Source organism: Uloborus diversus, chromosome 2 (assembly GCF_026930045.1).
Source record: "Uloborus diversus isolate 005 chromosome 2, Udiv.v.3.1, whole genome shotgun sequence".
In the NCBI taxonomy this organism is placed as follows: Eukaryota; Metazoa; Arthropoda; class Arachnida; order Araneae; family Uloboridae; genus Uloborus; species Uloborus diversus.
This window is the reverse complement of record NC_072732.1, coordinates 117,500,041-117,572,129: the sequence shown is the minus strand read 5'-3', so window position 1 is coordinate 117,572,129 and position 72,089 is coordinate 117,500,041. Positions and strand designations below refer to the sequence as shown.

Genomic DNA, 72,089 nt, shown 5'->3' with positions numbered 1-72,089 from the left:
ATATAGCTCACAAATATAATATCAGGAAAAAATTATCAAAAAAAAAAATTAGAGGCATGTGAAAAAAGCAAATTTCCTGAAGAAAATGTGTATAAGAGGTTGACGGTACAAACCTCGGAAATTAACCTTATTTGATACATGTAACGTTCTTACTTCGCTCCTAAACTCAGGGAATTGTTTATAACTATGTTGACTTTTATGTCAACTTTTAGATCCTAATGGCAAACATTTTGAAAAGATCTCTGTGACGACATTTTGCAAGAGGAATGTCAGCAGAAATACTAAGTCGTTCAAAAGTTAAATGACACACTGTAAAAAAAAATTTCGAAGCGTTACTGATTATTTCCGTGGAATGTTTCGGGATTTCACAGGATCTCATTCTCTTCCTAGGAAAAATCAAGTATCTTTGTCAAAAAGCTTCCTGAATTTCTACAAGTTGGTCGAATGCTTACTTCTCACTGTTGTGAAAAATATTTTTAGCCACCAGTAGAAAGGTTAACTAAAAACGTTTCTAATAAGTGTATCGGCATCAGCTCGATTACGACCAGTCCAAAATGGCTCAGTTCGAGAAGAGCAAATAAGACTCTTGATTCCGTAGATCCGCAAGCGAATTAGATTCTGGTACTCACTTCCAATTTAGTCATTGCTGTGGCTATGATTGTAAAATACCTTTTGGAGCTCTTCTGGCGAAGCAGGAGTGTAGGAAGTTATTATATTACACCTATTTAAGATTCTAGATGACACGACTGGCTTTGACCGGGAAGGTTACGGAATTCTTCAGAAGTAATCCAGGATAATTTCAGGAAGGCTACTGAATTTTTGAGCAGAAAACATTTTTATTTTTTGTAAGATACAATCCTTGAGCAGTTTTTTTTTTTTTTTTTTTTTTTTTTTTTTTTTTTTTTTACGGAACTGCCGGGATTTAACTTAGTAGAAAAACTAACTGACCGTTCCATATTTGAACTACTTTGAAAAAATCTCCGCATGTTGCGGAGTTTTTACTTCCAAAAGATCTCCGCATGTTCCATCAACAAACGGGCAATTGGGAGAACTTCTTCACTAGGATGTCTCATAATATAGGACAAATGTTCGATGAGATACCGTTCGGCTATAGAAGGCGCAGATAGAACCCTAAAAAGCCAAAAAGATTCAGACAAAACTATGAGAGATGTCACCTTTTTATTTGACGGTGTCTTTCATCAAACTCTTCATGTGGTACCCTAGAGAAACGCGTACCGATATACTTCAAGCCTGATTAAAGTCGTCTCCTCTTGTATAGGCGCCCTTTACAATCTCTGTATCTTAAGAAAAGCTATAAGAGCCCGTTTAGGAGATGGTGGTAATACTAGAGACTTTTACTACAAAAAAGTAACCGAAAAAACACATGGTACAGGATATCTTACCAAAATAGATGAGTTGGGAAATTTTCTCTAAATGATTTGATCCTGAATGTTTATCCTGAAACCAAAACTCTTTATCAAAATATTACATGTGGATGTACGAGAGCGCAATAGTTTTTGCCAACAACGCTGCGCATCATGCACATGAATATCTTAAGGCCCTTAAATCTCCTCCGGAGTTCTCTTCATAGTGTTAAAAATAAAGGCGATAGTCAAATTAACTTTATAGTGCAACTTTAATTTGCATAATCTATGCAATGGAATCGAACCCCAAATAAAATCACTACGGAATAATATGATTGAGATTACTGTTCTTCTTACAGAACCAGCAGCATATCAGTTGGTTCATTTTCCTTGCATTCCCATGGTCCCTGCATAACTAATTTTCCAATTTTAGTGATCGCAATTTCCAATGAAAATTCCTTGTGTCATCACCATCATCAAATCTGAAGTTCAAACGTACAACAATACGATATGTACAACTTTACATACGGGAAGATTCTATTATTCACTGGGAATCATATATTGGTCTCTCTTGGGGGGAGGGGGGATCAGGAAATGAAGTAAATGAATTTGTTTTGAATCTCATGAAAACAAAGTAAAAAATGTTACTTATAATTAAGTTTTGAACTAAAAAGTACCTGCATCAGAATTATTTAAGGTAGGGTAAGGTGGGGCAATTGTGATTTGGGACAAATGTGACCAGGGTTTATTACTCCTGTGATATCATTATTTACTGTATGAAATTACCTCAGTCTTATACCTTAAAATGTCTTATATAACACTCAAAAGTATTTGCGATGCATTTACATTAAACTTTTTAATGGATGGAGTTTTCCTATTACATTAGTTTTGAACATGAATTTCAGGTTTGTTGATAATTTACAAAGGTTTTCACTAAATTTTTAATTTTTGTTCTAAAAATATAATTTTTGTACTGCGCTATTTTAAATAAAGTTTTACGTTATAAATTTATAATAATATAAATTTTATAACACTTATAACAGCTATTTTAAGTGAAATCACTTATGCCTCTTTAAAAATGGGACGGGGGCAATTGTGATGACAAGTGTGGGGCAAAAGTGATTCCAATATGGCTACCAGTTGGTGTTGATTTGAAGCATATTTTTAAACATCACTTAGATCTTTGGTTTGTAAGTTTCAAATGTATTGCTGTTATTATAAAGTATTATCTTTTATTTATTAAATTCATAAGACTTAGCCAAAGTGAAACAAGATGCTCATTTGAAGATATATTACTTCAAACTGTTACCCAACAGCCTTTATTAACAGCTACTAAACGTCTTCGAATAGATTTGTCAACAACATAACAAGTAAATCTTATTTAGAACAACGAATAGCGAAGAGGAAAGAAAGAAAGCATTACAGAAAGAAAAACTGGAGAAAAAGAAAGCAAAAGAATCGGAGAGGCTAGAGAAAAATAAAGCAAAAGAAAATGAAAGATTACAAAAGAAAAGAGAGAGAGAGGTTGTAAGAAAAATTAAAAAGGAAGAACGTGAACTTAAAGCTCTAAATCTATGTAAATAGAAAAAAAAAAGCTTAAAGTGTATCAAGTAGATTCTGATAGTGACGAAGTAGAGGAGATTTGGAAGAAGAACTTAACAGAGAGTTGAACAAGGACAGTGATGGTGATATATTTGTGAGTGACTTTATTATTGATGAACTAGAAGAATATGAAGAAAGAGGGAAACTTGAAACTTACCCTGAGATAAAAAGAGTCAAAATGAAAATAGTTCTGTTGATAAAGATGATGGCAAAATTCATGGAACCCAACTAAATTTACTAGGTGATTCAAAAGAATGGATTTTACATGGACTCAAACAACAATTGAATAAAGTTCAGTATCATGTCGAGTTAGAGAAATATTATGCTGTATATTTTGAAAAGTGTTATTATATTGGGAGAGTTTTGTCAGAGAATAAAACTGGAACTGGATATATGTTTAAGTTTCTTCACAAGGCTGAAAACCAAACTTTCCAATGGCCAAGAAGAGTTGATATCTCAGAAATTAATAAGCCATTTATATTTGCTGGTCCACTAAATATTATAGGAATTGGACCATTCACGTTGGACTCAAAAACATATGCAATGATTTCTTTAATGGACAAAAAACTTAACAAATTAAAAAATGACATTTTTGCACTGTTTCCTTTATAAATTGTAAGTTATAACATCTTTTTTCATGTATCATTTTTAATTTTGAAAAATGTTCTAATTTGTGAGTCATAATAAAATTTAATTTCTCTAGAACCTATTGTCGTATTAAAACTAAGAATGTAGCTACTTGCAGTTCAGAATGTAAATTTTTCATCACAATTACCCTGTATGATAAAGCACTAAAATAAGTACCTATAATTGGCAGTCATCACAAATGCCCCTCAAAAAATCATTAATGCCCCAGCCCCGGGGCAAATGTGACTTTTTAAATCCTTCTTAAAAAGTAACACATTTTTAACCATAATTCAAACGTGCATCCACACATAGCATATTATGTACATAAATATAAAGTACATCACCTGACAGTTTTTATTTTAATACTTTGCTGTAAATAGTTTTCCAGTCAAAAATAATCAAAGATCAACAATGGATTTTTCAGTCACAAATGCCCCACCTTACCCTAGATAGTTTTTTTTATAACCCGAACAAGGTCGGGAGGGGTTGCTAGTATTTTAAAAAAAGGTTCAATTTTACACAAATCATAGATGAATGATTTAAAAAAAAAATGATTTAATGTACACAGTTCTTGAACAGAAAATGTTACAAGCCATAGTTCTTTCATTTGATAAATTTTAAGTGCAGCTCTTAAAACACTTGCGGTTTGCATTATAGTTTTGAACAAACGTCGATCGGATTTTCTTTTTCTTCCAATATCTTTTGAAGTTTTTCAATAGATGAAAATCATTCGGAAATAGTGATATACGTTAACTAACAGAGAGAATACCACATAGTGGAAATATGATGCCATGGAAACTTCTATAAGACTGGAGCCTCCGTGTCTCTGTGGTAGAAGCTTCGCTTCATACGTCGGAGGTCGTGGGTGCAGCAGAGAGATGATACAATTTCAATTTCCACAAAAGCTTTAGTTTTAACTTCCCTCCTTTTTTTTGAGCAATCACGATTGCTTGTTATTCTCACTTGACCGTCTTTGATGTCCGGTTCTTTTTTAAGCTTGGACCAGGGGCCTCTGCAGCATCACCGCCCACCGTCCTCTGCAGGCGCGGCTCCTCTGGTCGTGAGCACTGTCCCCCGGAACCCGCTTCTCCTGGTCGGTGGCGTACATTTCCTACACACACGCACACGCCTTCACACACATACACACATGCGCACACATACACACACGCCTACGAGCGTACACACAGGTCTACGCACACACACAACTATACACAGGAGGAGGAGCAGGCTTGGGGGAACGGAGCCGTTTCTAGAAACAATAACTCCAATGAGTAGGGTCCTGTCGCAACTCGTGATTGCGAAAAACATAATTTAAATTCAAAGTTTCAGAATTCAAATTATTTCTTTCTTTCTTTCTTTTTTTTTTTTTTTTTTTTGTACTTTCTTTCTGACAACGGGTATATGTCTTGTTCTGTCTATAAATCTATCGACGAGTCGTTAAATGTTAGGGGCGATGATGGTCATACCTAGTAGTGCCCCTTTACAAGGTGGCCACCTCTCTTTCAACAAATCGTTGAATGTTAGGGGCGATGATGGTCATACCTAGTAGTGCCCTTTAACAAGGAGATCATCTCTCTCTCTCGATAATTTTTTGAATGTTAGGAGCGGTTGTGGTCATACCTAATAGAGCCCCTTTACAAGATGGTCATCGCTCTCAACGAATCGTTGAACGTTAGGGGCGATGATGGTCATACCTAGTACTACCCCGTTACAAGATGGTCATCGCTCTCAACAAATCGTTGAATGTTTGTGGCGATGGAATAGTAGGTGCCTCTTTACAAGATGTTTTCACTTCTGTGGCATCGATACAGGCGAATGCCGATACGACAAGTTGCCTCCACGTTGGAGGGGGGAAGGGGAAATTTGAGACAAAAGTTTCATAAGCTAGAGTCAAATTTCTAGTTCAAGTTGTTGAAATAAATGTCTATTGTTTATTTTGACTGGTCTTCTATTCTATTCCACAGAAGGCCATGAATTTAAGTCTTATTTTTTGTTTCAGGCTTGAAGTGGAAAGTGTTTAATATTTGTTCCCAATTGGTCAAGCGGTTTCTGAGAAATATGACCGTTGCACGAAAACGTGACATAACGAGGCACCCATTCGCGTTAATTTTCCTTCTAAATGCGAATGAATGCGTACATTTACATATATATGTACATGAAAACAAACAGCAGGTTCTATATGAAAGGTTTTAAAATCACTTAAAAGGTTGATGCTGTCTAATCTATGAATAGTATCATTAACTGAAATGAAGGTGCTAAACTTAGCACCAAGATGGAGTTAATTAGACGACAATTTTGGATAGGAAAGCAATTTATCACTTTCATATTTTTAAATGCAGACATTGGCTACGCTTAACAATGGGCATTGTTCTAAAGCGATTTTAAGTCTTCCTGAAAACAGGCCTGTTCTTGTTAAAAGCGTTTCTTAAGGAGCAACCCGAGTTCCAAATAGAAAAGGAAATTATTTAAAAATTAACTAGCTCTATGCATCATGTCATGAAACTATGGTCTTTCTGCTTGAAACAGAACTTAATTCGTTCGATAATTCTCTCTTTAAAAAAAATAAATAAATAAACTAATCTTTCACTAAGCTTAAAGTACATTGTTTTTTTTATAAATATAACACTAGTGTGCGATGAAATTGCTGCCTACGAAGTTTAAATGTTTTAGGGATATTTTTAGCGTGTTGAAACCATATTCAAATCCAGGATGCTTATATCACGCGCGCGTACTGTTTATTATTGTTATTTTATTTTCCTTATAAACTCATTTTCGCACGCCCAAAGAGTAATTGTATAACTGTAATACTTTACCATGTGCAGTTTTATGTTGCCTGGATTTGAAAACCAAATGTCTGTAGAATTCTTTTAATGTGTTTATAATTAGAGACACCAAGGGCACCACATGTTTCTTATCTGATATGGGGGGCGAGCGCCTCAGGAAGTTAGCGTTGTGTAATGGTTTCGAAAATCATACACACCAATTTCAGAAAATTGTGCAATGTGCTTTTTTTTTCTTTAAAATAAAAATGCGTTATGGAAACGCTTGCGATATGAGTGGTTTCGCCAGAAAACTTTACGCGATAGAAATAAACGAAATGAAAGTTTATATTCAGCACATCGACATTACATAAAATCACATTTTTCCCTTTAAGTAACAAATTCGTAGGTAAGTGTAATTTGTCAACATAAGTTTTAATTTATACTCTGCATAAGTTGTGATGCTTTTCATTATCTTTTTTTTAGTTGCTCAAAAATTATTATTGCATTCAAGAATTGTACAAACTCAGTGCTTTCTTTATCTGCAGTATTCATTTTTATTGCAGTTATTGGCAAACATAATTTCTTACGAAACAATACAGTATTTTCTTTGAGATTTTGAATTCCTGACGCTAACAAAACAATCATAATTCTTTAAATTAGAAAATGTCAAACCCTATGCTTAACCTATTTTGTAAGTGTCACAAAAATATGAATTTAAGAAGTGTTACTTTGAGTGCGCGTATATATGAGTACACGCACCCATTCTTTTGAGTTGTTAAAAAGACATCCAATATTTAACAGGGTTGAAGTTATGTAGTGCACATATCGGATTTTTTTTCCTTTTAATAATAGAGGAAACTAGAGAGACTTGACCCAATTTTTTTTTCCATTTATTTTGTAGAATAGCTGAAACGAAATAAAAAATATACATAAATAGTTCGCCATTTTGCGCATTTTTATGGCTAAAAATAATGGCGTAATTCTGAGTAGAAATGGTACAAAATATATAAATATATATATATATCTATATATATATATATATATATATATATATATATATATATATATATATATATATATATATATATATATATATATATATATATATATATATATATATATATATATATATATATATATATATATTCATTACGTTTCCAAGTGGGTCAAGTGTCCCTAGAGCTAGGGAGATTTGATCCAACAGCCAACACCTAGGGAGACATGACCCCTTTCATGAATGTAAGAAGACTCATACATACTGAAATCAAAATCGCAGATTTGATGCTTTTTTTTTTTTTGCTTTATTAAGTGATACATGAAGTGAGTGAACAAATGTTCACTCTTTAGGTGAAGTGTTACAGATTTTTTTAAAATTAATCTTATTGCACATCAGCAGAAAAGCAGAAGTTTAATTCAAAACTTTATCAGTTAAGATCTTAACAATATTTCAGTTATTTTATCATGAAGAAACCCCTCTAGTTTTCTCTCTAGTTTCCCCTAAGAATTGAGCTCAGAGATCTTTAGTATTTTAGTTATTTGTCAAATAAAAACAATTAATTAGACCAAAATATTTTAGTCATTCTTTAAGTTTAAAAAAATCCCCCTTTATATTCACAATATTAAAGTTATTGCTTAAATAAAAGCAAATAATTATGGTCTAAATCACAATATTTTAGTTATTCATAAACAAAAATTCATTGAAAAAGTATCAAATAATTCTTTGGGTCAAGTCTCCCTATAGCTTGGGTCGAAGCTCCCTAAGTAGTTTTATCTTGTTTACCTTAAATTTTTAGATACTCAGATCAATAAAATAAAATCATTAGGCCTAAATCACAATATGTTATCTATTCGAAAATAAAAATTCCTTGAAAAAAAAAACATCTAATTAAACAAAAACATAAAATTAGTCTTTGGGTCAAGACTCCCTAGTTAACTTGGGGTCAAAGCTTCCTAGTTATCTTTCTTTTGTTTACCTTAAATTTTTAGCAACTTAGATTAAAGTTACATAAAACTACTGTACATAAATAGATAGCTATAGAAATGTAACAAAAACATGTATACTTTTAAAATTCATTTCCCTCAAAACCGGAGGATAAAGTCTAAAAAATTCCAAAATCTTCAAAATTTACTTTTTAAGGTGCAGTATCATTTAACACTGAATATCTTGAAAACCACTGATAATTCTGAAATTGCTTATCCCTGCAAAATACTGTTGTGTGACTGGTCAACCAATAATATGATTAAAATTTTCCCTAAATATCTTTTTCAGGGAAAAAACCCTCATGGGTCAAGTCTCTCTATGGGTCAAACCTCCGTAGTTTTCCTTACGTCATCTTTTACATTTGCTAATGTGTTGCTTTTAAAAAAAGCAGCACCCCCTCATTAAAATAACCTACTAGAATACAACTCTATAGAATATACGATTGTAATCATTTTGATTGATCATATAGGTTTCGAAAACCCCCCCTGAAACAAAGGTCTGGTTAGGGGCCATTCATTAATTACGTAAGAGTCTCGAGGGGGAGGGGGGTTGGAAAAATCTTTACATATCCTTACCTTGGGGAGGGGGGTCGGCAAACCCATTCCTACGCAATATTTTTCAAGTCGGTATTTTATATTAGAAATTGCGCCGTCAAGTCGTTTGGCAGGGATCATATTTCATTTGCGTCTGAAAGGTAAAAAACATATTAGGATGCGATCTAAATTTATTTCGTAAACTGTTTTAATTTATTTCCTTTGAAATTAATTAAAACTAGTCGATTGTTATTTTAAAAGTGTAATTAATTTGTTGATTGTTTAACTGATTCATGTTTAACGTTATTTAAAAACTTACTTTTAACTGTTGGTAAATGGTGTTTCAAATACGAAACATCTATCTTATAATTTAAAAGTTATATGTAGGTGTTATAAAAAAAAACAGCTTTACGTAATTAATGAATGGCCCCTTACGGCCCTGCTCCTAACTCATAAGATCAAATAGCTTATGTAGTTAGGCTAAAAATAAATAAAAAGCTGATGATGTGTTTTTAAGGTCAATATCATCGATGTTTAAAATAAAATTCCTCCCAAGTTAAATGGACCGTTAACTATATAAGCCAGTTAGCAGTGACACATACGTTTATATTTTCCCGTACAATTTACAAGTTAAAAGGTTTTTGTTCTATGATTCACACTCTCCTGTAACAGAAATTTTAATTACGCAGAAGAAAAACAGGATAAGTTGGAATTTTTGTCGTGCATTATATCCGCAGGAAGTAAGACATTGGTTAGTGAGGCGAAGAATCTATTTTGCAGTTATTTCCTTATTGTGTCCACATTTCAGTAAAATGTTTATTTTAAACGTCCGTTTTTTTTTTTTTTTTTCATTGGTGAAGAAATGAAAAGAATGTGATGTATATTCCAAGGCCAATAACCTTCAATAACCTCTATTTTTAATCAATTCCGCATTAAAAAAAATAGGAGAATATATCTGTGTCTGTGAAAAAATAATTTAACTTCTGTGATGTTCGTTTCAAAGCCATTTCACAGTATTTTGTCCAAATGTAGAGTCCGCAACATTAGGCTTGCCAGATTTCTGAAATGTTTAACCGGGACGTCTGGCAAGCCTACGCAACATGACACAAATTTGTTTTGCCATAAGTGTTTAATTTGCTGTTTCATTAACACAAAATTTTATTCTGAGTTAATTCTAGTAATGTGCTAATTAAACAGTAAATTAAATAATTATGGCAAAAAAAAAGTGTCATGTTGAGGACTCTACAATTGGACAAAACTTTCCCGATTATCCGCCGAATCGGGTGACACAAGTGTCGCGGATCATAAAAATCGCGGATAAACAAAAGGTTAAAATGAAGGACAAACAACGTAAAAATTATAATGGGGTAGTTTTCAAAAATTTAAAAGTATTTTTTTCTGAAAGAGCATGTTTAAAAACGTAGGATCTGACCATTTTTTAAATAATTTGCTTAAGGTTAATATTTTTTAAAAAATACTTAAATCGGTGTGCTTTTATTGTTTATATTTCTGCCGATGACATCACAAATAATGAAATGCCATTCTGTGTTGCCATTCACAGAGCAAAATATTTAATTCGCATCTTTACTCACGAGTATTGGCAACGATATGGTTGATAGCAAGCGTAGAGCGCAATGTTTAATTCGCTTCTTGATTATCATAACGTGGAAACACTGTAGAATGATGCGCCAAAATGCATCATTTGTGACGTCTTCAAGACCACGCTTTTTTTGAAAAATCGGACATTTAAAAAAATTAATTAAATTAACTGCAGGGAAAATGAAAGTATTTTCTGGGCCCATGTTTTTATTTAGCTTATTCTATCAATTTCAGTGACTAAAAGTACAGTCGAGTCCCGACTAACGCGATTGATGCGTTCCAAGACTCCTCGCGTAAGTTGAAATTTCGCGTTGTGGAAAAGTATATGCATACAAATTTTTTAAAGCATACCAAATACTTTTAGGCACTTATAAACACCTCTTAAACTGCTCTAAAGCATTCCTTAACCATTACAGTTTCTTCCATAAAGAACTGAACTTTTACTGTATTTAAAAAATAAAAAACTGTTATTCAGCATGAAATACTAAAGATGCACAAAATGAATGACCAATGGGAATAAAAGATATAAAATAAAACAACACGGTACGCACTGCATGCAGTAAAATTAAAATGATGCACAAAATAGTACTGTAGAGTAGATACAGTAGCAATATTTACGAGTTAAAAAATGAGGATACTAGTGATGATTTTATGCTCCAAGATCAGATCCTTATTCATATCTAATACATTTTTAAATACACTTCACTTTTTATTTAAAACGTTTCAATTTGTAGCTACATCTCCTCTACCTGATTTTTTTATTAACACACAACGCAAGAGCGCGCGTAGCTTCCATTTTCATACTTTTTACTTTGCTAGACTGCTCTGCAAGCTTCAATATTGAAACTAAGTTCTAAACTTTTACGGACATCTTTTTGTTTTGACTTTTAATTGTACATATGGAAGATTCACTCATACTTACTGTCGCGCCATCTTCGACGTTTTGTAATTGTTCAAGCATATCGAGAATCTTAGCCTTTTTAATTTTTTTTTTATCAGAAACTTTCTTTTTCTTCACATTTTCAAACTTTAGATGAAGGTGACACTAAGGTGCCATTATGGTTATTTGATGCACTAGACTAGTTTGGCGTGGAAACTTTGGCTGTCAGTGATGTTCAAAGGGACGTAATAACATTTACGAAATTAATATTTAGTAGCCAATAACGAAACTGATACTTCCTTTTAAAAAAATTCATATTGTGTGCAAAAAATTCGTTCATTTAGCTCTTGAATTCGTTCTTCGTGAAAAATTCGCGTTATAGCCATTTCGCGTAAGTCGGATCGCGTTGTAGCGGGAGTCGACTGTAGTACTTTTGACTGAAGGAAACAACCTCATTCCTCAAAAACTTCGATGCATTGATGCATAAAACTTTTTACAAGCAATAAAAATGTTATATATTTTTGTTTAGTAAAAAATCTTATCAAAAAAAAGTATGGACGATAAAAGAAGCACACAAAATATGAATAAATAAAACAAAAACAACTAATTTTAAATTTACAATTTTTCTACAAAAAAATAATAAATGAACAACTATTGTTTTTTGCTGCAAAAATACATGTTCCTGATAGTCAATTGACGTGCGGATAATCCGCTCGCTGATAATCGGAAGCTTACTGTACTGTTAAATGGCCCTTCATTCAAAGTAAATAAAAATTATGTTATTCTTTTACAAAAATCAAAAAAATTTTAACCTTTCGCATTTATGTTCATCAACGCAAGACTTGGAGAATTTATTTCCTTAATGAATTGCACAAGTTTGTTCTACATGTTTCTCTTTAGTACTTAAGTCATTTCAACACTTTAGAGAGACTGATAATGGTAATTCGTTTCCTGCCCAAACCTCGAGCAATTTAATCACATCCTACAAAGTATTACAGCATACTAAAGACAGATCTAATTTACGATGAGAATTTTTTTTTTTCGAAAAAAATATCCCTGGGGCATCTGCATCGTTGGAAAGTGAGCCCCGAATGATGAATAAAATAAAAAAGTTCCACTTTCGTTACTCCAGATTTACACACACGGAAGCGAATGTCTAATGAGGATTCCGATTAACAGGTGGGTATGAAGAAAAGGAAAAAAAAAAGATGCATTTCTGTCGAGAGGGATATCATCAAATATGACGTATTGTGCAATGAAGTGAAGTAATTACTATTGAGTCAAAATTTGAGACTGTATAATCTACTTTTATTGCTCAGTTTTGGCAAGAGGGTGTGTTGCAAGGATTCTAATTTTAAGCTATTCCGAAACACTTAAGAAAAAGGTGTGATTATTAAGGTTTTAGACACTAATCAATGAAAATGACACTAAAAGCAAAGCATTCTTACACAACTTAAGCACATGAAAGATCAATTTTTTATTCCAGCTATGCCTAACCTACTGCCCGTGGGCCATATGTGGCCCGCGAAGTTAATCAATATGACCCCTTTGTTATGTTCAATTTAATGAATCGGAAAAATATATTCTGGGACCAGCGATGTTCCCATCAATTTTTCTGACAGTATACTCCCAGTAATCAATTATGCACAGTATTTGTATGCGATCATATACATAATGTATGTCTCCCCTATGGACCCTATACCCTATGGGAACACCCCTGTCTGGAATGTTATAAGACAATCGATCATCAATAAATCAACAAAAGCCAAATGGTCAGAAACTGGTTTCTAAAAACAGATGAAAACTTCTGTATCAATAAAATAAGCGTGTAAATAATTGATGGTAGCAATTCTTGGTTTGTAATTTTCTTCCTTTTTTTCCCATGTCATCTAAAACTTTTTGAATAGGTTTAAATGTTATAAATATGTGTTCTGGCCCGTGAGTTTCATCTTAGTATGAGGTGAAGCCCTGGGTTAAAAAAAATTTGGGCACCACTACACTTCAAGGAATGAAACCAGTTTAAGAGGCCGAAATTTTAGTATTTTCGAGAAATTTTTTTACAGGAAGAAATAATCAGTTTTGTTCAAATTTTGAGGATATTTTATTCATTTTTTGAAGTAAATTTTGTAGTTTTTCCATGTCAATTCCACCAGAAATAGTGGAATTAGAAGCTGCTGTCCATGGATAGTCGCCATCAGAGCTTATTGTTGATAGGTATTACCGAAGCCACAATTTCTATCTGTAATCAATGAAAAATTTTCTTTTTCGTTAAAAACACATTTCCTAAGAATATAAACCTAATTGTGATCAAAAAAGTGGAAAATTACATGTTTTGGAAATGTGGTTGCAATGTAATGTTTTCTACCATTTTTTTCCCCACATTTCTCGCATTAAAAAATATTTTTATTAGTAGTATCATCTCAGAGTTAGGTTCATATAGACTGTAATTGAATAAAGAATATACACATAAATTTTCAGAACGACTGGTGAATAACTCTTCGAGCTAGAATGCCCACCAGCTGTAAAAAAGGTATTTCGAGAAAAACACGGTTGAAAAAAACTGCTGGGAAAATTTTCGAATCTCCACAGTCACGTAAGTGCTCATAGCATTGGAATCAATCCAAATTTTTCACTGAAATTTTTGCAACATATTCTTGAATAGTTTTACTAACATTTTATGACATAAAAAAAGTGGATTTTTCGACCCGTCTAAACTGGTTTCTCCCCGAAAGGAGATGGAATGAACCTGATGCATTCATAGCAACTTTTTAATATTTGGCTTCAAAAGTCAATCTTTTAGCCAATGCTTTCTCACTGGTAAAGTTTTTTTGTTTACAAAAAGATTGGTAATTAAGCTGAAATCTGTTCCACGTGGCATGAAGATGTAAAAGCTATCAAAAATATTTTTGCTGTGATGTATAATGATGGATAAGCAACAGGACAAGTGTATCTGCATTAAAGCTAGAACTGCTGATATCCTATTTTAAACTGCAACTTAAGTGCTTTTTTCATGCTAAGTCAAATCAGTTTTTTGTAGTACGACATCAGATTCTTCAATGTCACAGCATGGGTAGATAATCCGTTTAAGTAGTTGGGTCATACCATCCAAAATGATATAAACCAAGTTTTACGGGAGCTAGAGCTGCACAAAGTTTCACTTTAAAGAGAATTGCATGGAATTTAATTTGATACGTATCTTGAATAAATTTTTTCACAAAATTTAAAATTTTTAAAAATTGTAACACTTTTGTGTTTTTGAAAATTAGTCCTACATTATTTGTTGTAACTGATGATCCCTTCATGATCACACTCAGAAAAATTTTGAATGTATTCATTAAAATACATTAAAAATCTTTTTTTTTTTTTTTTTTTTCAAGCTTTTCAAAGGACACTATTTTAAATTTTTTTAATTTAAAAATTTTTGAACAAAAATTTTTCTAAAAATTATTTAAGTTACATATCATAATAAAGAGCTTTCAATTATTCCTAACATGAGATATTATACGACTCTGTAGTTCCCATAAAACTGGAGTTTGAACATTTTAAAACAAAATTTTAGCACAAACTGCAAAAGTGCTCCCACCTTACTTTCTGCTCCCACTGATTCATTTATGTTCCCACATTGAAAATTTCTGTATGTATTCAATTAAGTATATAAAAATCATTCATTTTTTCCAAAACAATTTTGAAGAACCAAAATTTAAAAATTTAAATTTTAGAGGTTTGTGATTATTTGGTTTTTGCAAATTATTCAAATTGCATGTTAAATTAAAGCGCATGAAATTGTCCTTGAAATGAGCTATTACAAAACTCTCCAGCTCCAAAAGAATTAGAGTTATAACATTTTTAAATCATTGCCGGCAAGTTTAAAAAAATGCTTTTTAACAATTTCAAAAACTAATTATCCTTGAGTTATGAATCATAAATATTTTTAAAGAAAGTTATGCGAGTTAAATTTGTCAAGGTTTCTCAAAGTTTCATGAAAACCTGAGGTGGTCTGGTTGAATGAGGGATAAACTTTAATTATCCTTTTATATTTCATTCAGTTTCACGCACTTTCTAAACTATATGTCTTGTCTCCGTACATTTTCATACGGCATGTTATAGTAAATGTCAGCAGAAAATTACATTTATTTATTGTTAACAAATGCATTCATCATAGTTTCTTGTTAAAGGTATGGTTAAAAAAAATTATTTTGAAATACTTTGTCCGCCGATCAATCGCCAAAATTTGGTCTATCATGGCCGATTAAACGGTATTTCCGATTAATCAGCGCATCGCTATTTGAAATAAAAACATTTTGTGTAACAATATCTTTATATAATATATGATGGTATAAGTGAAATGTGGTATTTTGTGACAAAGGGCGTGGAGGTAGGGGTCAAATATGTTGAAAAAAGTGACATCATTCACACATGGATAGCACATTATTTTATGTTTTTTTTTTTTTTTTTTTTTGGAGGGGGGGGGGGGGGACAAAATAAAGAACTATTTTTCCAATATACTATTTATTTTTAAAAAATGAAAGAAAGAAAGATCCCTCACCGGTCCGCAGATTTTTTTTTTTTTTTTTTTTTTCAATTTTTTTACCAGTTTCCGTTTTAAAAAACGTTTAGAAACGTTGTTCCAAATCGCTCTGTATGTGTGTTTAAACAGTTGAATAGCCATATACGAGAAAAGAAATTGGGCCTGCCAGTTGTAACTGTAATTGACACAATATCATGATCATGGAGAAAAACGAGACCGAAAATAAAACCAGCGGATACACGATCTTCGACAAGAATTCCCACATTTAAAACACACAATCCCTGTTTTTCGACTTTTTTTTTCCTTCTCTGCCTCACTTGCATCTACCTGCTAACGGCCTGTTTTCTCTTCTCGTTGTATTCTTCTTCTCTTGTCGTAAACGCACTTTGTTAGATTACACGACATTATCGAATCTAATGATTCGTAAAAGCGGTTGGATCATTTTATGCTTTGTTGCAGACGATTTTTCAAGTCACTCAGAATTGAACGTCGCATGTCAGAACGATGAAATGTCTGCTTTATAACAGGAGAGAAGTGAGAATGACATTTGCACAGTGGCGCACACAAGGGAGGGGTCCAGGGGGTCCGGACCCCTCCCATAGGTCTTGCTTTTTTCCCCCGATTGATTATGATTCTATTTATTTTGTACATAGAATAATTTCAAACAAAGGTAACAGTACTTTCAGTTGTAATATGTGAAAAAATATGTTGCTCTCTATTTATTTATTTAAGTATTTTCATTTAAAAATGCTAATTTAATTTCAATAATTTATTTTTATGTTTTTCGTTCCCGATAATCGATAAAATCAAGCTAATGTGTTTGACGACATATTGGGGTATGATATGAGAATGAGGCTCTTGGCCTTGGACCCACCCCTTATAAAATTCCTGTGTGCGCCACTGCATTTGCATGTCAGATCGCTGCCAGTTTCGGGCTCGGCAGGAATCCAGGGGGGGGGGGGGGGGGGTCGAAACTTTTGGCAAGGTGTATACTCAATGCAAATTGTATCGGAAAACAACAAAAGCAACGCCTACTTATACGTAAAAACATTATTTTTTCAAAGCCAGGGTGACAACTGACCGCCCCTGAACACCGTAAATGACGGGCATGGGGTCATGATCCCCCCTCCCCATAAACGACTAAATATTGCCTGATGCAGCATTTTGGAGACACATATTTCGAAAAATTTAACCCAGGTCCCTATATTTAAGTCCGCAAAATTGCAATCTGAGCCCAGTTTTAATAGCTTTTTTGGAACATTATAGAATGGCAAAATTGTGTTAAGTTGATGTACGTTAGTTTGAATTATTTTTAGCCTAAGTATTTAGATAATTTTTTGAAATTTTCATAACCTAATTCATTAATATGTTAATTTTTCTAACTAACAATCATCATTCTAACAGCCATGTTAGCGTGGAAAGATCAAGCCTGAGATACTGGTTAATATATTAAAATAACTGAAGTCTTGGGATTAAAAAAAACAAAAAATCTAAAGAGGCCTACATTTACATTTTAAGTCAGAAAATGCTCTTTTCTACTCATTGACGGAAAATTATACTTTTTTTGCGTAATTGCGCAACATGGCTCACATGGCAGATTTTTTTTTTTTTTTTTTTGAGGAAGACCGTGCAACGCCGGGCAATGCAGCTAATACTTTATATGTCAATCATGTAAAGATTGGAGTAAATGTAGAAACCTGTTTTCTTTCTAAATCATAGGAATTCTGCAAATGTAAACCTTTTTGTTCGAGTGGATTTACAAAAGTTTTGCTATATTATTAAATTGCAGGAAAACTAGCTTACAGAGAGAGATCAGTGGCTGATTTGTGACCAAGAATATAACAGAATCAAAATTCTCATGCAACAGAAATAAAATAAGAGTTTGTTCCCCCATTCCCCAGCCAGTGTCAAAAATAAAACCCCCGCAATACTGCGACGCTGGGGGGGGGGGGGGGCACGAGGTTTGAGGGTGTATGATCCAGAAAATATAGCTCTATGAGTCACGATTTGATGCTGTCTCCCTTATTTATATTTGCCCCAAATAAATATCCCTCCTTAGCTTTTTCTAAATAGAATCTCTACCAATGCGTCACAAGTATATTTTACTCCTTCATCCACTCTGTCCGTCTTCTGTGCACCTTCATATTTAGTGTTTTTCACCTTATCAAAAAAAAAAAAAAAAAAAGAAGAAGAAGAAGAAAAAGAAAATCTGGGGAAACTGGAAAATATGACAAATAAGTGGGAAGTGGGGTCGTTTCCAAAATTTTAAAAGTATTGTTACGAGTCCAGCCACTTCAAGAAATTCTTTAATGACGCCACAGTTCTTGAGAAAACACAGGAGATTTTTTACAACTATGTACAAGAAATATTCTTAGCAACTGCTAAATTCACCATAGTAATTAGGCAAATATCAATCAACGCCGTAAACTCAACGGTCCCACACGTATTCACATCAAAATAAGCAAAAACACAGCGCAAAGGCTAATACACACTTCCTGCGGAACGCTGAAAACGAGACTCCACCGTTAGAAAACAAACAAACTGACTCCCCCATTCACAAGACGTCCGGCGTTATATACCGGCAAAGAAATTTCCAGAAAATCCGACAAAATTCTACCACTTTCTCATATTTTCTTTTTAATCCATTCAAAAATCTTATCTTTCAGAAATGGAGGGACCTTATACTTCATTCGAATGTAAGGGAGTTGTATATTCATTATATGAAGCTATTTACAGGTTACGTAACTAAGACAATTTTAGATGAAAGATAATGGAATAAACGCCAAATTTAGCCAGACTACAACAAATTAATGATAAAAATAATAACTATTTACAGAATTTGTAACAGTATTTTTATCTGAAACAGCATGCTTAAAAACATAGGACCTGACCATTTTTTAAATAATTTGTTTAAGTTTAAAATTTAAAAAAAAATACTTAAATCGGTGCGCTTTCATTGTTTACGCGTCTGTCAGATGACATCAAAAATGATAAAATGCCATTCAGTGTTGTCACAGAGCAAAATATTTAATTCGCATCTTTACTCACGTGTATTGGCAACGATATGGTTGCTAGCAAGCGTAGAGCGCAATTGTATTTCGCTTCTTGATTATCATAACGTGGAAACGTGGTAGAAAGACGCGTCAAAGAGCATCATTTGTGACGTCATCAAGACCACATAGTGTTTAAAAAATCGGATATTAAAAAAAAATAATTAAAAAATAACTGTTTTGAAAATCAAAGTATTTTCTGAGTCCGTGTTACTTTTTTTTTTGGCTTATTCTATAAATTTCAGTGACAAAAAGTACTACTTTTGACTGAAAGAAACCACCCTATTGCGGGTCCATGGAAGAATTCCAAGCTTGCTTTTTTAAATGTTGTCTTTTCATCGCAATTGCGATTTTTATAATTTTGAATTAAGAAAAAAATAGCGGTTATAAGTAGGGTAGACGGGGCACGTTTACGCTGTGCCCTTTTTGCAAACGAGTTATAATTGGAGAACCAACAGTAAAAATAAATCCAAACTTGGCGATGGGGCAAGTTTACGCATTGACACCGGAGCACCTTTATGCAGCACGTTCTTACTGTGTCTTACTACTCTGTCTACTTCAGTGACGAAAAATTACCAGAGAAGAACCTCCGAATCGGTAATGTCATCAAAATGGGTATAAAATTACGCTTTATTAAAAACTACAACCTTGAATATTTTTCAAAAGATAATAAGAAAATCTTTCTCTCCCCTAATGTCACCAAAGTTAGCATGCAATTGCCTTTTTTACAGTTCAATGCCGAAAATTTTCCTGAGAGGGTTCAGTCTTTCTTCTCTGTCTTTCTGGGTCTCTGTCTGGATGTCTGTTACGCGCATAGCGCCTAGACCGTTCGGTTGATTTTCATGAAATTTGGCACAAAATGAATTCGTAATATTGGGGTGAGAATCTTGAAGCGATTTTTGGAAAATTCGATTTTGTTCTTTTTCTATTGCAATTTTAAGAACAGTTTACCGAGCAAATTATCATAACGTGGACGAGCAAATTACCATAACGTGGACGAGTAAATTACCATCACGTGGACGAGCGAACTGACATAACGTAGGCGAGCAAATTAACACAGCATATTGGCGAGAAATTCATCATTGATTATTTGTAAATATATAGGCGAACCAAATGACCTTTTAATTTTCTACTACGGGCAAAGCCGTGCGAGTAACACTAGTTTAAAATAAGACGCGTTGTCTCATATCCGTGAATGGATAGTTTATTTGAAGGAATAAACTAAAAGTTGAAAAAGCAACTGGCACAAATTTCATTCATCAGTCACAAATTTCATGTTTATAACTTTTGAATTATTTTGTGCATCAGAAAGGTTTACTCGGCGGTAATATTTATGGGTTTGTCTTCTTCCAACTACAGGTCAAGCTGTAATTAGTGCACTGTAGACTTTTGAAGATATGGAGAAACCACTCTAAACAAATATGAGTGAATTATAACCCGTAATGTACTAACTCTTACAAAAATTTTCTGTAGTATTGAAAAATAAATGTTATAAATATATAAATGGAGTAGGATACAGTTTAGACCCGAATTTTCGCAACACCTTTTATATTTTTTTGAAACAGTCCTTTTACCAATGTTTCTAAATTCATTATTATACAGTTATAAAAGGATTTTTAAATTTTAACGAAGAAAACAATGGACGGCTGCCATTAACAAAAATACGTTCTATATTTATTTTCGAGTTTTTTATTCTCGGGAGTCTAGGCGGCTCCGCCCCCTGCTCACTGACGCTCACCAATTTCCGAAGATAGCTCAGAAATCTTCTTTGGTTCGTAAGTATTTATATCGTCTTTTAGGAAGAGTCAGATTAAAAAAAGTGTTGCGATTAGAACAAATTAAAAATCCTGCTCCCCTTCTCGTAAAAAATAGAATTTAAGTAACGAGCTCATTATTGTAAGAATAATATAAAAATTCTGCTCCCACACGAAGAAAAAGGAACTTGATGAAAATACGTAAAAGGAATATTATTAATAAGCTATATAAAAACCAACGTAAAAAAAAAAAATTCCTAATGTATCGTATCACATTTTTCTAGTCAAAATTATAATTTTAAAAATTTTATTGTAGTAAGGTGACTGGATAAATTTCAACAGAAGATAATTTGTACTGTGTTATGAACCTCGAAAGCCTACAAAAGCTCATAATAGGGTGATAATATTCTTACAAAAGATACATATGGGTACAAACATCTTATTTAGGCATAAAACTCAGCAATTTAATGCCTATTTAAATTGCTGAGTTTTATGCCTATTTTTAAAACTTAAGTTTAAATTTATTATTTTCCGAATCATATTTTCCCTTTTATGGCGTGCTTTGAGTTCTTTGACTCGAGTAATCCAAATCAAAATATACCCTGTATTTTGGGAGAGTAATCATAACGATAAACAAATGACACATTTTCAAAAATTTTCGCCAAACTGTTCTAAACAAAGTGCTTATTTAGTCGTCAAACGTTGCAAAAATAAATATTGCTGAAGTCTTAAATTTTATGTTTAATTTTTAAACGAAGAGAGCCAGTAAATAAGACTAATTAAAATGAAGAAAAAAAAAACCTTTCAAATAAATAAACTAAACCATTTAATATACAGTGGCTCCCAAAAGTGTTCGTACACTTTGAAATTTTTTAGTAAAACCAAAATAACGCAAAACTGAATTCGAATATGAAGTCCAATATTTTTCCACATCATTCCTCTGTCATTCTATATAAAACCCTGTAGGGCTTTCGAAACATTGACGGATCTTCTTTTTGAAATGAGTCAAAAAACGAAGAGACAGAGAAATAATACGCCACAAAAATCATCGCACACCCAAATATTTTCGAATAAATTCATGACTATAATCATCATATGTAGTTTTTTTTAATTATTTTAGCATTGTGTTGACCTTTAAAAGTCATTTGGCTGTAATTTTTTGTTTATTTATTCCTTAATATTTTGCTTATTACTTTAAAATGGCTGGTATTCGTAAAAAACCACAAAAAACATTCGAAATTGGGATTTTTTTCCTCACAGTAAAGGTAAATTGATTTGAAATGTCTCTAAATTAGTTAATTTATTCCATTCTATAGTAAAGTGCTTGATAAAATGCTTTAAAGAAAAGAATAGAACCGAAAACAAGGTAAGAAAGGTGAACCGGCAAAGTTGACAAAGCGTGATTGGAGATTTACAGTTAAAAAAATTATGAAAAATACATATGTGAGTGCTGTAAGAGTTTCTGCAGAGTTAAATAAAAATTTTTACATTTAATACTAAAATTGTTCGCCAAGTTCTCTGATTAGCTGGATTAAATGGGACCTTCTCCCGCAGAAATTTTCTTGGCCGTGCGAAAAACAGAAAGTTTGCGCTTTTCGTAGCAAAATCAATGATAAATAAGCTCAAAACGTTTTGGAATTATGTCTTACTTACAGATAAAAATTAATTCAACATTTTTGGTTAAATTGTTGTGTAATTGCATATAGAAGAAAAAATTAGGAACTTAATCTTAAGAACTTAGTTGGACCAGTTAATCACGACGGTGAAGACGTTCTTGTGTGTGGGTGCATGTCAGCATCAGGATTTGGTGTTTGGAATTCTTTGAAGAAATCATGAATCACGCTGTTCATTTAAATATTTTAAAAACCAATTTTAAAATTTTAACCGAAAATTTGGTTATTGGAAACAACTTTGTTTCTTATCAAGATAACAATACGAATCACACGGAATAGACCGAAAGAAATAGATAACTTAGAAAATACCCCTTTAATCTCCAGATTTGAACTTAATGTAACATATTTAGAGATATCTGGAGGCTAGGTTAAGAAAATGCGGCTTTGAAATTAAAATAGAGCCAGAAACAGTAAGACTCAAAGTGCGATTGAATACTTACTTACTCGGAAATTACGCAAAAAAAAAAAAAAATAAATAAATAAATAAATAAAATAAAATAAAGAACAAGTAATGAATTCTATTCCTAGACGTTTAAAAGGTGTTGTTGATAATGCATAATATTCTACTAAATAATAGTTTAATAAAAAGTTAAATTATTCAATAATATATAAACATTTTTAAAACTGTATAAAAACTTTTGTGAGATAAAATTTCCGGCACTTTTTGTTTTTTTATTTTTAAAAAATAAAGTTTTAATATTTTTAAAAATTTGTAGTTTTGTTGAAAATATATCATAGATCTTATAATTAAATGCCTATTCCTAAATATTGATTCTAACCTATGGGGATAGGGGCCTATTTCATTGAAAGTCGTAGGTGTACGAACACTTTTGGGAGCCACGGTATTTCATTTGAATATGTCAGAAGGTCTAGAGAACCCTCAAACTCAGAAATAGCTCAATCATCGCTTCAGCTCAGTAAATAGCTCTCGATAAGTTTAAACTCAGTAAAAATGTTATTGATTTGTTTGCCTCAAACATTTTTTAAATTAATTTAATAATTAAAATTGAAATAATTAAAAACTGTTCGTATTCTTGTAAATGCAAATTTAAATTTCGAAATTTGTTTTCTCTTCTATTTACATCGTGCGAGTAGTTAGTGTCATGTACGTGAATAAGTACTAAAAAATAAAATTTATTCTGTCTAGATTTAAACTCAGTAAAAATGATATTAATCTGTTTTCCTCAAGCATTTTTTCAATTATTTAATTAATTAAAATAATTTAAAACTTAAAAGTTACTTTGCATCTGCAAATTTAAATTTCGAAATTTGTTTTCTGAATCTCCATTTAAGTCCCACGAATCATACTGCCATGTACGTGAATGAGTACTCAAAAATTAAATGTATTATACGTCTTGATTTAAATTCAATAAAAATGATATCGCTTTGTTTATTTCAAACATTTTTTCAATGATTTAATTAGTTAAAATTAAAATCGTTTAAAACTTGTTAGTTACTTTGTATCTGCAAATTTAAATTTCGAAATTTGTTTTCTCAATCTCCATTTAAGTCCTACGAATCATAACTGTCATGTACATGAATGAGTACTCAAAAATTAAATTTATTATAAGTCTTGATTTAAACTCAATAAAAGTGTTATTGATTTTTTTTCCTCAAACAATTTTTTTAATTATTAAATTAATTAAAATTAAGTCAAAACTTAAAAGTTACTTTGTATCTGCAAAATTAAATTTCGAAATTTGTTTTCTGAATCTCTATTTAAGTCTCACGAATCATTGCTGTCATGTTCAGAATTAGGACTCAAAAATAAAATTTATTCCCAGTCTTGATTTAAACTCAATAAAAATGTCATTGGATTTTCTGCCTCAAACATTTTTTAAAGTAATTAATTAGTGAAAATTAAAATAATTTAAAAACTTACAAGTTACATTGTATCTGCAAATTTAATTTTCGAAATTTGTTTCCAGAATCTCCATTTAAGTCCCACGAATTATTACTGTCATGTACGTGAATAAGTACTTAACAATTAAATTTATTACTAGTCTTTATTTAAACTCAAAAAATGATATCGCTTTGTTTATTTCAAACATTTTTTCAATTATTTAATTAATATTATAACTTATAAGTTACTTTGTATCAGAAAATTTTAATTTTTAAATTTGTTTTCTGAATCTCTAAGTCCACGAGTCGTCACTGTCATGTACGTGAATAAATACTCAAAAAAAAAAAATCCAATTCTAAATTTCCCTACACCTTTAAACGAATGCGGAAATCCACAAACGAATCCACAAAATATATCCAGTCTCCTTAAACGACTTCAAACCGGATAATGAGACAACCGGATAAACGAGATATATCGTGGGGGAAGAAAAAAAAACATTTCTTTCACTTCGCACAACCCGGCAACTTTGTGTTTTTGTTTATCTGTATACTAATTGCATCATTATTAAAATGCTATAAATACTGTTTTTAAAAAGAAAGATTCAAAAGCAAAGTGTTATTTTATCCTGGACGTTGCCAAATACGACTATTTCATTCCACTTCCGTCCTTTCTTCAAGATTCACTTTCCTCCTTTTAGCATCGTAACAATTTTCCTGCCATCCGAAAGACACACACTACCCCCTTCCCCCGCCATTGTTGACGTTCCATTATTCTTATTAACTTTATTGTAATTTTCGAATGAGAGAAAGAGAGAAAAAAAAAATTCCAAGCAGAGATGTTGTTGGAAAGAGTAAACTAAAACGCTTGAACGGTCACACCTCACACTGTCCAATCATCAAAGCTGACCCGATTCCGTTAGGTATTTTTAGTTTAGCTGAAGAAGAAAGAAAAAGCAGCAATAACAATAAAAAAGAAGTTTCGGAATTAAAAAAAATCAATAAAAAAAATCAGCTAGAAGAAAGGAGAACTAGGTCTTTCTCTCCCTCTCTCCTGTTAGATGCATCGAGCGAAAACTGAGACCGAAGTATGTAAAGGAAGAAGTAGGAAGGATTTGCATGGGCGATCACATGCTACTCGCAGAAATCTTTTCTAGCTTCGGGCCAACCACACTCGAACACAAAATACGGAGGACCAGTTCAAAGTAGGCTAGTAAGAGCCTGCTCCGCCCCCTCTTCCCCCGTTCATCGTCTGCTGTTGAGTGAACGACCTGTTGCATTCCCCCCCCTTTGCCGAGTGACGTCAACAGGTAAGCCTATTTTTGGTTGGCGGGAAGGGGTTCCAGAGAATAGCTTTTCCCCCCCCTTTCGATATAAAGCAGCGTTAGTTTTAGTTTGCGAGTTCAGTTCTGTTCTAACATCCGTAGCTTTTGGTTGACTTCTCTGTTTTTTTGAGTGCAACGTGTTTCGCCTCTGCTTGGACTTACTATTTACATTTTTCTTTTTTTCCGGTCCGTACCACCTTCTATATAAAGGCTGAGCCTGCGGCCGGCCAAGGATTTAAACAGGTTGGTATAAAATATTTTTCACATTGCGCTTATTGGTGGAAAAATTTAACTCCACATCATGTGGCTGCAACATATGAAAAAAAAGAGGGAAAGTGGTCAAAGAAATTATACGTTTAGTGTAAAAAGTAGATATTTTTACAACAAAAAAAAAATTAGCTTTTATATGAATATTAGTATTAAAAATGTGATTTTTTAAATTTCATAGTGGTACTGAAGTTATGCAACTTGATACGCGCTCCTTCCCGAAGTTCAATTACATTTACGTAAACATAAAAGCAATCGTAGTACAAAAGCTTTAAAGTTAAAAGTAAATGTACAATTTTGTTTTGAAAAAATATCTTCTTAGAAAACATTTATTCAAAGTCTTTATTAGTATTTTCCCACCCTGTTGCTGATTCAGAGTTGTATTTGTTTTATTTCTACTACTTCCTACTAAAACATTAACTCAAATTGCACAAAAAAAAAAAAAACTGTACGTGAATCGAAAGTTAGTGTTCAACGATCAGCGATTTCCCGCACAAGCAGTCCGATACTTCTAAAAACGCGCGCGTGAGTTAGTTTCGGTTTCTGTTTTAGTGGGAGAAAAAACGCACCCATGGAAAGCAATCGAGCTTTTACTAACGCGTTTTGCGTTCTTGATTTCTGATTTTTTTTGTTTAGTGTTTGATGCTATATGTAAAAAACTTTACTTGTATTTGCGAAATAGTAATATTTTAGCGAATCTTATAGCAGTATTTATGACATACGCACAGTTCATAATATAAACACGAAAACTTTTTGTTTTATAATAACGTATTTAGATGGAAAGTGAAAATAAATGTTCAAATCATTCATTAGTTAAATGTTTTATTGTTTTCAGTGAAAATTTCTGCGCAGTTTAAACATTTAAATATTAATATTTCGGATAAAAACAGCCGCTATCAGCGTTTGAAAATTTTCCCGGCTGTGAGTAGTTTCAAATGCGTTTTTGCAACTGCAAATTATTCCTTATAAGCAAAACAGGTTTGTACTATTTTTTTAACTACCTAAGACACTTTCTTTGCTATACTAAATAATTGGATTTTAAAGTTTATAAAAAACCCGAGTGCATTTATATTTTTAAATCAATATTAAACAAAACTTGAACATTATGAATTTTGACTGAAATTATGTATAACATTTTAAACATTTCAAATCGGATAAATTACTTAAATCTCTAGGTAAATAATATAAAAGGTTGACACATTTAAAATTAGTCAGAAACTTTAGTGCATTTTCATAGAACCAGTTTTTAATCAATCGTGGCTAATTTCAACAAAAGAAAAGTAAAGTAAAAAAGAAGAAGATAGACAACTAAATGTGTTCAATAAATAAAAAATAAAATAGAAACTATCGTAACGGAATATTGTATTCAAAACAACTAAGAAAAAATAATATTTCATGTCTAAAAACTTAGCTCAGTATTTTTAATATACATAACAATTTTAAATTGTTATGCATATGTTAAGAAGTATTTTAGCTATTTGACGTGACTAATGTAATGAATCTTGAGGAAAAAATCGTTCTTAAAAAAAAAACGAATATTTTGATTATGTCACTAAAGTAATAACCTAATTAATAATGAAAGTCACTAAAGCAAAAAGAATATTATAAACTGCAAAACAAACTTTCGTCAGTTCGTTCTATCGCTTAACAAAAATTGTTAATCATATGTTAAATTCAACTACAAAACATAAATGCGAGAAAAGTTCCCTTAAAAAAATTAAAATATGATTTAAAAGAAAAAGTAAAAATATCACTTTCATTTCCAAGAGTTAAGAGGGTACAACGAGAATACATTTAAAAACGGTAACCACTAAGTTTTGAACCGTTCAAAACTACGTACATCCACTTGTTGGATGGAAAGAGAAAGAAACGAAAAATACATCAATAATTACGCGTAGAGCCTTATATAAGGTTACAAATGTGACTAAAAAATATGTTTCATTAAGAGAAAAATTAAACAGAACTACTACAGAAAATAACGAGTATATATTTTTACATAGCAAGGAATATTATTTTTCCAAATGTTCATGGTTAAAACAGCAAGCTTATTTTGTTTTTTTGCCATAAGTCTGATAGCTTCCAGAAAATCAGTTGCCTTCCATATATGACTCTTGTGTAGAAATGCGCTAAAATTGTTTTGATACGTTGAGAAAATTAAAGCCACTGCTATTACGAATGTATCGATATTAGAAGTAGTTTTTCCTTCATCTTGGATTCAAACAGTAATTATGGCGTCTGTTCTGCATCTGTATACATGTTACTGTGAACGACCAAAACCTGGTGACTGCCGACACTTGCCGGTGAATATCAACATTCACATACCAAAGACATTGGCGAAAAGCCGAATTTTTCCAGTGAATCATCAGTGAATGTTCACATTCTTCAATTTTGCATTCTTCAATTCACAGTTGCATATACACAAGTGAGAAACATAAAAAAAAAAAAAAAAAAGAAGAAGAAGAAGAAGAAGAAGAAGAAGAAAAGCGTTTTTATGATGTAAATTTTTGTTGATATTATTATTCTTAAGGTATTTACAGAACACAGAAATCAATCCCAAGTCACTATGATAAAAGAACCGCATCATTGAGCTTTGATGTATTTTAAAATGCGAAGTTTAAAAGACTAACGGCTCTCTAAACATTCTTGTTTTTGCGATAGAACTACTGTAAAATTAATTTTAAAAATGACAGCTTTGAATTTTTTTTTTTTTTTTTTTTTTTGTTACTGAAAATTAAATGTTCCTGAAATTATTGAAAGTACGCCTATCTAACAGAGATACGTCTTGATAAGATTTAAAATTTTTTAAATAATGCGGACACTAACGGGACATTTTTTTTTTGTTCGCAATAGAGGGGTGTCCGCAGGACAAGGGTTTAATAATGTTATTTGCTTTGGAATCGGGGAATTAAAAATTTTCCGCATAAGAGGGGTGTCTACGTTTGAGGGGGTGTTCGTTAGGAGAGGTTTTATTGTAGTAAAAAAAAGTAAAATTTATACAGTTAACCGAAATAAAGTGTTTTCCAGGCTTTCCTTATTTTATCCAAAAATGAAAAAAAAAATCCTGAGCTCATATACGCGTGTTAAAAATGATGCCTCTTAAATTAACTATTTTTTAAGTGAAATTTTAGTTAAGAACTTAAGTTCAACATCCGAAAGAAGTTGTGCGCGCAGCTTAAAGCACCATGCAATTAGTTTTTAATCAGAGCTTCAGCCCGAGGAAAAGTTCAGGGATAATATGAAGTAACATGTTTAGAAAAATATAACCAGTACTTACAATCGTACTAAGATTTTTCAAAAGTACTTTGATAGATTAAACTTAAAATTTTGCTTCCGTGATAGAAATATTGTCTTGATGAAATTATATGTAACTGCCTTGATAAAAAAAAATTAAAATTTCTTCTCAAATTGACGAGACGAACAATTTAAGCGTCTATATTTCCTAATTTAAAATTATAGTATAACATGTATAAAATTAATACCTACAATTTTAACCAAAAGAAGTTCTTTATTGGTGACTGGAACCCTGTAAAATGAATTGTAATAACAATATCTGAGAAGAGTATCAAAATAGATATAAAAAAAAAATTCAACATAAAAATTAACTTAAGGTGATAAGAAAAAGATTTTAAAACATGAACCTTCATTTAAATATTTAGTATAGTATTTATAGAGAACTAAACTAAATGTTTTTTTTTTAACTTCGCAACTGATATTTGACCTATGTTTCAAATTTAGGAGTATTCTAAAATGCCTACATTTCCTGCTTTTCCCGTCATGGCGCTGTTCTCATAGAAGAGTCATCTATCTTCTCGATTAATAACCCCCCCCCCCCTCCTCCCAAAGAACTTCGATCTCATTTCTTCCGTTGCACGAAGAAATTTCACTCTCATAAAAAAAATTCACTCTTAAAAAAAAAAAAAGAATACCGACAACAAGAAAGCAATTTATTTTCACTTTCGAGTTAATAATCTTCCAAGTCATTCTCAGAACAATCGTAGCGTATTTTTGTGTAGTTTGTTCCACAACCAGAACGTAGTTTTTTGAATACTACTGGAGCGAAAGTTTAAAATATGAATGAAAAATAGATTTTTAAATTTTGAAATGTTTGCTGTTTTTCAACTCTTCTAAAAGGTATTGAAGAGTTGAAGAAAAAACCTCATTTTTACATTTGTGTAGCTGTAACACTTAATACTATTCTATTCTAACAAACTTTATTAAAACCAAAACGCAAAAATAATAAATACATAAATAAAATGCAATACTTGTTTTTTCGCATTATTATTTTTAATGTTAACAAAATTTACAAATAATTTTAACCTGCGAACTTGGACGGTAAACGAAAATATTGACTCGTACACAAAAACTCTTACATTTCTGATTTTATCAAGAATAATACGATGCCTAATAATTCATATTTTCTTCATTATTTTTATCAAAATAATAATAATAATAATAATCTTGATGCTTGCTGACTTTTTAATATAAAGAAACTTTTTGTTAGATTGAATCAGCTGTTTGTTTTAGTTGAACAGTCTTTGTTCATTACCACCAATGAATCAGAAGTTTTTGGAATGTAATTCTAGGTAAGTTAATGCAAAAAAGTTAAACCTTTCAATATAAAAAAAAAACGTGTAACAGTACAAAAATAAAATATTTGAAAGGTAAAATATGCCCTCAACGTTTAGGGTTTATCTTCTTTCCCATTAAAATGTAACGTAAAATAAAATAAAATTTAAATATTGGTTAGAACTGTATTATTAAATTTATATAAAATAATAACAGCGATGATGACAAAGCTTAAAGGACTACTGGGAAACATCAGCAAGCTTTTAATTTTTCATTTCAATATTGTTTACTTTTTTTTCTCTTGAGAAAAATTTAATTCAAGTGATTATTTCATTGAACTAGAAGCTAATCAAACAAATTAGAAAAATCAGCTCTTTTTCAAAATAACATTTTTATCGTAGAAGTAAAAATGTAATTCATTTAGAAAATCGTAGACAGAAATATTTTTAAAAAGTTTTAAAACATATAACGTAGCTCCGATCGATCAGAGCTACGTTGATCGATCTAATTAATCGAATTTTATGCATTTCTGCTCGTAAAATTTAAGTAAATAACAAACTCGAGTTCATACCTTGTAAGTTTTTCAATATGTATGTGCATCAATCCATAGTTTTTATCGTGATATAACATTCTTGAAAATGTCGACAAAGTTAAATTTTACCGAATCGTTTAAGAGCGCATGCGCATCTGCAACTGTAGATTTCAAAGCGTTATTAAATATCGAATTGATAAATCAACTCGATCGGTTAGCATATTTTAACCGATTAATAGGAAAATGTAATTGATATGACGGCATGAACTACCTGTTTCTATAGTAAAAAAATAAATAAATAAATGTTTAAAAAACATCGATATGTTTATAATAACTAAACTACCTTCTTGTTTTCAAATATTTTATACAGAACATGTTAATTAAAGTCCCCTAAAGAGAATGAGAATTTAGATTTAAAACAACGGGTGAGTTAAAAAGCATTTAATGATGGGAAGAAATGCTGTTAATGTCGGGAAAAATTGAGTTGCGAAAACTATGCCTTAGCAGCGTTTTTTTTTGATGGTCTTCCAGATGCTATGCATTTTAAGGTTTAAAGCTGTGAGGGTTTTCTCTTTTTCGGAAATATATTTAAAAACTGCCAATTTTGAGTAATGTAATGCTTTTGCTATTTTTCTCTTTGAACCACCTTCATTAAAATTAAAAAAAAAAAAAAAACTCAAGCATAGAGAAACGCACACTGCATCTTTAATTCTTACGTTCTTTGATTCTTACGTAAATACATCATTAATGCAATGTCCAATATGTTGAAAGTCTACCGTTTTATACACTAACTATACACATCGAGCTGGAACTTGGGTAACATTTTTTAATCCTTAGTTGTGCAGATGGGCATGCGTTCAGTAATTTAACGGTAAAATTTAACGCTATGGAAATACTTACAAGATTGTTATATTACAATAAAAAGATATGGATCAATGAAAAAATTTATAACTTGCAAAAACATTTGAAATGAAATCAAGTTTTGTATCTTACTAAAACTTCACAATAAAAAAAATGATACAAAACACAGACGCAGGTGTTGATATGACAGGTACAGCATGGTATAGGTTGGATATATTTTTAAAAAAAAGTACTGTTTATAATCATGTTTCAGTCGCCTTCACATGTAAGTCATACGCTCGTTTTGAAACAGAAAAATTTGCCAAAACAAATTATATCCATAAAAGTAGGAGTATATTTCCTGGGAGTTGTTACCAAATTATTTACCAAGACGTCGACTAATTAGAGAAACTAATCCAAGATAGTCACCCAGCGGCCTTCGTGTGACCAGCAAATGAGCAGCTAAGCACAGAATTACACTTTCCAGAAATTTCGAATCTCTTGATGAATGACACTAACCACATTTTTATTTTGTGTGTTACATATTTAAAAAAAGGGGGGGATGGGGGGCTTTTGTAATTTAGTTTTAACTTGGGGGGGGGGGGGACAAAAAGCGATGAAAAGTGTTGCAGCATTCAGCAAGTCAACATGTGTAACCTATGGAACAAACAAAAACTTTTCCATTTTCCTTTTTGGAATTCGTATAGAAAGAACTTTCTGTTGCCAATTTATCTAAGAGAAAAGTTTTGAAACTTTTTTTTAAAATTACGAATTGTATATTCCCTGCAGATGTGCTCATTCAAAACTCGGGCTACTCTATTATTTTTTTTTTCTTTTAATTTGGCCTTAATCGCTTATGATATTACTTTAATGGGATCCTCATTTCCAAAGTTGTGCAAAAGAGCGAAAGTAAATTTTTGTACCGTGACGGAAACTCTTTAGGTACAAATTTAGAAGTGAGAATGATTTGTAACATTATCTAGCTTTCTCTCTCTCTCTCTCATTTGATTTAAGCTCCAAAATATTTCAAACATTCTTGTATAATGGTTAAAGCAAATAATTCAAAATAATGTACGTTACGTTTTTTACATAAATAGAAAATGATTAACTATTTTATACGTATCAAAGTTATTCTCTAGAACTCTTCGGTCATGTTTCAATAAAAGCTAACTATTGTGTGTGTGTGTTTTTTTTTTTTTTTCTTTTCTTTTCTTTTCCCCTTCCTTCCTTATTTTTGCCTAAGTTTTAAAACCCAGCATATTTTTTTCAATAGATGAAAATACATGTGCAATGAATCACAAAGCTTGGAACTAAGCTACAAAAAGAAACAAAAAGAGAAGTTAAAGAAATAAGGAAAAAAGAAAGGAAAATCCTCGCAGTTTAAAACTTTAAAACTGGGTAAATTAAAAACGCATTAAATAGGAACAATATTTTACAAAGATACTTAATTTTAGCAGTAATGTACCGAAAAATTTAATTTTACCAGTGCAAGTTATGGGTGCTTTGTACCTGTATTAAGTCCACTCTAGTTCAGATACTGAAAGTATTTAATTTCTGAAACTGAAAGAAAGTAGCGCATTGCAATCGTCTAATTTATAAAATCAAGTTGTTTTTCACTTTTTAATCGTTGCTAAACAAAGGGGAAAAAATTGTAATGTGAAACAATTAAGAAATAAAGTAACATTTTTCACGCCAATAATCATTAGAAACAAAACCCTTTGCGGATCTGAATAACTTTTCCCCCCTTTTCTTTTAAGAACAAAAAACTAAAATTATACTCAAGAACTCAGTGATGTAAGAATTGAATCCTTGTGCTTGAAAAGTGAAAGAAAATAAAACAACGTAAATGGGTACAAGAAACTGCATACACGTATTTCGGGGTTACAAGAAATCCATTTTTCAATACAAAACACGTGCATGCAGTTTCCTGAAACATATGTACGTTGTTTTATTTTATTTTACCCTTGTTGCTTTGTCGCTTTATATCATGCTTGTCTTCTTTTTTTTTGGGGGGGGGGGGGGTAAAAGTTTAAAGTTTCATCCAAAAGCGTTACTGTTAAATATTTCAACTGATCAAAAACCACCCTAAAGCAATTACTTTGAATTTTTTTTTCTTTTAATTTATTACACTTACTCTGCCGCTGAAGGTTAGGTGAAGCTTTTGTCAAGTTGTGTGTTTTATTGTCAATTGGCAACGAAAATGAAATGCCGATTCCGGTTTCAGTTCGACGATATTTCGCGCAATCCCGGTAGAACTGACATACAAATTGCAGCTACATTTATATGAACTTTTATGAAACAAATTTTTTTGCATCGACTGGCCATGAACTAGGGGTGCAAGCACTTAAAATGCTTCTCTGCTCACTTTAAAGCACCGTTATATTTTCGTTTTGTTTGCGCGTTCCATTAAGCTTTTGCTGCAGCAATTTTAGATCTCAGATAAGTACAAAAACAACAAGTTTCTTAAAGTTATTCACCATATTCACAACTCTTTATAAGTGGGAGAAAGTTTCTAAGAATTCATAAAAAAAGACCCTAACAACTCATTGAGAAAAAATATGTATTTCGGAAACATTGATTCCAACGCCCGTGAACATAAGTACCCATTTCCTTAAAAAAAAAATATAAATAAATTTTTTGACTCGAAAAAAATAAATTCATTTTATGTTTCACAAAAACCTTCAAAATTGCATGTAGCACACGTAAAAAATCAGACCAATATTCCTGAAATTCTATTACTCATCATTTTACAACACTAGAAAATATGACGGGTAAAAATTGCTTCTACATTTGAACGAAGCAGTTGCCCATTTAGTGATATTTTGATCGCTGAAATTTTAACCCTAACTCCAGTGGATTAACCCTAAACTCCAGTAGATAGCATTCATTGTTGACCACTTTTTCGTTTTTTCATTCCCCTGAAATGACAGTCTTATCAGTAAAACAGTTAAGTGACCGGATCCAGTTTAGTCTTGTCACAATAGAGCCTTTCCCCTCATTTTAAACATTACCAAAAATATTATCAAATTATCCTACCGTGGTGCGAGTCTCACTGTTGATGACATCAGGAGCGTTACTCGATCATTGGCTATTATATATATGAGGATATTTTTGCAAAACCCCGCTTAGAAATACGTTTCGCTCAAGACTATTTTAAAATACATTTTTAAAACTGTATTTCATAGACAAAAATATCTACTTGAATCTCAATCTTTAAATTCACACCGAAGAAATCACATGAGCGTTAAAGTCGGAAATTCATTAGATATAAGTAATCAAACGGTGTTCAAAATAGCAATAGTTCAAAGGGATTTCAATATTTAAATCAAACCCTTCAGTGTCTCACATTTTATATATTTTGATGATACTTAATTGATAACTCTCGATAACTGAAGCTAAAATTTTCATCCATAAAAAATAATTGCATTTGCTCCTAATTGTGTAGAAGATTATCGTTTGCAAAGCTTTAAAACCATCCAAGCAATGAACAAGACAGCGGTTAAGAGTTATATTATTGCTTCTTAAATTAGAACAGCGGACAGTGTCTTTCCCTTGCACCCATTTTTATTTATAGAGGGTAGAGTGAGGAACGTAAACAAAATAGAAAACTCAGCCGAAGAAATCCATTGAACCGTTAAACTTAGATGTCCCTGTTTTACTTTCCTGTTTATGGTGGCAATCAACAATGCAGTTTGGTTGGTTGCTTTCTTGTCTGTCTCTTTTTTTCTACTTCTTTCAATCGGCTTTCACTAGCTTTGCATTTTTTTTTTTTTCTTTCAAAGCTTTCTTCTCCCATCAGACATAGTTTAATCAATGGTTTGCTTAGCACTTTCTAGTTATTTCCCCCTATTTTTTATATTCTTTGAGAGCAATGGAATGTAAATTACAGTGGAATATCTTTCCTCTAAGAAACTATTTTTAAATTTGGAAAACAACCGCATAAAATGGAGTCCTACTTACCAGCGAGTTTTAAACATCAGGAAATTTCTAATTTCGTCGATTCGCAAAAAGATCAAAAGATTAAAAAGGATTGCTCTTAATTATGCTTTATCCGGAAAAAGGAAATGGTATAAATTCTCACTGATGGGCATAGTTTTGCGAGGAAAAGAATTCACAATTAATTCGGTTCCGTTACAAAAAATTTTCTTCCGTAATATTGACTGTTTTACCTTCCTTTTTTGATGGATTAGTTTATGAGTTTAATTATGCACACATGTATCATTTTTAATAGGATTTCGAATTTAAAAAATACTGAAATTTTATTCTGTTAGTTATTAAATTGTGCCGAGCGAGCAGAAATGGTGGACCTAATTTCAAAAAAATAGTATTTTAGAAAACTCTGCACTTACTACAATCAAGTGATACATGAATGTAAAGAGAAATGCGCCAAGTTTTTTTTTTTTTTTTTTCAGTAACAAATGAGGGAGTGAGAAGCTAAGGGATGTAAGCGCCAAATGGGGTGGTTTACTTCAGTCAAAAGTACTACTTTTAGTTTTAGTCATTGAAATGGATAGAATGAGCAAGAAAAAAATAACATGGAACTAGAAAATACTTTCATTTTCCGAACAGTTTTTTTTTAATTAATTTTTTTAAATGTCCGATTTTTCAAACAAGGCGTGGTCTTTATGACGTCACAAATGATGCACTTTGCCGCATCTTTCTACTACGTTTCCACGTTGTGATAATCAAGCAGCGAATCTGTAATCCAATCTATTCCACACATTTTGTAGCATCACTCTATCAAATGGTTCGTAATGCTTTAAAATGTTGTAGTATCTCTCTGTAAAAGGTTCGTACTTTTGTAATGCTGCATAAATGCATCCTTGGTGTTCTTGTAGTGTTTTCTGCATCGGTGGTTCATAAACATTTCCTTTAACGGAATCGAAGAAGAGTAATCACACGGCGTGCGGTATGAATTTGACTACAAATTAGATGTAATCTAAAGCACATGGCTCACACACTAAACATTTGTAATTAAAAACGAAAACTTAGTACATTTCTCTTTAAATTCATGTATGACTTATTGTATACGTACAGAAGTTTCGAAAATATATTTTTTGGAAAATTTTCAATTATTAAAGCAAATGTTTTTTATTTCGATTGCCTCAGCAAGTTACTTTTTAGCGGTCATTTCGTTTGTAAATATTGATTCGTCTATAAAACGGTATTACATTCCAATTTCGTTTAAAAAATTTTTGGTTGTAACTGGGTAAAAAAATGTTTTGATGATATTTTAAAAATAATTCTAAATATTTTCAATAGTATTTTAACTCCTCAAAGAAATTGTATTTTCTCAGACTATAAATCAAAAAATGAAGCTCATATATGATACCCGGTTAAACATGTTAACGAAGGGAAGAAACAGGTTTCAGGCTTCTGATAATGGTTCTCGACGTATAACAAAAACCTCTTTACAGAAATTTACGAGGTTGTAGGAAAACGAATCAAAGAGAGAGAAAGTAAGATGCTTACGGAACATTTTATAATTTCGGCATTTTTCCATTTTAAAGTAAAATAAGGATTGTGATCACCTATAGGTGATATTTATAAGGGGATGTTTTGTATATTATGTTATTGGAATGCGCTTTTTTTGAACGTCCGAACGTGTTTACTTGAACGTTGTTACTATAATTAATTAATAAATAAATAAATAAATAAAACATTTTTCGTACATGAAGTGTTGCAGGTAGTTCTATCAAAGATAATGTAACTTCAAAATGGCAAAGCTTATTTCCGTGAAGATAATTTTTTCCCTCATTTTTACTTATTTTGTTTAATGCCAACGAATTGAAATCAACAGTATTTTTTAATCCTTTCCGGGAATCTGACTTTTTTTTGTTCAGAATTTTCAACCTTACGTTCTCATGATTTTTTTATGTTACTTTTTGTTTTAAATTTTATTTATAGTAGTATTATTATTGTTACTACGAGTTTGGAAATGAAGCGCGAAAATCATTCCAAATAGTGCTGTAATATCATTTTAGTTTAAAAAGGGGGAAGGAGCGGAATTTTTGCTGGATAATAATTTAATGCATTTATTCTAGTCTGGAATATGTATTCTCAAAAATTTAGTGGAGTAAAAGAAAGTGATTTCATGGAACTTCGATAAAATGATGAACCGAAAAAACATCGAATACTAGTTTTACAATGTGGGAATACAAAAAAGGTTGAAACAACCCTAAAATTATTGTATTTATTCTCCCCCCTCCCCGCTCCACACGGCGAAAACTATCATTTTCTTTGACACAATGGAGCCCAACCCTCGAAGCTAACACATGTGGAAAGTTGTTTTGTTCAATGTTACGAATCGAAAACTACGATTAAATACAATGTCACATACTTGGAGACATTTTTCTTATTTTTCAGAAATTGAGTTCTGGAAAACATGCAAAATTCGTATTAACAGGATAAGCATCAAGAATAACAATATACAAGCATAACAATATTTCTAGCTGGTTTTATTCCTAAACCAGCTCAGTAAATGAATTTTCAAAAGTGTTTTTCCTTTCTAATTTGATACTGTCGACACTACCATGCCACAAAGCGATTTGGAACGAATTTTTCTCAACTAGGCTGAAAACCGCTACCAAAAAAATCCCCCCTTTTATTTCAAAACCAACTCAATCCATGAATTTTCAAAAGTGTTTTTCTTCCTAATTTTATACTTTCTGGACGATATTGTTACGCCACACAACAGAACGAATCCGAAAACCGCTTCCGAAAAATTCGTTTTATTTTAAAACTAGCTCAATCCATGCTTCTGCCATATGGCAACTGAAAAAAAAAAAACGTACGAGTAACATCTACAACTTTATTGTATTAAATTGTTTAATAAACTAGCATTTTTGACTGTACAGGCTAGCCGCTTGTAGATGGAATGAAATTGGGATACCACATGAATAGAAAATTAAAAATTAAAAAAAAAAGGTGATTTTCTTCAAAACCAGCTCAATCCCAATTATTTTTATGGGTAAATAATTGAACAATAATGCTAATTTAAAAAATAAAACAAAAATAAAGTCACACGCCAAATGTTATTCAAAGGAATTAAAAGAATTCGGAAAAATTAAATGGGAAAGGCACGAAATATGTTTTGTCTCTCCTGTAAGATTTTAAAAAATTTGACTGATTAAAAATTATAATAAATTTAATCAAATCCAAATTTTAAAATTAGGTTTCGATATAAACTCGATACAAACGCCTCATATCAGGATTAGTCATACCATTAGTCATTGGAAAAAAATCACTTAATGACACATTGGCTGAAATCTAAGTGTAATAATGAAAAAAAAAATAGTAGCAATTAAAAGAGCATAGTAAAACATGTTTCTGGACGCATAAATTATTTGCCCTCGTGTCCTCGTCGTCGAAATATGAAGTCTTGAAGTCTGCCAAAATTCGAAGAAAAGTCGCCTTTATCGAGTTTCGATGAGTAATGGAAGATATCTTTCACATGCCTCCCAGATGGATGTCCTGCCACGTGTGAACGTTGAAACCACGTGGTACTTTCAATTTCTAACCAAGAATTTAAATTTGATACTTTTATCAAAATTTGGGCAGATTTTATAACTATATCTCGATAACGGGGCACGACGGCAAAAAATGTTTGTGTCAAAAATTGTCTCAATATGCTCTTTTGATCGCCACCTATTAATTTTTTTTTTAATTAATTTTTTAGCCATTTCTGAAATTCTTTTGGTTGACTGATAACAAAAGAGTCACAAGTAAGCTTACTTAAAGAAAAACGTAGGCTGAAAGAGCGTGAGTTGTAAAAACTAATGCTCATACAATAGTGTAGAAGCAGGGACGTGCACAGGGTGGGGGTGGGGGAGAGAGAAGGGGCGTCTGTTGGCCAGGGTCCGAACCTGAAGGGGGGGGGGGCGAGATTTTCAAAATGAGAGGTGAAATATGTGTAGGGATGTAGAGGTAAACAATATGGAGGGGACCATAAAAATCATTTGTGACGGGACCCAATTTTTCAGTGAACGCCCCTGTGTAGAAGCATGAATACAGTCTTTCGAAAGTAATAAAATAGAATTGCAAATTAAAAAATCTTATCAGAAAAATCAGAAAAAGAAATAAGCAAGTAAATGGAGAAATTTAACTTGGAAACGCTGAATAATTACCAAAGATATATTTTATCAAATGTTTTTCAGGATTTTTAAATAATGATGTAATTTTTAATTTGACATTTACATTTTATTGTTTTATTAATTATTTTATAATTATTATTTATTTACTTTTATTTATTAACTAATAATGTTTCAAATATCTTTTTTTAATTGCAGTAATTCCATGAGAAACTAAACCAGAAACTTCAGAATCATGAAGTTAGCATGGATGTTTTGCCTCCTTCTAGCGGGTAAGCATTATTGTTTTCTAAAGCTTTCAACTCTAAAACGCATTTGTTTTGTTGAATTTAAGATGACGTGGTGTAACAAAAATTCATTATTTGCTAGAAAATATTTCAAGATGGAATGTTAAGTACAAAAATAGTAGAAAATCGGCAAGACAGTAAGAATATTCACGAAAAAGAATACAGTGCAGTAAATTGCAACCGCTTAAACAGTTAAAAAGAAATAACTGTATAGTGAAAAAAGTCTTTTAAAACAGTTTTTGAACTGATGACTTAAATCACGAAAAACCTCGAAAACCTGCATTGTTTGAGAAAAATTTCAAAAGCCGAAAATCCAAATATATGCTTGCTTAGGATCAGTCTTGAAATTAAGTTATTAACTGTATTAACAAAATAGACTTTATAAGGACAGTAGAGCCTCATTAGTACGGACTAATAGGGGATCCATGTGGTCCAATTAAATAAAAATACGGATAAAAAAAAAAAACTATAAATTGAGCCAAAATACATATAAGAACTACTGTACACAACGCTAGTTCACCTTTATTTTTATAATATGTACATCTAAATGGTTGTCCGGATTAAGCAAAGTTCTGTTTAAAAAGGTCCCGATTAATGAGGGTTTACTGTACTGGTATTCTTTTTTGATTTTGGTAACGATTAAAAAGTTTTGCCAACTCACCAACAAGAGAGGTACAACAAACGCTATTAAAAGGGTCATAATTGTTTTCCAGTAAAAAGAAAGAGGGAAAAAAATAGTTATCTAGATAGCCGAAACAAATGCAGAGAATTAAATGATAGTAAAAGAAAAGAAAAAATAAAAATTTTACACGCTAGCTTGAACGCCCGTTGCGCTTCAGATAATACTTCATTCGGAATAATTAGTATAATTCAGATTCGTATGAATGATACTTCGATTGATTCAACAAGGTTCAAAAGTCTAGAAAATAATAACAATAATAATGACAGTGTGAAGAAACGAGTGGAGAGACAGAGAGAGAATGATACCGAACCAACGAGTTCGCCGACTCCGAATCTGCGCAAATGAGGAAAAACAAAAGTAACAACAGGTCAACGGATGGGGAAAAGAATGGCAATTTATGAAAACATCACCAAAACCGTTTAGCCGCTAAACAGAGCGAATCCGTGGTTTTCTGGAACTCGACTTATTTAAGAGAAGGAGCGCTTCAATGATCTAATTTTAGGACTTTTGTATTTGATCGATCATCCTGACAAAGCTGCTGCACTGTCATGCTTCAATGTCAGGGAAGGGGATAAAGAGGGAAAAACACGAGTGAAATACAATCGTAGAAATCCAATAATTTACAAATAACATTAAACGTCTGGATAGCTATTGCTAACCTGATGTAAAATGGGGTTAAGCTGTGGTTTAAGAATAAGTTTGATGTTAGGTGATGTCGCAGCATAGAAAGCTCCCAGAAATTTATTAGTGGGTGTCTGAAGCATCCACTAATAAGTTTCAGTTAAGTAAAGGTTTAATATAAGGCAATAAGTTTTAAGTAAGTAAAGGGTGATTCTATCTTTACAGGTGGGAGAGATTGGATCAAAAGTTTCTTTACATTTTTGTATAAATGCAAATCATTGAGGGCTAAGAGCTAAAAAATAGCTGAGATGGTGAAAATGCTTTAATTGTGTGGTTTATAAAGTAAAAAAATAAAATGAATAAATAATAGTAATAATAAAATAAAATGAAAATAAACAATACATGCAAATAAAATTTAATTCATTATAAAGAATAATAATAATAATAACTTTATTTATAAGTTGTTATTCTTTAAATGAAATTTACCTGTCACACGCAGGATACACTTTTGGATATCAGTTAAGATAACTTGATTCCAGTAAAATATCCTCGGTGCAGTATCTATAAATGTAATATTTTTAAATATACTTTATTATTTTTTTTTTAAATGTACCACATTAAAATTTTAAAATAATTTTATGAATATATATCTTTTCATTTCCTACAAATAATTTTTTAGTTTAAGTTTCAAAGAAAATAAAAACACAGTGGGAAAATTCCAGAAAAAACGAGAATTGGGTCCTTTACGTGACAGCTCTATTCTCAATTTCAAAATTGGTATTTAAAAATTTTAATAAACAAAAAAAAAAAATGTCTAGGAAATCATGCATATATGCATGATTTCATAGGGAAAAAATGTTTATTACACGTTTTGAAATGATTTATAGAAATGTCACGTGCATGACAAGATGTCTGGTTTCTCGTGGAACTGCAAAAAGTGCAACTGCGCTTTTTGATGACGATGAGGGAGCATCTAGTGATTTTTTGTTATACTGCATCAAAAAATGGAGGATTTCCTTCCTGGTCAAGTTTTACAGTATTTGGCGCACTCACCTTACATATACAATTGATACCACGGACACTTCGCGGCACCCCTTACCTCTTCCCACGGCACTCAGTTTGAGAATCCCTGTAAGGTAGACCGGAGCACATTTACGAGGATTTTTTGCAGTGAATTTCCTAATTTTTATGTTTGAACCTAGGAAATTTTAGACATTGTGGTTTTATGAAGCAGTTAATGAAGTGAAAATTTGCATATTCAGTTGTTGCTCAGCTTGTGTTTTTAACCGTAAAAAAAGTGTTTTTCAATCCAAGTCGGTTGCGTCGAACAGGGGCAAGTTTACACATCGAGTGGGGCACGTTCACGCATATTAAAACTGATACCAAATAGTAAGTGAAATAGATATTTAACCAAATTTAAACATTTTATGTATCTTAAAACACTTTAAAAATAAGAAAATCACAAATAATTAATTGAAGATTATTTTACAGGCAAAACTATAACAAAAATTAAGTATTTCTTTTCACATACTTGTCATGGGACTGCGTTTTGATATCTAAGACGTTGAATACTGTCTTGTCCTTTTTTCGATTGGTTGTGTGCTTTCAAACAATAGATGCAAGCGCAATTCTCTACTTCGTAATTATAATCGTTCACTAATTTCCTTTTTTACAAAGTGTACCAACTTTTCCCCGTCGCAGATTTCGATTTCGCAGGTTAATTTTTTTTCTTTGATATCTTCGATTTCTGCTTCAATAGAAACTTGTAAAATTTAAAGCAATTTTTCCTTTTTGTTTTGTTCTGCCCATTTTGTTTCTTTTCTTTGTAGCTTCTAACCATTCTTGTCTGAGGGCTCCTTTAATCGGAGTATCAGTTAGGATTGTGAACATCCTCTTTTTTTTCCTTTCCTGGTTCCTAAGCTTTGGTCCTACTTTTTCAAATGGTCTCAGTTGGGGTAGTCCATATGTGATGACGTGGAAGGCTTACGGAGAAAAGTACTTGGATTATTGATGAGCCTTTTCATTATTTTACATCAAACGTGGTCCTGTTTGAACGTAATGTCTAACCATCTTTAAAATAAAGAAAAAGTATCACAGGCTGAATAGATATAAAGTTAAAGCTGAATAAGCATGAAGACATCCCTCTATGGTTGTAAGCTATAAGATACGAATCTTTTACTTAATTTAAAATGAATGGTTATTTTTAAAATTAAATAACCTGAAAATATTAAGGTTTGAAACAGTACAGAGCGAAAAAGCGTCCGAGGCCCGTTTAGAAGTAAGACAGAGTAGTAAGACACAGTAAGAATGCGTAAATGTGCCCCGATGAAAATGCGTAAACGTGCCCCGTCGGCAAGTTTGGTTTTATTTTTACCGAGCAAAAAAATTAAATAATTTTTCTGCCCATACAAATACAATTCTAAAAACAAACAGTAAAATGCTGCTATTTTGTATGTGTTTATTTGTTTTTAGCAAAGAATTATTCTTTCAGTGTAAGCTTCAAAACGTTCAACACAAAATTTAATCGGCTTGGTAGAAAACAGGCTTTTTTATCCGCATGCTAAAACGAAGCTCGACTGATGCTCAACAACTTGTGAGAATATTTTCTAGGGAGCAGCATCAATCTGCTATGACTGTTGGCTCTCCAGTTACAACTCGTTTTTGAAAAAGGGCACTGCATAAAAGTGCCCTGGTCTACGCACTTTCCACCGGCCTCCGCTCGTCCTGGGCGATGGCGTCCATGTCTAACGGAATCGACATTTACTTACCCCCGACACTCTTTCGACTTTACACAATCATCTTTAGACAAAAGCAGCATCCAGAACACAACACCCAGCCCTTGGGATTAATTGAAGGGCTCGGGGTAAGAATGTGATTTGCCACATGATGTGAATTTTCAGTAGGCCAATTTCCAACTCATAAAAAATATTTGAAGAATTTTTCAAAGGTGTTATACATTCTATATTCAGCAATACCAAAATCAGGTATGTTTTTCTCCAAATGACATAATCCATTGTTATGTTTATTTCAATTTTAGTTATGAGAGACAAGAATTTTGATCGAAAAGTCACTCCATGTGGCTTGTCACATTTCCGCCCCTGCCCTTCAATTTGAATTTTTACCCCTTGAATTCAACTTATGTTTCTCGCAATTAAGATTGCGATAGGAGCTACTTGTATGAACAAGAAACCCAACGAGTAGGGTTGTATTGCAATTCGTGATTGTGAAAAACAAAATTTGAATTCAAGACGTCAAAATTCAAATGAATACCAGGGGCTAGATGATGAATGTTGTCAGCTGTTTTATTGTTTTTTCGTATGTTAATTTAAGTAACAAAAAATACACACGATAAAGAGTGTCGAAGTCTTCCTACTCCTACCTCAGAAATAAGCTCCCAAAGGCTCAGAGCCACTCATCTGACAATATTGTAATTACGTTATTAAACATGTAATTGATTCCTGTCAGAAAATGTATACCACTGAAGATGGTGTATGATAATACAAGCCGTATCCAAAATTTGATACTAAAAATGTAACAGAGCACTAAAAAAAATTTTTAATGTAATAAAACTAAGTTACTGATGTTACGCGTAGTAGTTTATTTAATATTAGGCATGGTTTGCTTTTAAATGTTTAGAACAGAGTTAATGTGCATGTGGGACAAAGTAAAATATTATATTAAATTTTTTTGTTCATCCACCTAGTCATTTGTTCATTAATTGCCCAATTCTTTCATTTTCATTCATTTTTTTTCCTTAATTTAGTTATTCATTTTTCAGTTTATTCGTTAATTAGTTGATTCATTTGCTAGCTTATTCATTTATAAGTTCATTCATTCATTTGAAAAAAATTATTTTTAATGTTCAAACCGAAAATATTGCATTGAAAAAATATTTTAATTATCATTTTTTATTATATTTTAATTATCCTTAATAAGCATAATCTATGCCCCATATATGAGGCAATGGTGATAATTTTCCGCTTTTATTAGAAGTCATAAATCTTCGGCCAAAAATGAAAAATAACATTTTAATACAAGCTTTACTATAAAATATAATGCTTTCTCATTGTGTACTGTAAATTTCTCAATAAATTCCCCCCCCCCCCTCGTTTTGAAGAACGTTATTCATCTTGACCGTTTCACTGTGCCCCATATTACCCTAAACACTAAAAAATGTATTAAATAAATTACGTTGCACCGCATGTAAAATGCCCTTCAAAATGAAATCCTATGTCTCTTTATGTGTTTCAAATGTCATTTCATTTTGTTAACAAAGATAAACATATATGTGAATATAGTACGTTTTTTGGCTGAAAATACCGAATCTGTATTTATGTTTTGCTTTCCCATGCCACTTATCCTAAAATCCACATTTTGCGAATACGTATGACAAATTGTTGCTGCCTTCAAGAAAAAAGTTCATTCCTGGCACCAAAAATATACCTCATGAACCACTTGTGAACCTACAAAAGGAATTTCTTCGACCATAGCACATCAAACTGTGTTAATGAAAATATTTGTAAAAAGCTTTGTATATGGAAGAAGTGGATTTCCCTCATCTGAGTGAGAAACCAAATCAAAACTTTAAGTGAAACAAAGGTAAAATAAGGGGGTTTTAGCGATCCACAAAAGAAAAAAAAAGTCTTTCTTGGTGAAGAATTAGAAAATAAACTGCCAGAAGCTGAAAAAAAAAGATCATGGTTGGCATTTGAATCAATATGCACTTCAAATGCCAACCATGAGAAAAGCATTAAAAGTAGGTCTTGTACAGAAACGGAACATGATGAATCATTTATGTTTACATGTATGAATCAAGCACATTTTAGGCGTCATCCATAGGGTGTTAAGGGGTCATCCACAAATCATGTTATGCTTCGAGGGGAGAAGGGGGGCTAGTGAAATTTTGACGATTTATGACAAGGGAGAAGGAAAGGGAAACAAGAACTGACATCACATATTTTTTATGACAAGATATTTATGATAAACAGCGTGACATGTGACAAGAATAGTGGCGTAGCCAAGAGGAAGGTCCATGGGATCTGGGCCCTTCCCGAAATGAGTTAAAAATTTAAAAAGGATGGTGTCCATCTTTTCACACGCAACTTTCATGTTCGTAAAACCAAGAAAACACAAATATCAGTTTTGAGAACATGAAAATTTCATTGGACCCCCTTTCGAAATCCTGGCTACGCTGCTGGACAAGGGGAGGGAAAGGGTTAGGTGAAGTGTGACATTTTATGACAAAATTTGTTGAAAATAATGTCTTCTTCTATTTATCTCCCACCTGGTAGGCGGAAGGCATACTGAGGAGGCTTGGCAGGCATTTGGAGCAAATAGGGAAGGTCTTGGTGCATTCAGAAAATTTAACGCGCTTTACATCAGTTATGGACAGCCCATTATACAGAATCCGACGGTTTCATACAAAGGACAGAAACAAATGTCAAATCTGTTCTGCAGTGTTATAAAACAGTACGTTTGTTGATGTGCACTGTTAAAAATTTAGGAACTTTTTATGGTAGATATTACTGTAAAATGGGGTGTTTACAGTGCAGAAAAAAATTACAGTAACTTGTACTGAAAAAAAATAAACGATTACAGCACCGATTGATACATCACGTGACTTACAGTGCGACGCAGATAACATCGTATTTCCCCTCACTTGAAGTGCCCCAACTGCTACGGTGGTCAGCAAAGCCACCTGCCAATACGAAGGTCCGAGTTCGAACCTTAGAGCAGGAATTAGTAAATAGAGGAAGCTAATCCTATCATTGGCCAAGCAAAAGCTTGGACAAAGAGCTCAAGTTACGTGACTCAACAACGACGAATGGTTGGCACGTTTTGCGTGAAATTAGCAAAAGAAACCTGTTTTCTTCCAATGCTTTCCTTTAAAATGTATCACGTGACTTGGGTTCTTTCCTTCACTAATGAAAGTCTTCACTCCCTTTATTTTATCTCTTCTCAATGGTTCGAACATGATGCTTGCATGTTGCGTTTTTTAACTCTCGTTTATTTTACAGTAAAATTTTATAGTAAAATAAGATTTTATGGTAAAAGTTACTGGCAACATAGATGCTAGTAACTTTTACCGAAAATTTTCAGGATTTTTTTTTAACAGTGTATTTTCTTCTTGTAGGAAAGCTATCAGCAGCTTCCCCAGGAGAGGAGAGAGCTGCAGCAGAAGCAAATCTGGTAAGTATCAGTCTTTTGGCCACTGATTTCTTAGACATCCTCCTGCAGAATGTCGTCTTTGCCATAAACGTATGCTTGGTGCGTCAGAAAAAGAGAGTTAAACTGCCAGCTGTCAAAAAATATTAAATCGTGCAAGAATTCGTCACCATGTGTCAGTTCTGTATAACTTATAAGCTATTTATTAAGCCTCCCGAAAGAAATCACTTCGATTTTTAGTTTATGTATGTTTATTTATTATGTACCCTATTTATTACATTTGTTGTTAAACATATTTATTTTGTACTTTTTAAGGCATTTGTGTTCGACTGCAGATTTTCATGATTTTTTAATGTTCTCAAATACTGTTTGTGTTTGAAAGCTATATGCCTAGGATAGAATTGTTTACTGCACATTAGGTCCTTAAATGCCAAAACAATTCATTTAAATTAAGTTAAGTTAATTTTTAAGTAACGAAGCATATCGTATTTGTAGTGCATAACGCAGCTGATGCTTCCTTGCAATTATTCCTAAAATTAAAAATATAGTTTATCACTTTTAAGGCAAAACATTTCCTTCTAGAATAGTAGAAAAAAGAACTGTCAAAATTTATTACATATGAAATTTACCGATAACCGCATCCCTTATTCTTTTCTTTCTTTTTTTCTATCTTAAAAAATATTGAAGAATACTTTTCCAACAAAATAGAGGAAATAAAATTTAACCGATTTTTTAATTATTTGTGAATTTTTCGATTAAAAAAATGCTAGTTAAGCCAACATCTAATATAGTTAATTTACGTTCATAGGAAAATTTTCGAATAAAACTAAATTTTTAGAAAAAATTAAAGACATTTTTGCGCAAAAATGTTGATATTTCTACTGAGAAAATGGCACAGATAATAAGGAACACTGTGCACAGCAAATATTAAAAAGAAAAATAAATAAATATACATGTGTAATAATACTTAGCAAAGCAAATATTTTAAATTGAAAAAATTTTGACATACGAATAAAAAGCTTCTCTCTCACGCACACACACACATTGACTTCTTTCACCAAATAAACTTCCAAACGAAAAATGTACTGCACTTCCGTAAAACCGGACAAAAGCAACGATCCAATAGACTATTGAATATGAAAAGTCCATTCAGCGTAGTTATACAGAAAAACTCAGGGAAATAAAAGCTCAACATGTTCTATGAAGTGTATTAACCATTCTTCCAGATGATGATTCTTTTTAATGCTTTTGTGATATTGCTTCAATGACATTTGCAACAATAAAATATGAAGTACGTTTGGGCGCAGGAAACTGCTGTTTATGTATCCAGAATCATAAAATAGAGAATGACAGAAAAAAATGGAAAAAAAAAAAGTTTTTCTCAGATGACATATGAAAATATTATTTTATAAAGGATAGAAAATTTGCATAAACTGAAGAAAACCAAGAAGCGTTTATACTAATATAATAAATAAATTAGAGACTAGATTGTAAATCGATTTTTTTTTTATTGTAATCCGACGGAAGATCACTAAAAAAAAGCAACAACATTAGTTCAAGAAAAAAATTAGCGTTTTTACATAATAATAAACTACATGTGAAAAATCTTCAGATTTAGAAACATTAGTTCAAGAACTTTTGAATTTTACAACTTTTAAAGAACATGTTTTTTTGGCTTTGTTGAAGAATGACTAAAACCTTTTGAAAAATAAATTTGAATTTCGTAAAAAAAATAACTTAAGCAAAAAACTTTTTGTTATTTTTCTCATGTTATTTATTTATTTATACAAATAAAAAAGCGTTTGTGACTCCGGAGACAAAAAAAAAAAAAAAACTAAAGCGTCAAAATGATTTTGAAGAATGGAATCGAGAATATTCACACGAAGAACTACAGAGTAAAACCAAAAAAAAAGAAAAACAGAGAGAAAAAAAATATATTTAGTTATCTTCTTTCTCAAAGAGAAAAAAATCTTTTATAAAATGAAATACGTAGGTATGCATTAAATCGTATAAAGGAATTTGTCAACAAAAAAGCAAATTTCAAGAAAAGATTATAAAATATTTCTATGATTTTACCTCAAAAAAATCTTGTTTACAAGATCAATACTCTTAAAGAAAACTGAATTCCAGCTGACCAAGACGCACATAGTTTCAAATTTTAACGAACAGCAATCTGAAGGAAGAAAAAAATTATACTTTGGAAAAGAGAAAATCCACATAAAAGGCGTCAAGATCAAATTTCATCGAATGTAAAAACGTCGATTTGAAAGAAAAAAAATGAAATAACTTCTCAATTATAAAATGAAAAGAAGACAGTTTCGAGATTTTACACACATGATGAAGATATGAGTGCAGAACGTAAAATTGAACAAATTTAATAGAACAGAAAGAATGAGCACTAAACAAACCTTAGCTTTCTGTTGGCACAAATATTATTTCTTTGCAACTGAATTTGAAAAAAGTAATTTTCATCTATGGAGTTCAAAAACACTAAAAAAAAAAATCAATTCTAAGTCAGTTGTATCTAAGGTGAAAACTTTATGTTTGCAACGTGCTTCCAACAGAGCAAAGTAACAGCGATGCCTCTCAAATAAAAATGTAGTACATATAACAAAAACAATGGCATACTTTGCAATTCTTTGTTTCTTCAGAATCTTGTTATAAAACGGTTACACAGATGCTTTTATACCATTCTTTAACTCGGTATCACGTCCTAATACAATATACTCATATCTCAGCTAGATAGATATTTAATTCAAATTTTTAACATTCTTCAGGTTTCCGGTTATAGGTCTTTGTCAGACAGACAATGCATGCACGAATTGCCGACATGATTTTAAATTCATTTCATTTTTGTACGCTCTCTAAAATTTGAAACATGACCCCTAAATAGAACACAAAACTCAAACTGGAAGGTGAATTGTTGGAATTCGCCATTTCTCGTTTTTCTTCCCTATAATGAAATGCAGGACTATTCAACTGAAAAACAGGACATTCTTTGTAGGAATGATAAGTATTCTTGACCGTGACTGGTATTTGAAATTGAGACATGCTGCCGTTGTTAAATTGTTGAAATACAATTTTATAAAGAAAATATTACTTTGATTTGCATTAGTCTTATGCCTTAGAATTACTTGAGTCACACGTTAAACAAAAAGTGGAGAAAGTTTACATTAATTGTTCTAGTATTTGAAAAAATGTTTTATGGAACGAACCACAAAATAAAAACAGGAAATTCTTTGTAAGAATGAATAGTATGCTTGACCGTGACTGTGAGGTTTATGCTATTATTTGAAATTGAGACATGCTATCACTGTTAGCATTTGAAATACAGTTTTATAGCTAAAACAGTATTTTAATTTACATTAGAATCTGAAGTATTAGAATTCCTGAAGTCAAAAATGAAAATTAGTTAGATTTATATTAATAGTTCTATTTTGAAAAAAAAAATGCTTTGCGGAATGAACCACAAAATAAGTTTGTACTAATTTTTATTAATATTGCTTTAAATCCTCTGCTTACATAACTACTCTAGAAACACAAACATAATTTAGGTGAAACTGAAAAAAAAAATTGTCTTAACTCATCATGGAACATGCTAACCGCTTAAAATGTGTATTAAAAAAATAGTTCTAATAATTTAAAAATTCCAGTAAGAACCACTGTAACCAATAAACTAGTTTCATATTTCATGATTTCTCCATTTTCTTGAAACAAACATAAAAGTTTTTGAAAAACAAACATATTACCAAGTAAACATAAATAATACACAAAAAAACTTTTACATTTTTAAATCCTACCATTTTAATACAACCTGAATTTAGATGCAAATTCATAAAATTGTTTTAGTTTAAAATAAAACAACGATTTGTGACTGAAGAAAGAAGTATTTTATTATTCAATGTTTGTACACGCATTATGTACACTTCATATAATAAAGAAATTAATCTAGCTCTATAAATAACCGAAACAGTTTGGTTTCTCAGTAAGTTTACGTTCAGTTTTATTCAGATATCCTTTTTAAAAAGTAAATCAGATTTTTACAAACATACTTAACAGCTATTAAATTAAAAATGCATGCAAAACTTAATTTCTTTGGTATTTTTCGTTTTTATTTTTAAGAAATAAAAATGAAAAATACCATATTTTATAACAATTTTCTACAAAAATTTCAAAGTTTGACGCATTGGCATGTATTGAAATTCAATGTTTTCGAGCATGCGTCAGGAAAGTTAGATCAAAAACCTAATGAAAAACCGAAATTAAATCTCGATTAGCAAAGTACGTCAGTAGATATTGTTCCTTGCAATCTCTTTTTTTTAACTGCAGTGAAAAAAAATTATTAGCTACCTTTATATTTTAAAAAAGTATCAAAATCGGCCTACCCGTAAAAAACAATAAAAAATAAAAGTAGTATTTTAGAAAACAAAATAATTTTTAGCATTACATTGTCTGAAACAAATTTATTTTATAGAAATTATTTCCGTACTCTGTTGCAAATTAAGACAATATCATTGGAGTACAAGAATAATGCATTCATACTCAAACGTTATTTCACTTTGTAAAATGCGTATCAGACGAAACACTTCGTTGAAATATCATAATCATGTGAAGGCGATGCGAGAAAAATGCGAGAAATTTATCAGATAATCATGTGAAAAGTATGATTATCTGATAAATTTCTCGCATTTTTCATGAACTTTTCTGGCATTTTCGCCAGTTAAACAAAAATTAGTGAGCGCAATTTACTCCCTAAAAGATTAATACGTCTCAATCAAAAGATTTTCTTGCATTAACAGATAATGGTCTTTCTTGAGTTGCAACAAAGTACAGTAAGTACGAGAGTCATTCAATAAGTAAAGAGACAAATTGGTGTGGGGAAAAGATTGTTGGTAATGCAAGTTTGATACTTTTGGGATCTTAAGTTGGCATCACTGGGATGAGTTCTAATCAGCTGATTGATCAACATTGTCTTGCTTATACTCTCAAAACTAAATTAAACGATGTCGGGTCTTCTTAAAAGTCCCACATTGGTTGAGCTACGTTCTGTGATTAGTTTTTGATTGCTGAAAGTGAAAAGTCAGCTACTGTCCGTTTTCTACGAGAAGACATTTGACTCTGCCTTCGTCACGTGGTATTCGATGGTTCTGTTTCGCTGTTTTCGGCAGAAGGCATATTCGGATTATAGCAGTTTGTCGCAAAAGCAGCAGTTTTTAAAATGTAAGAATAACTAAGGTAATAGGTAATAACAGACAAGTGAAGCAAGTGATAAAGGACACTCAGACTTTTTTTTTTGTTTTTTGCATATTAAAATGCACGACAAAGTTAAGGTTGTCTAGTTGTCTTATGGGATATGTTTACCGATCACCCATGCGTAAAACCGAACTCTGCGTCACTGTATCCTTTAGAATGACGAAAGTGGAATGGTGAAAATTGTACGAACCGTAGACATTTTACAAATGAGTAGAACAGTTCAAAAGTGGTCGAGAATCAGTGACTGATGAACACCGTTCTGGCCAGCCTATTGAAATTTCAACTTCTTCACTTCAAATCTGAATTGTAGCGTGCAATTAACAGCCAATACTACTCAGATATGCTTCTGAAGAAGGTGAAGCCAACCATGAGAGAGAAACGTCGTGGATCTCAGGGGAGAAGTTTGATTATTCAGCTAGACAACGCATGTCCTAGCGTTGCTCAGTTAACCCGTGAAACCATCGATAAAATGGGCTGGATGGTATTCCCTCATTTCCCTTAAAGCCCCGATTTATCACCCTCTGATTTCCATTTGTTTAATCTACTGAAGGAGACATTACGTAAAACGAAGTTCCAGGGTAACAAGGATGACAAGAAAGTTGTAGGAATATGGCTCCGACACCAAGTGCTTTGCATCCGGTATAGAATAGCTAGTAACTCATTGGGACTAGTGCATAAATGTGATGGGGATTATATTAAAAAGTAGGGAAAAACATTATTTTACAGAAATAAACGGTTTTTTCTCCAGGTCAGTTTGTCTCCTCTTTTATTGAATGACCCTCGTACAAGTACTAACAGTGGTGCCCTACCTGCTGCCCGCAGATTCGATCCATGCAGCCCGTTGTTATGTTTAATGTTATGGATCAAAGACTGGGTTCCGGAAACTTCCAAAAAAGTTGATCATCTTCATTCGGTGTTAAGAAAAATTGTTGCGGAAACCTGTTTTTCAAAACAGCTGGACTTGTATAATTCAAATAAGCACGTATTAATGACAACAACGGTTATTCGTTTGTTATTTCATTTTCTTTTCCGTGATTTCCAATGTTATCTAGGAAAAATTTAAATATATTTAAACTTTCGATGTTTTGGCCCGCGAGATTCATCTTAATACAAGACGCGAACCTCGGGTCAAGAAAGGTAGGGCACCGCTGGCATAATCCATTTAATCATATGAATTCTAAATTTATGTATGCATTATGTAATTTCCAAGTCAAAAAGAGGTTGCTTTTTATAATTATGTTAATGAATTTAAAAAAAAAAAGAAAATAACTAAAATGCATGTGTGCCTTAAGTTATTTGTTACTAATGAACAGCTCTATGAGCTTGTGTGTTCTTAAACCTTATTAATGCAGGTTAAATTTGCTCAACAATCCGGTATTCTCTCGACATTTTTACCTGATCCTCAGGGCTCCGGATACATGATGGCCTTCCCCATGAACGATGACCAAGTCGCAGAAGAGAGTGCCCAAGAAGCTGTCAAAATGCTGGCAGAATCCTTAGTTTCTGATGACGACGACGATGATGATGATGAGTCCGCTGCGGACCAGGAGGAGAAAAAGATTGAAGAGAGCCTCAACGTTGAAGAAAAGAAAGAAGATCAAACAGAGCAACCAGAACCAATGAATATTTTACAAGATGAGCTGACGGCTGAAGAAGAGGCGGAAAAACCTGCTTTGCCACAAAGACCTTTCTTCAAGAGACCAAAGATTGAAGAGCTGAGGAAAATTTTAGGATTTCCTCCCCCGGAAGGCCCTGCAAAGTCTAAGCCGATTCCTCAAGAAAAGCCAAAAATGTTTCAAGGAATCTTTAACAAACCAAACCCTAAGCCTAAGATTGAACAGTCACCTTTAGGTGGACTGCAGTTTAATTTAAGACGGGAAGATAGAATGCGGCCTTTTGGGTTCCCAATCTTGCCAATGAAACGAGACGACAGTTTTAGACCCTTTGGCATTCCTGATCTAGTCCAAGCTGCTTCAAGTATTCTGCGTAGAGCTATCGTTGATGATAACAACGAAAATGACATAAGTAAAGACGACAAAGAAGAAGAAGATTCTATTAATGAAAACGAACAACCAGAAGAAAATGAAGAGGAGGAAGATGATGAAGATTCTCTCATGATTGTCCCAATTCCTGATCCTAAAGAGGTCACCATTGAAAGACCACCACTGTTTAAACGACTACCTATCCCCTTCCCCTTCCCAGTGCCTAAACCCATGCCACAGAACAGACCAAGGCTACCTTTCCCTCCTCTTACACCAGTAGCCTTTTTCTTACCCATTGCTCAGCAGATTATGCAAAACATCCGTCACTCTCAACCGAGATCTCAACCACCAATGATGCCTATGCAACAAATGCACCCTGTACAACCCCAAATCCAAAACTTCCTACCAATACAGACCCAAATTCCAATCATTCCTATCCATCACCCAATGCAACAACAACAACATATGCTTCCTGTACACCAACCAATGATGCCCATGCCCCAACCTGTTCAACAAATAGTTCCCTTCTTCCCTGTTCCTCAAGCTGCTTTCCATGTACCAGTACTAACACCTCTTCCTTCTAATATGCAACGTTCCATCATGCGCCAAATGCCCCGCAGAATGCCTGTACATGCCCAACCACCACAACAGCTACCACGCAGAGCACCCTTCCCCAACCCCATGAGCCGCATGGCAGCACCTCAACCTCACTACGCAGTGCAACCTCAACTCATGAATCCCATGATGCGCCGGCCAATGCAACAGGCTGCCAACACTCGCCCTATGCCTCGAGTTGTGAGACCACCCATGCCGCCAGTTCATCCAATCTTTTTCATGATGCCAGTTCCTAACATGCACGTGCCATTTGCTCAACAGCAACAACAAGTGCCGATCTATCACAGGCCTCAGCAACTACCTTTCATTCCTCAACCAGTTCCTGTGATGCCCCAACAGCGACAGATGATGCAGCAAATGTCAATGCCAGAGGAAGAACGAGTGATATTCGTGCGACCAGATCAGGATGAGCAAGATGATGATCAAGAAGTTCTGATCTTGGTGCCCAGTGATGAAGTGGAGGTTACTCAGCGACCTCCCGTTCTCCCTCCTCATCTGATGAGACAAGTTCCCACTCCAGTAGTGAATCCTCTCCAGAGGATTAAATTCCTGCGTGATCTTCTGTTGGCCAGACAGGCAAATCGCCAAGTAATGTCTCCTCAAAACAGAGCATCAAGAGTGGTCGAGATTGTTCAGCAGCAACTCAGAATCTTCCCAGCTCATCATCAACAGGCTTACCCCGCTCAGCCTCAAAGAGCAGATTCTAGTGAACTACATCCCGTATACGTCCCATTTCCGGGACCACAGTAAACTGTAGGAGCGTGAAAACTCCTCATCGGTCTCCGATGAAACGCATCGCTGCATCGAGTACATAAAAGTGTTCCATCGAAAGTGATATCATCTGAATATTGGCCTAGCTTACATTAATTTGGCAGCAGGGATGTCAGATTAATAGATGTGACTTTTCATTTTTTGAAAGTGAACTATTATTTCAATTTTTATTCTTTGCTTTATTACTCAGCGAAGAAAACTTGTGTAACATTATGTGATAGTGTAAGAAAGCGAAAAGTAAACTGCAGGAACAAAAACATAATGCATGGGAAAAAATAAACAAAATTATATTACTTAACACTTCAGAAAAAAAAAGGTAAAATTAAATTGTTGAAAATTTGTTTAAATTTCTTATCTGGCATCCCTGTTAAAATTGACTTAACGATTTTACTGGTATAAACGAAGAAGCAATATCTTTGCAAATTACATTTAAGTGCAGATAGCACAATTGAAAAGTATTTTCAAAATGAAACTCTTAACATTTTTAGGATTATGGTAGAAATAAATTTATTTATTTCTGTAATCAATATTTTTCTGATACTAAATGTTAAAAAAAAAAAAGAAAGAAAAGAAAAGATTGCACATAATGCCAATATCTTTCCCAAATCAAATTACACGTCAATTAAACGCAACGTGCCAGAAACTGGTTATCGAATCACTTGTTGTCAACAAGTCATGCGATAGAAGTGCTGTACAAATGTTTTACAATCGTTAAGTCTTTTTTGATAAAAATTTAGTTTTCTTTGCTGTGCAATGTTTGTATACTGTCAAAATGAAGAAAAAAAAATCAGCCATTTCAGTATTGTTCAAATTTGCATTTTGAATTGTAGAAAAAGATTTCATTTCAATACTTACGTCATGGAAATCTGTCAGCGCACATAAATACTATTGTGTATAGGCCTATACACTAACTACATAAGTTAGTGATCTCAACTGTACAAAGAAATAAAGTTCGTAAAATTTACTGATGTATTCTGCTTATTGTGTATAAGGAAAGGATGTAAATTTTTAGGCGTAAATGTGCACAGTTACAGGCGAACATTTGTAAAATAAAAGATTTTGTTTTAAAATGTGCATTTTTTTCCCGAACACATAGTAATAAAACATACAGTAACGAAAACACATCACGAAAATCTTTTAGTGGGTTTGATGGAGCTGCATACCTGCCTTATTTGATGGAAGCATGAATAGTAGATTTTATTTTGAAAAATTAGATTTCATTTCAAAAAGCTCACTTGGTTTGGAGATATCTACAAGTATATGGCAATCATAGAATTTAGAATTTAAAGTTGTTAAATGTTGTCAACCACGAAATTTTTAGCTTGCAATAGCGATTAATACTTTAACGGAAAAGTACTAGCAGGAGAAAAACTAGATTTTACAATGGAAGACAGGGGGGAAAAAAAGATTTTACTTTAAAAAGGATATTTCAAGTAAACCTTTCCCAATTAAAATTTTAAGAAAAGCCTTTTCCAATTAAATTGTTTTGACAGAAATTTTTCATTTTACCATCAGAGGACAGTTATATTAGAAGACAATAAATCTATATACATGAAAATGGACGATGCCACAAAACACAGAAACTACATGGCTGATTTGGCTATAAAATTCACAGTATGTTCTTTACGGTGGTTCAAAAATACATGTAAAAAAAGTTTCTCCTTGATAACGGAACCCTTTCAATATTTTTAGACTTATGGATCGTAATATACTGGAAGATTTTAGTTTCCTTTTTCAACTGAAAGAGGGTGCTCAACCCCCTCCGCCAAACTTCATAAGTATGGGGAGGGGAGTTAAAAAGGACATTGAGCTGAAAAAAACAATGCTACAAATTATAATATACACTAGTAATATGCATATACTACATTGCAATAAAATAATTATTTTTAAAAAAATCTGAAGAAATTAAATGTTTCTAAACTTGAAGCATTTTTTATACAACGGCTGATGTTAAATTGAGGGGACATTGAGCACCCTCCTAAAATTTGAGTAAGAAGCTAAAACTTTTACAGCACAATACTATTAGCAAGTCTTTAAAAAATCGGGGGGTGCCCTGGACTTAAGCTCGAAAAAAAATTTTATAACCACCCTAATGTTCTTATTAGTAATAGGAATTGTATATAGACCGGTTCGAAAAAGTTTGGTTAGTGGTTCCATTTTTATTCCAATTTAAGCATACAGTTTTGAATAAATTTCCCAATATGGTGTTAAAAAACGAATTGCACAACTTAATATCATATATCGTCCAAAATGAACATATTGAAAAATTATTTTGAAAATTACATTACATTTTTTTTAATTGATTGTTTCGGTTTATCTTTTAAAAATTACATATACATTTAAATAAAATAACAAGTTCACAAATTATTAGCGAACACATTTTTCAAATCAACATTTGCAAATGAATAATAAAAAAATAATACATTTAAAATGAAAAATTCAACTTCACATTGGAAAAAATTAATATTTTGAGTACCATACGGGAGACTTAAATATTGAAAAAGAGCAAAAATTTCTATTTAACGCTAATTATCGACTCTACTGTTTCTGCTTTTCAGTTTGATAATTTCTTAAAATTTATCTCACATTTAAAAAAAAATATATAGAGAAAAAAATTAGTTTTTTGCAGAAAATTACAAATTTTTTAAGGCCTTCTGCTGGACATCTAAGTAATTTTTTATTTGGATAAATATTTTTGTAGTACATGTGGGGCTATAGGGGCAACGTTTTACAAACATGAAGCTTCGAACTTCCCAAAAAAAATTTTTTTCCGATTCAGTCTAGTACACAGTGCTGGTTCACACTTTCAGGTGCAAGTCGGCATGGGTTGGGTTGCCGTTGTTCAAATTATATGAAACTTTTTTTACCATTGTTTTGACCTAAAAGGAAAAATATATGAGGGTGTTCGACTTGAAAAATTGACTTTCTTTTTTTTTTTTTTTTGAGGGGGGGAGCCTTCTGAACAAGGCTAAAAAGCAGGACAGTCATCGTATTTCCAAGAAAAATTCATTAATAATATGAAACCTTTACGTAGATACCAATTGAATCGATTATTTCAGAAAGGGCGTAAGTCCTACGGGAATCCGTTGGACTTACGCCCTTTCTAAAATAATCGATTTAATTAGAATGAAGGATTTGTAAACTTAAACTGGGTCAGTAACCTACACTGGGTCCATGCAGTAGTGTGTCAATAAGAAAATATTTTTTCTCATACATATCACCTTGCTTACTATCAAGTTTAAGTTTCGTGGCATGCTCTTACCATTGGATAGACAAGAAAATACTTATAGGACAACATAGTACAAAGAATATTTTATTATGTAAGGTGTAAGGACTATTCCTATTACAGTACATTGTTTTTAAGCTTAATAAAGAAGAAGATAATCTTTTAAAAAATAATTTTAAGCTTGTATTTTTTATTAAAATAATATATTTTGTGCGTTCCTATTTCCTTTAACTCTACTAAATTTTTGACAAACTATTTAGTGAAACACACACACACACACACAAAAAAAAAAAAAAAAAAAAAAAAAAAAAAAGAAAATCCGAAAAAGTTATCAAAATAAGTTTACCATGAATATAAAGAAACAAATTTTTAAAACAGTAATTAATAATAAATGTGTAAATTAGTTGGAGAAAAATAATAACTAGGGTCTGGTGGGGTAAAGTGGTCATAAATTCGTAGGTTTTCAACTTTGGTGGATAATAAATACAACAAATTATTTAAACACTTCAACGTTTTTTGTTGTTATTTTACATTGCATTATTAAAGAACACAGTACATTGAAGTTTAGAAAAAAATATATTGATTTAATTAGTTTTATAACACTTTCCTTTCCCTTTGTGTTTATGACCACTTTACCCCATGGGATGGGGTAAAGTGGTCATAGTTAAAAATAAATGCAAAACCATACTAAATAACCCTAATATTTGTATATTTCAGTTATGTTTATGGTTACAAGTATATGCACTAATATATGTGTGTATACACGAACATATACGTGTCGTGTAAATATGAATAAACACGTTCATATATGAGTAGATACATGTATACATCAGATACAAGCATGCACGTGCCTACTTAAGTATATACGTGTATACACGAGTATATAAGCATGTATACGTGATTACCTAAAGGAGTGTTGACGTATCTACACGAGTATATATATGTAATGTTTATATACGTATATATACGCGTATAAACGAACGTCATATTCATGTATGCACTTGCATCTCGAGTATACACGTGCATACCTGAGTATATACGTGTATAGTAGATGTATATACGCATACATGTACAAGTGTACATGTGGGCACATGCATAAGTGTACATAAATGTTTTTACGGGTATACATGAATTAATTCGTGGATGAATCCAGTGCGTGTTTGTACGTGTTTACTCACATATATACATGTATATATGGAAGCACGAGTATATACGTATGTATACGTGTAAACACAATTATATACCTGAAAAGACGTATATATGTACATTTACGTGTATACACCAGTACATATATGTATACACGAGTATATACGCTTATATACATGTATGCCTACAGAGTGAATCTAAGTTCTTGAGCAAAAATCTAAGGGGTGTGAGAGGGGAGGATAAGAAGCAAAGAATAATAAGGAGCTTATAGTCGCTGACGCGCTACATGCACACAAAGCCAGAAACTGGTGGATGCAAAACAGGTCACAAATTTTTTACACAAAGATGATTTTACTCAAAATTTTAGTTTTTAGGAAATATTTAGAGTACTTGTTAAAAATTACTACCCGTACTAGTTACACGCATCGCAACAAAGGCGCAGCGACGGATGAAAGTTTTTCAAAAGTCTCGTTATTAAAACAGAGAGTGCTTTGTGATTGCGGCGCATGTATTACAGCTGTAGGCCGCAATTTCTTCAATCGCTGTAAAACTTTCTTACGACCTAAAATGTTGTGTAAAATTGAGTGTAACAAATTTGTGACCTGTTTTGCATCCATCAGTCTTTGGCTTTGCGTGCATGTAGTGCGTCAGCATTGTGTTTGTGAACATATGTTCCTTATGATTCTAGCTTCTTATCTTCCCCTCTAACACCTTTTAAAAAATTTCCCAAGAGTTTAAACTCACCCTCTATACTTGTATATCATATGCTTGTATGTAAGTGTTTACTCGAGTACGCACGCGTATATACGTGTCTACCTGAGTATATAAGTGTTCGTATACATACGAGTAAAAGCAAGTATATACGTGTATAGTCGAATGTATATCTGCATAAATAAAAAATACCTATATCGCAGATACCCATATACATATTTATTGGTGCATGTATGTGAATACGTTTATATACGCGTCTACATGAGTATATGCGTATGCATACGTATATACTCGTATATTTAATCCCATTTACTGTAAAAACAATACATATTAAGTGGAATTAATATTTAATTTATATCTGCTTTACACCTCACTATTAAGTGACATTAGAAGAACAATATTCGTTAAGAATAATATTATGACCACTTTACCCCATCTTACTGAAATTGTTCTAAAAAATTATCTAAAATATATTCAGCTAACTGCTAATGAGTAAGCGATCTTAAGATATGTAGGAAGCTTCCTGTGCCGTCAATCTGTTCATAATTCTAACAAACAAAATTTCCCAAAGAAGTTAAAAGAGGTGTTTAGATTTTTAAAATTTTCATATTTACGGAAAATATTTTTTTTTACCAAATAAAATTTTGCGAGTTTTAAAATTTTGTATTCAAAATGTAGTTTTTAACTCCCTGAACCTAAAATAAAATTTTCACATTCATTCGAACATTTATTTCCAAGTTATAGTCGTTTATTTGACGTATGACCACTTTACCCCATTGACCACTTTCCCCCACCAGACCCTATAAGTGTTCAGAAATAATTTTCAAACAAAAATCTTTACTCAAAAAAATAAAAATAAAAACACTACCCTAAATTTACCTGAACGTTCATAAAACGGTTTGCAATAAGTCAGTTAAGCTTTTTTTCGAGTTAAAAAAGTGTTTTCACGAGAAGAAGGCAGAGAAGAAATCATTTACAATTGCTGCTGGAACAAAGGAGGTAGTATCACCACAGAAGCGCAAAAAGGCTCAGCTCTGTTCCAACAGTTTAGCAAAGAGACTGGACTTCCATTACTCGAGAGTGTTTCAAGATTTTTTGCTTTTAGTTATCGTAGAAAGACGCTGTATCAAGGTATCGTATAACCTACTATTACGTTCACGAGTGCCCCCCTTTCCCCTACAGTGCACATTTTGAAAGATTTTTTAGCAAGCTTCTAGAGCGCCAAATCCTCATTATTCCTAGCCGTCCTTTTTTTTTCCAATTAATATTTCTGAGATTCTCAAAAAGTTTAGAATGCAAAAATCTAGAGCCGAATCGGTCAGCGACAAAACGGTCGCGCCGAATCGTAACAAACCCAAGAACACTGTAAATAAAATAATTCCCTCTCAAAAGCTAATAAGCAACAAAATGTTGAAATGAGAAAAAAAAAAAAAAAAAAATTTCTTGTTTTGGTTGCAGTTTTACGCATACACTGTACTTCCGATTATCCATGCTGATTAACCGACTTCAAAAAAAGAGGTTATGATTTCGTCTTGCGGCTTTTTATGAATGTTTTCGTATTATTCCAAGACTACTGGACCGATTTGAAAAATTATTTTTTTTTGTTTGGAAGGGTATACTTCCCAGATGATCCCACGTTAATTTGTTCTGGATCTGATAAGGGATCCCGGAGAAATCCAAGAAACTTTAAATTTCTCACGTTGTGGCTACGTAATCTGGCTTACGCCACGGGCGGAATACGTCACAGGTCACATGGCCGTGACCGGTGTATTTTCACAGCAAAGGCAGCCTTCGTCTTGAACGATAATTCTCGCGGCATATGGATGATTAATTTTCGCCGCCTGTTAATTTTACTTGTAGGTGTTACTAATGTTTTACTACGTAGCAAAGCAGTAAATTAAATACATTTTGTTACTTTAATAGCTGAATCAATTACCTTAATATTATTGTTGTCTAAAATAACTTTATTTAGTCACTATTTTTTTTTTTTTTTTTTTTTTTAATATTTCAGTTTTTAAACATATTTTGTGTTTAATCCAAGGGGAACTGAGTAAAGAACATCCCTCTCCCGATGATTTAATTTATATTCTTTAATAATACGTTGTAACTGGTGTCTGATTTCTCAAGTTTGACCAGTATTCCAGATTTACTATTTCACAATGCCGCCGCCAGTTTAATCTGAAATTAGGGTAATACAATTAGCAGACTTCAAAAAAAGAAGAGGTTCTAACTCATCGGATTTGTTTTTTCTTTGTGCAATGTTCCATAAATACTCGAAGACACCTGTAACCACGGGCGTGCACGGGGGGGGGGGGGAGGGGAGGGAGAACACCAAGGAAAATTCTTTTTTTTTTTGTTTAAAATGGTATACTTCCCCTCCGGTCTAATGGTAATCAAGTTTGGGTTTGATGAAATTGAGGGAACTTTTCAAATATCATACTCAGATTTAAAGCGATTTGTACTTTATTAACTTTGTATATCGTCTCACTTAGTGAACCGGTTTTTATGATTTTTTAGTTTAGTGGTGGTTTTGTTTATGGGTGGTCTAACTTAAGTTCCAAATCTTTGATCTACCCTATTTGTTCTTTAGGGAAAAGTTAAGGGTAAAAAACGATAAATTTCATGTAATTTCCCTCACAAACGATTAAATATTAAACCCATTGTTAAAAAAATGCCATAAAACAAAGATATGTGTTTTCTTTACCCATAGTGAAAGAAAATACTAAAAAACATTATAGAGTAATCATAATGAAAATTTTGAATCAGGGATTCTCTGAAGCAAGCATAAAATTCATTCTAGTGGAATTGTTTATCTTCATCTATAATGGGGGCACTTGAAGAACCACGCGACTTTTATCAAGAGTTACATGACACGTATTGTTGTGAAACATAAATAACAATTTACAATTTTATAATTTACAATGTTTAAATTTATAATTTACAATTTTACGACTTGCAATTTACAGTTTATTTGCAGTTTGGGAAACCGTAAACATTTAAATGGTTCTAACTAAATACTAAATTCACTCTACTTTTCATCAGAAATGAGATATATCAATTGTTGCATTTCTGCTAATGCTCGTTCATCGTGAGGTTTAGTTAAAAGTTGAAAGGTTTCTAAATCAGATCGAGCTATTACTTCAAGTCTTGACTTTGCTGAGAGCTACGTATACTCGTCCCTTTCGCAAAGTCCCCCCCCCCCCCCCTAAATCTCAGCTTTATTGGTTGTGTGATACGTATTGTTGTGAAACATAATTTACAATTTACAATGTTACAATTTTAAATTTAAAGCGATTTCCGTTGTTTTTTTAGTGACTCGTGCATTTGTTTTCGGAAAGCAGACTTTGATAAACTCGAACTAATGAAGAAGACAAAACTTTTTTGTACATAGTTGTGCATTTGAAAAAGCCATTCTGTACAGTCTCCGAGACGCTGTGGTCTATTTCTTTCTCTATCGTGCTTATCTTAGTTGTTTTCAGATTCATGTGCAGAGCCCAATTTCCCAATAGGCAGAGTAGGCAGTTGCCTAGGGCGGCAAAATTTTTAGGCGCTGCAAATTTTCACACGTTTCTTAAGTAAATTTTTAATTCTTGAAAGTAAAATATTAGCATTCTTACATTTTCCATTGGGTCGATTTTTTCTTGTAATTTAATAATGATTACTTTCACACGTGTTATGAAAATCAAATAATTTTCAATCATGGTAATAGATCAGCGTAAAACAGTAACTGAAGACGATAAGCGGGTCCCAATTTCAGAAAGTGTCGTTGCTTTTGGCCAGAAGTCATAAGATTGGAGCTAGACTAAAATTTTTAGTGACATACTAAAGTTCATTCAGTACTGGTTTCTAAAGTGATTGGCGTTATTAGTTTTTTTTTTACATTATTAATATTCAAAAATTGTTTTCTGTTTTCAATGCAAAGAAGTGTGAGCGTTTGGATGAAAAAAGTCATTGTATTCCTTCTTTTGCTCACCGGATGTGCTCCAGCACCAGAGCACTACCGGAGTCGGCGCCCCTGTATGCAGTAACGCCAAAACATGTTACACATAAAATGTAAAACGAAACTGTTGAGTGGTTTTTAGATTGATTCAACCTCGACGTAGCCAGGATTCCGGTTAGGAAGGGGCAAGCACAGCCTCAACAAGACAGTGGTTTTTAGTTGACACCCCCCCCCCCAGTACATACCTCGAAAATAGCTTGAAATTATAGTCCTCCTCTCCTCCTAAAAAAGCCTTCTATGCTATTTTGGTCAGAAGAGAGCAGAAAAAGCGGTTATGTGGCTCTCCCTTGAACAGTTTTCGAAATCGAAATCCTGAAATAGGAAATTTTAAATTATTCCTTTGGTGAGTGGTGACATTTGGAAAGGGCGTGGAAGTCAGAGGTTCTCTTCTAGGGAGGTGCAGTTGCTTCTCCCTGCTCCCTCTGGGTTCTTGATCCCATGCTTCTCGATATTATTTAATTACTTAATTTACAAGTTTTAACTCCTTTCTCCCGAAATAATGTCCGTAATCAAGTTTTGTCCACACAATTCATTCCCAAAATAGCTTCTTCGTTCAAGGTGACAATTAAATAATAGATTAGGTTCAATACATCACTGCCGGAGAATTCAAAACTGTTCGCACTAAAAATCGTTAACTGCTTCGTTAACCCACAGAAACTTATAGCAATTTCAATTCTTTCAGAATAGCACAATAGAACTACATATTATGATCTCTCTATCATCATCTTTTCAATCTCTGCCCACCGAAACAAAGGCGAACTGCTTGCCGAGGCCTGATTATTGTCCTTACATATTTGATTACAGTGCATAATGAATGACAAAACGTACGAATGACAGAAATTGATAAATGAAAAAAAAAAAAGATTCATCTGTGAATATCCTATTATTATCGTTATTTATAGCAACTTTATAATGGCTCATTAATTCAAGACGCATGATGACAAGTCATACATCAAATTGCAACTTCGGTCGGAATTGATTAAACTTCCCCTTGAATAAGCATATCGCTGATGTCATCTATTACAAATAGTAAACGAAGGAGGAGAAAAGACTTATTAACCCAGAAGATGAACTCAAGACAATGCCATTATTTTTAGAAGTATTATTTCTTTTCAATTAAGCAGTTTTGCTCCAAATACTGCATCGAATATCACGGATAACATTGTAAATGAAATGATTATAAGCTAGGTACTTCAATTTTTGAATGTTATTTGGTACAAGAATGCTAAAGTTCATCCTCATTTAGTTTTAAAATTGATATTGATGTTTCGAAAAAACATAATAATAATTGGTAAAAAGTTTTTTTTTTTTTTTTTTTTTTTCGAGAGTCGCTGGAGACCTTGTTTCAGAAAAAACTACACCAGGATGTCTCAGTCTCGTGTGTCTATTATATATTTTTCTGTTATTATTGTTCCAACTTAAATAATTTACAAAAATGGCAATACAGAGAAAATGTAACAATTTATAAGTTCTGGTGAAGTGGTTCAAACACATTTCCTCAGAAAGTAATTGCAACACTTAAAGATTCTTTAAAATTAGATAAGAGTACGTTGTCTTTTGAACAGTTCAAAAATGTATAACATTAGTCAATTTTAAACTACCACCAAATATTAGATGCCATTTAACGATTTGCAAAAATTACAAGGATTCGCATTCCTTCATTTTTGATTTTCTTTCAGGCATCTCTCCGAAAAAAAAACCAGGTTACTCTAACAAACACATTAAATCTATACATATAATAAAATAAGATGTTTGTGTGTGTGTGTGTGTGGCGCGCATCCCGAGAAAACGGTAAGACCTAGAAATATGAAATTTGGTATACAGGTGCAGTTTTTGCTGAAGATGTGCACCTCGGGCTTCGATTTTTGATATTTTAATTAGAAAAAAAGTTATTTAATGTTTTATGTGTTTTTTTGCACTTTTTACCTCACAGACCCCGAACCAACTGCGCCACACAAATATTTTTTGCACTATAAAGTAGAAGATTTAATTTTAAATATGATGAATGAAAAAATTTTGAAAATAGAGCAATTTTTGTATTTTTTATAAATTTTTCAAAAAACCTTTAATTTGCATTTTTTTCTGGGTTTCGTTTTTTTTAAATATCATTCTGCGAGAAGTATCAAAGCCCCATTTCTAAAATTTAAGTTGGTAATAGTAAAACCATTTCGCCCTCTTCAGAAGAAAAAAGTTCTTAAAAATACGCAATAGTTTTTTTTTTTAACAATTTTTTAATGCTGAACACATTATGTCTCTCCACGCATCGGTCGAAAAAAGCGTTCTTCAATCTTTTATGCCTCTGACGTCACTACTTGGATTTCGATTCGGTATTTACGATGGAATCTTAATCGCAAACAATGTTTATCTTTTGTTTTTACTATACAGCTTACTTCTACATTTTATGACGTGATGACCACGTGTTTTCCGGCAGAGCTTGCTTTTTTCTTTCCCTTTTTTTTTTTGTTTGATTTAGGGATTGCATTTATTTCTTTTTCCATTCCCCCCCCCCCCTTCCAAGCTGGAACGTTTTGCTGCATCTATATTACGTTACATTTCATAGTTATGCACATTTAGTTCAATAATAACAGATTTTTTTTTTTCTTTGTCAAACGCTACTTTTTGCACACTATGATGAATTTTGAAGATGACTTTTTTTTTTTTTTTTTTTGCTCTACTTAAATAAAAAAAGATGTTTTTTTTTGAGTGATCTTTGTTTTTATTAGGAAATGGGAGGGGAGGTTAAAATAAATAGAGATGGATAAGAAAATTTAGAGAAAGATCGTAAAGGTAGATAGCCGCCGAAGGCGGCAATCTTGGCGTAAAAAATGTGAATAGCACAGCAAAAGATAGAGATATATGATTAATACTGCTGCCAAATTTATTTAAACAGCCACCGAAGGCGGCAAACTTGAAGTAAAAATTTAAATGACAAGTTAGCCAACCAGCCGCCGTAGATGGCTGCTTGCATAGAAAGGCGAATGGCGTAAGAAAGCGGACCGGCTGGTCGCCAAAGGTGGCTAGTCATAAATAAAGAAATTGAAGAAAAGCAACAAGTAAAAATAATGTAAAAAAACAGAAAGAAATAAAAACATTAAAACTTATCGAGAGGCGGCATTGAAAATGGGATACAAATGCATGTTAGGGTGTTAACTTTGGGAAAAGTCTGTGGCACACACACACAGTCTAAGAACTCATTTCTTCCTTTAACGCAGGGGTTCCCAACCTGTGGGTCGCGACTTATTTCTTAGAGGGTCGCGACATTATACCTACATTCAAAACTTTTTCATTGCATGGTTGAAAAATTCAAATACATAGGGGGAAAATAGCATCATTTTAGAGTAGAATCAATTCTTGAAAGCAATGGCGAATCCAGGAAAAGGGCTATGGGGTTCCAGCATCCCCCCCCCCCTCCTCCTCTCGTGCTCAATCTCTAAAAAGTTCGGCGAAAAAGTCCCGAATTCACGCCTTCTAACATTGTTCAAAATCGTCGAAAGTTTTGTTTTTGGAACTTCAATTTCGATTAATTTCTGTAAGAGATTCTCTACACCCCAACCCTTATTCAGAAAGATGTCCTGTAGTTGGATTTTTAAGACTTAATTTTGGAAATATTTCTGGGAAAAGCCCCGTACCTCATCCCGTCTCCTAACTTCATCAAAAATATCAAAAATAGCCAAGAAATGTGTTTTTAAGTTTTTAATTCCGGAAAAAATTCTTCTTTACGCAATTAGAGGCCATACAAAATTTTTGTTTTTAGGGCTTAAATTTTACCAATATTCCAGTGAGGATCTCCAAAAATTTCATTTGTCATCAAAGATAACCTACTATTCTGTGTTTTGGACTCAAAATTTCGAAAAATGTCCTCGGGAGTACCGAAATCCTCTCTTCTCACATCATTAAAACTCGTCAAAAATTTTTTGGGTTGAGCTTCAATTCCAAAAGAATTCGGGGGGGGGGGGGGGGGGGAGAGGCTTCAAACCCAAACCTTTTCCCTAACGTTTACAAAGATGGCACATAATTGCGTTTTTTAAACCTCAAATTCAAATTTTTTTCGGGGAAAAGTCACCGAAGCTCTTTTTCTTCCCTTAATTTCAACAAAGTTAAATCTACAACTGAGCTTATTTAGGAAATATCATTTTCATTTTCGGAAAATTAGAGTGCATTCCCGATCCATCTCCCACTCCCCATCGTTAAAAATTGTCTAAAACTTCATCAAAAATGACTTCAACTTCGTTAAATTTAAAAAACAGACTCCGAGCTTGAATCATTTATAAAAGTCCCTAAACTTCTCCTACTCCGAACATCACCAGGGATCGTGTAAACTGCAATTTTAGAATTACAATTTCGAACAATTACCGGGGGGAGGATCATCGCGAATGTTACACTTATGACTGTAGGATTCATATTCTTAATTCTCTTTCTCCGCTCATACTACGCAATTCTCTAAATTTGACTGCTCATACGAAAGCAATAACACCTCCCCTCCCTCCTCTCTCCAAGAATAAACCTGGACTCTCTCTCTCTCTCTCCCTCCCTTGCTATGTTTGATAAAAATTGAGGGTCTTCCAAATGCCCTCCTCCAATTTTTGACCTAGCGGCGGCCATGTTAAAAGATAATGCAATCATTCGCTTCCATAAAAGTTGGAGACACTGAGACTACTACATATAAGATTTTTATGACCTCAGCTCCTCCGAAAACGAAATTCGGTATTCGACTCTGCTAAGAAGCAAACATTTTTTAAGCGCCGAAATGTACGTTTAACAGTATCGAGACTATATTTTTTTTTATTTCTGCAATTATTACAGAAAAACAAAATTAAGCTTAAATAAAATACCTCAAGCAGCATGAGTCATTATGCAAAGTATGTGCTATGTGCGCATACGCACGATACACTTACAGACGCACACACAGGCACATAACTATATATGGGGGACACATAGGAGGTCGCGGTCATGGGCGGATTTATGGGGGGGCGAGGGGGGTCAATGCCCCCCCCCCCCAGTCTTGGGAGAACTTTATACATGGTAACTACACACCTTCAAAAATGTGAAAAGAAAAAATCATGATTTTTTTTTCTTTTTTTTTTTGAAAAATTTAGAAGTGAAAATGAAGAGAATAGCGACTGTCCTTTTCTGATGGGTGGGGGGGGGGGGGGCACCGTACACTGTATTACAAAGAGTGAAGCTGTTACTGGGTTGAAATGTGTTGAAAACGACTACTTTGAATTGAAAACCATTAGAGCAAGTATATGAGTGAAAATATAAGTAATCAGCCGCTATACTTAAAATAATCAACGACTGTTTCAACAAATTGGAAACTAAAACAAAGATTTAAAAAGAAACTGGATTTACCTATAAACTAAACAAACTATAGTTGAGGGCACCCGCTTTGTTGAAGGCCCCCCAACTCCGGAAAATTTCATAATTTGTTCTTTAAAGAAAAGTACTTGAAAAAATAAATTTCATTTTAAAGTGCTTGAAAATTTGGAAAAGTGTGGATACAAACCATAAATTAAAAAAATTATAACAAATGGGGGGGGGGGGCGGAAGAAATGCCGAAATGTGCCAAGTTTAGCTCCTTGCCACATCCTGCATCAAAAATATAAAAATCATGGTTCTCACGTTTCTGTAGCATATTACTTGAGATAAATTTTTGTGACTCGCATGTTTCATATGTTGCTGTTTATTTAATCCCGAATGCAGTAATTTTGGAAATTATTTTGTATTACTTGTGTTTATCCTACTTCTTCTGCATATTGTTAATCTCTTCAGCCTAGAAGGAAAAAAAAAACACTACCTCTATTTTTTTATCGTTTTTTGCACTACTTGTAATTGAAAATAAAAAGTTGTTGTAATGAGAAATCAATAGATTTTTTTTTCTTTTAAACTTAAAATGTTGTTGTTCCTGATGGCCCTTGGAGCACCAGATGTAATGAGTAATAGAGGCATTAATCCACTTTTGAGGCTAATATGAGCGGCTTCCGTTTGATTGAGCCCCATTTTAGGTGGAAGTCCGACTTTTGCTCAGACACATTTGACAGATAGCACAATTCAGATTTATTACAATACAAGGAAACCAGAAGAACACCCAGGGCAGTAGGAGGGAATCGAACCCGTACCTGTCTGCATGCAAGCAGTTGCTGAGCAATACCGCTCTGCCACCGAGGCCCGAAGCTTAAAATAGTTGTTTCTTACAAAGTTAGAACAATACTGTAAAACATTACAATCAAGTACTAAATTTCAGAGACTGGAAAGGCCAATTTAAGTGCCTTAAATAATTTTAACTGTTCTCAAGTCCTTGAAACGGATTAGATGAGTCTTTGAAATTCCTAAGCAAAGTGTGCTTCAACTTTATTTCTTATCAAGTGTATAAATTATGAATTGTCCAAATGGGCCTATTTTCTAAATCTATACACCATTTCTTTTAAAGCATTTTTTTTTACTATTGATCATTTTGTATTTAATTCATTGTTGTATTTGTCGGTGGGTTGGAGGCGTGATCAGAAACTGATTGAATTGAACCGACAGCCAAAGTAAGCAAATAACAATGCATAATCTTCTATCCTTTCTCGCTTTTTCTCTCTGAGAACTGCTGTAATTGATCTGGAAACCCGAAAACAATTTTTACTGTGTATTATCGTAATTTGCAAAAGAGTGTTTTGCTATTTGTCTCCGAGATTTTAGTAATTCCAATTACCCCTTCTAAGACTTCAAAATGCAGAATTTTATATCTATTTCACGAAAATTCCCCCGGACCCCCTAAAATTGGAGATATTCTATCCTCTACTTAAAAAGGACTCCATTTTCCACCTTAGACCTTA

At 32.6% G+C, this 72,089-nt stretch overlaps 1 protein-coding gene across 1 annotated transcript; it reads left to right on the top strand.

The window, feature by feature from the left end:
* The first annotated feature begins 25,632 nt into the window (after positions 1-25,632).
* On the top strand, positions 25,633-57,143 carry LOC129217276 (RNA-binding protein 33-like). Its single transcript, XM_054851546.1, has 4 exons — positions 25,633-25,760; positions 40,011-40,084; positions 47,536-47,591; positions 54,227-57,143. The coding sequence occupies exons 2-4, from the start codon at positions 40,048-40,050 to the stop codon at positions 56,165-56,167; spliced, it is 2,034 nt and encodes a 677-aa protein (XP_054707521.1). The 5' UTR covers positions 25,633-25,760; positions 40,011-40,047; the 3' UTR covers positions 56,168-57,143.
* Positions 57,144-72,089: the final 14,946 nt, after the last annotated feature.

Coding starts and splice junctions, on each gene's coding strand:
- LOC129217276 (XM_054851546.1), top strand. CDS start 40,048: ATGAAGTTAGCATGGATGTTTTGCCTCCTTCTAGCGG. Junction 40,085..47,535: donor GTTTTGCCTCCTTCTAGCGG/GTAAGCATTATT, acceptor TTCTTCTTGTAG/GAAAGCTATCAGCAGCTTCC. Junction 47,592..54,226: donor CTGCAGCAGAAGCAAATCTG/GTAAGTATCAGT, acceptor CCTGATCCTCAG/GGCTCCGGATACATGATGGC.